Genomic DNA, 60,304 nt, shown 5'->3' on the forward strand with positions numbered 1-60,304 from the left:
TTGAAAATTACAGCTTAGCATGCAAGCGTTGAGCAGATGGGTTGCCTAATGACTGTTGTGTACAGTGCAGAGGGAGTGTGCTGCTTTCCCATTACACGTCGCCCTTACAACTTACTAGACCCCAAAGCGCAGGTCTGGCTTTCATTAACTTTATGTCTTAACTGGCACTAGAATGACATATGTAAGTTGCAGGTGGTCAGACTATGAAAAAAGACTGGAAACATATTGGAGACTGCTCTGCACTTGCTTTTTTTGCAGGAGGTGGAATCATCACTTGTCAAACGTGATGTGAAGTTTTTAATTTATGGCATTCAATCACCTGATTAAGTAACATCATCTACTTGCTTCCTTTGTTTTTATATCTGTTTGCTTTCAGATGCAGCATAACATGATGAAAGTCTTTTATAGTCAAAGTGTCCACAAACAACAGTCCTTTTAGGAGGCTTTAAATGACATCAGTGTGTTAGCGTGAGAGTCGGAGGTAGACTGCTGAGGATCCTTCATGATTGCTGTCAAGGGATGATTACTTTAAGATGATCTCATTTAATGACCTAATATTTTAAAAGATATCGCCCGACTCTCCTATCATTAAAGGGGGATAATGTGCCTCTTAAAATCAACCTGGGCTCTTTTCCTTCTCCTTGGAGAATACTTGGACAATATCCTCCTCGCGTATCAGAGGATTTCCAAAGAATAGAATCAACTGAACTTGGAAACATTCAGAAACTCTCCATTATTAGAGCTAACACAAAGAGACAAGACTAAATTGACCGGTACTGAACTGTATGATTTACTCTTTGAACAGCATAGTGGTCCTATGCTGCAAAGTATTCACAAAATTTTTGTGCAATTTCTTCCATTTCAACTCAACTTTGACAGACAGATTTGAAATAAACTGACTGAAACACCTGACCTGACACGACCTGTCGCACAGGGATTGCCGAATATTCTAGCTATTGTATCTTGGTGATGTAACCCTTCAGTTTAATGATGATACCCTGATGGAAAAGAGCTACTCTAATTATATCATTTAGTATAATACATCATGCTTTTTTTGTTTTGTTTTTTTTTTGTCATAGATATAATGCACAACGTGTGCAAGGGTCATCTGATGGCGCCATATCCACAAACAATGAAACTCCACAGAACTTGCTACCCACCAAAATAAAACACATCAAAAGTAGATTTTTTTTCTAGAGAAAACAAAAATAGATCAATCTAAGTTAGTAAGGGTTAGGGTTAGTTAAGCAATTTAAGGGTTTTGTTTTCATTATGTAATTTTATTGTTTAGGCTTTTATGGTGGAAGCTAATTGGGAGCCAAACAAAGAAAAGCATTAAAGAAAGTTATGTATGAGGGCTGAGTTTACACACTTCCATGTGAGTCATTGCTTCTAGTTTTCTTTCAACTTTATTATTCTTGTTTACCTTAATGTTTTTATCTTTTTCCAGATTTGAAGAAACAGGTATAGTAAGAAACGAGCTGTCAGACATGCACATACAGCTCAATATTTGTAGAGTTGTAATAGTATTACTTAAGCCAGCAATGCCAAAACACAGTGTTCCTTATTTACACTACTGTCACTGATGATCAATACTGTATATAAAATACATCCAAAATATGTTAATATCTCTATAAAGAGAAAGGATTAACTGACTGATAAGGTTGCATCTGACCTGTTCCCCAGAAACAGTCACACAGTTATAGAGCCAAACCCATAAAAGCACTCATCAGGTCACACTCACAGATCTGAATTTACACACACCTATCTATATTACTGGCTGCTTTTAAGAAGCACCAGCCAGCAGCTCGCTCAGAGCCATATGAGTGCGTGACTGATGTTGCCTTCATGTGCGTGACCCCTCTTTATGCATGTTCAGCGGGTGCGTGAGGAAGAGACAATAGGGGGGAAAGGCCTGTCTGCCGGCTCATCTATACCTAATCTGCTGTTGCATGCAAAAGGTGGTGTGTCAGACAGCCATGAAGGTAACTTCAGATGGACAAACGGCCGCTCTGAATTACATCACTTTGTGAGGATGCTTTTGTTTCTGTGAAACCAAACACATCCACTTGAATGACATGGTGAACTGGCTGTAATTGAGATGTCAGTGCAGGAAGGCGTGTTGAACTTCTGTTAGTCTCAATTTCTCCCCTTCTCGCACGATATCTCATCCATGATACCGCCCTTCCCCATTCTCCGCTCTCTCCCCCTCCATCTTCATCCTCATCACTCTGTCTCTCTGTGAGGCACAGCGCTGTGATATCCTATACAGTCTGCACTTTTGACCAACAGTCCTGGATAATGGTTTTCAGATTCTTCAAGGTGGCCTGAATCTGTGCCAGAGCTGAAAATGGAAAGCAAACACGAGTCCACCACCCTCTGTTCCTACTTAGCTCCAATGTAAGCTGATTATTCAGGTTCTTAGAAATTTCTGTCATGCTTTTTCATGTGAGACTCCCATCGTTCAATGGCCCCACCGACTGAACTTGAGTTTGTTTTAGGACTGCCGGTCTTAATGTAATACAGTCAGCTATGGTGGAGTCAGTCATTAGTTTCAGGGAGAAACGTGCTAATGCACGTTAATGAAACCTCTACATGCGTGCCCCAGGTCTGTACGATGAGGTTAGCTGTTGTACAGTAGGTTGTATGTGGATCATTAAACACAGTGCCAGAATCTCACATGCATTATAGGTGCTTTAACAAGCTCTCCTCACATCCCACATGGCCTTGGTGTGTGGTTCCTCCGCAGAACCACAGAAATATGTTTAAAGCCTCATCTTTTCTTGTCTTACAATTATTGCGGTTTTGGAACAGCCCGAGACTTGTCTAGCGATCCATGATTCCACCATGGTGTTATTATTGGACAACAGGAAAAGTGAAATTAAATATTATAATGCCTTGGTGATATCTTTCATTGGTTTGGAATTTGCTATGTAAACAGCCAATATCTCAATCAGATCAATGACACATAATCCCTGTGAGGTCGTGGTGGCTGTGCAATCACTAGACAGATGGGGCTATTTTCTCTGAATGTCTGGGCAAAGCCTGAGATCTCAGACTTGTTGATGACTCCACCAGAGTTGATGTGAAACTAAAATTAAGTGAAAACATCCTGCAGTATGGCAGTAGAGGAAGAAATAGATATGAATCACTTTTTGCTTTCATTCAGTTCAGTACAAAGATTTCTAGTCACCGACTATGCAGCTGGTTCATTCTTCATTTTTTATGTCTTTTTTGTTTGTTTGTTTTGCTAAGCAATTGTAACGCCGTTCCAATACGAATATGCAGTTGTACATCTGTAAGCAATTGCATGACTGTTGAAAACGCTTGAATGTTATAGCGATGCTTCTTGTGGTCTTCAGCTCAGTCTTGGATTCTAACTATGATCAGTCTAATGCTGGTTCAAACTGTTTTACTAAGTTCAGCACAAAACTAGACCTATAAAAACACCATTTATAAGGTTAATAGCTCAGCAACCACCTATCTGCAAAACAGTTCTTGCATCATGATTGTTTTTGTTTGTTTTATGGCCATTGTTTGCTTATTATAGAGCTTCCAGCAGAGACAGAGGGAAATGAGGAGGGAGAAGGCAAATGGCACACAACAAAGGACCCCAGTCGGATACAAGCCAAGCATGCTGCGGTCATGATCAGCACTTTAGCCCTTTAGCCACACACCTGCATCATGATTATTTATGTGGATTTCATTGAACCTAATAATACATCAAGAAGTCACAATTATAAGCTAAACTTATATCACACAATGATGATCTTTTGTGTCTTTACTGGACACAGCCATTAAACCTTTATAGTGCTGGTGGAAAAAGTAAGTGAACCCTTGGATTTAACAACTGATTGAAGCTGGCAGGTAGCCGCTGATCAGATCTGCATAAATTTGGCCCATTCTCCCTTATACAGCTGCTTCAGCTGACCCATATTCTTGGGTTGTCTGGTGTGAATGGCTCTCTTCAGGTCATTCCACAGCATCTCTACAACCAAAGCTACTGATTCACCCTCAGTTCAGCTTGATGATTTTGTGAAAAGGATTCATTGTTTGTGTTCTGAAAGCTTCCAAACGAGAAGGGTGAGAAAAGTACTTCCACTATGTGAATTGCCGCTGTCTGAAATCTCCCAAAAGTTCTCAGGATCTTCATCTAGTCACGTGATTGATTTGACCCCCTCTGTTTTAAGAACACGCAGAGCACCATATGTGCACTGGTTTCAAGGGCTAGCAGGTTTTGCAACATCATTGTACTTTTTTCCTCTATGGCCCCTGAGCTATACTCTGCTCTTCGGTACAGATGAGTGGTGTGACCACAGAGAAGTCACACAGCAGACACTATATCGATGAGCTCTGAAACTGATTAATGCATGCATTCCATGTTACAGGATGACACTGAACTGGGGAGCATTTAATCTCCAGGATGTGAACCAGGCCGGCGGTGGGCTGGAGAGGGAAAATATAGCTCTCTGGGCTTGCATAAATTGTGAAACGTTAAAGATCAGATAGAGCAATAACTTTGAAGCATGAATAGCGCATATGAGAAATTGTATTTTTTTTTAACCACAGACTCACATTATGTCAATGAAAAAACATCTCTTAATGAAGTCTCTTACAACTTGTAGTATTTTATCATTTTTGAAAACATAATGTATATATATGTATGAGGTGAAATAAACAAAATTATACTTGCATGCTTGAACTTTTTTTTTTTCTTTTACTTTTTTTACGTGAGCTCTCTCCTTTTCTGTGTGCATGCCATCAATATGTATTTTTGTGTGGTTTAAATATTTCACCATGTGAACCCCCTCCCCACACACCATCCTTTACCTCACCCACCCCCGGCTGTAAAGGTGTGAGGTGTGTCTCATAGTGTGGCGGGAGCAGGGCAGGCGTTCCTACACTGCTAAGAGGTGTTAAGGCCAGTAAATCTGCGCTGAGGGGTGGTCTCTGAGCCTGCCCCAGCCTTGGCAGGACCCCTGGGCCCAAATTGAAAGCAGACGTGTTTGGAGTTCATTCTCTGAGTTACTACTGTTCAATTGTGATTTACAAGAGTGTGTGAGATATGGAAATCTCTCACGCAACTCAAGATATGGGCTGAGTGAAAGCACATTGTGAAACAGGCCCCTCCGCCCTGTGGGAAGGACTAATCTGTAAACTCATGCTATCCCTCCATTTGGACAAGACTGTTTATTCAGTGTTTTCATCCTTTCAGCCTGTCATCTTCTCAAGTAGGGGAACAATGTCCGCTTTGGCTAATGGGAAAAGCATGGCTTTTCCACGAGGGGTTCTATCCTCTACGAACAAACACGTGTTATATGATAGTATCTTCTCTGTTAATGAATTCATGAAAACTATTTAGTAATTAACATGTCAGTGCTTTCCGGCAAACTCCTGCACTCCTGCTAAAATGTCAGTGACTAGGGCACCATAGTCTCAATAACAGTGTTTATATCTATATATCTCTCTGGTCGATGCTTTTGTCCAAAGAAACATATAATTGACATGACATCCAAGTCACCGTAGCTCTATCTGGATCTACAATTTTATTCACTTTTGCAAAATTAAAGGAATAATATGTATACATTTCTAAATAAAACATTTAATAAGAAATTTACTTAAAATCTATTGACTAATATGTCATCAGAAGTAATCACATATAAAGTTGATAACCACATGTTTTTTTAGATTCATCATATTCATCTGTGTGGTGGGGTATGAGAAAACACAAAACCTGGCAGCCTGACCTCCACACTCTACCATTACAGTTTTACACAATTGTTTACACACTAAAATTGGAAGTTGAAATGCAATCACCAAAACCTGAAACTCATCTTCCAAATCCCTAAACAAAGTCTGCAAAATTGAAAGCACAATTTCTTTTTCTTTTCTTTTTTTTTATTTATATAACTCTAAAGGCCACGGATGAGCTCTCCTGGTCACGGGGAAAATGGAGGTCAATGGTGAAGCAAGAGCTAAGGGTCAAGGAGAGAAAGTAAGAGGAAGAAGAGGAGGACGAGGGAGGGCAGTCGTCTCAGATGAGATCGTGGGCCACATCGATTGACCAAGTGTTCAACCATGGATTAATTATGAAGGAGGCTGGGCGAGTTATTATTTATTTGAGTCCATATTACTGTAACCAACTGATCAGATATTCATAGTAGTGTTTTGCGTTGAGCGCATCACTTTGTTGTTGTTTGGTAGATCTTTTCATACGATGGCGTGTGTAACATTTTGATGTAAAAGGAAAGAGAAAACAGTTTTAAATGCAGTGTTTGCTTTTGCTAGAGATTTGTAGAGTTTCGCATTTTGTGTTTTGTGTTTAGAGTTTTGAGGAAAATGAGCCACAGATTCAGAAAATGTTTGTAAACAATTGTGAAAAGAGACATTTGCTCAGCTTGTCGAGTCGCATCTGTCCCGCTTGACAATGCCAACAAGTGTGGTTCAAAACAGAGCAAGCACACTGCATATCACACTATGTGCAATGTAGCTGGCACATTTTCCAAGTCTTTGCAAAGGCTGACTCAACTAAACAACAGGTTTCAACACAACCAGCAACAACATTTCTTTCCTGTAGTTCCTCCACAGCTGAAATAAAAAGTAAGACATGGAAAGTTACAGATTTCAACAGTAACTGTAATAAAAAACTGCAATAAAGATGTGTTAAGCAAAATTGTAAGTGATAAAATTAATATCAACCTTTTAATTTTCTATTTTACATCATCTGAATACCATTTACAATTACCTGGAAAAAATTAAGTTCATCTGGGTTAATTTGTTAATTGTTTGAATACTTTACTCAATAATGTTAATAGTTTTCACTATGTGTGCTTTGTTACTAAGCAGAATGGCAGTAAAATAAATGTTAAGTGCTTTTATGACTAATTCCCTACAACAGATGTCACAGGTAAAGAGAAACACATGTCACCCTCGTGGGTTTAGTTTGTTTTGTTCAAGTGGATGGCAGCAGCACACCTTTGGTTATAAACCAGGCCAGTTCAGGACATAACTGTTCACTTAAGTTATTTCCTCTGGCCTGTGTCCTGGCCTCTTGCATGCATGTTGCCTCACAAGGGTCTCTGCTGGACACACACACACACCCAAACACATATACACAACACGCACCAGGCTCCTTCCTCCAGACAACACCTGCTCTCCACACGAACAGTTCCTGTTCATCCATCCTTCTCTAGCCACAAAACTCTCCTGCCCTTATGGGAAGTCTCGGCTTACCAGGCGATAGAGGACTTTAATGAAACACTTAGAAACTTTGACCTGTGACCTTGCTAGAATAATGCTCACTCAGTGACGCTGACCGATGTGAGATGGAAGGTCAAGGGATAAAAAGGTCAATGGAGTTACAGACATGAGAAAAGGAGGCAACCCTGCGGTGATGCCATAATGTAGACTACCATCTAATTTCCTTGCAGGTTCAGGGCCAATCGCACGGTGCAGACAGATAAACTTCCTGGCGAGGTAGCTGCTAGCAGGAATTCATAAGGGTAATGTGTCTGTTCTCCTTCCAACATCGGCTCCTGTTGTCCAGCTCTGCTATGCTTCTCCCACCCTCACCATTAAAAAGACATCTATCCTTAAAATGAGACAGAGAGGGAGGCATGACAGAGATTGAAAGGCACTGTTACCTAAAAGCCGCAGACAGTGGTGCTTTACTTGTCAAAAATAAAACCACATGGATACATCACATGGACACAGACGAGCGTTGGCATGTGCGCACACTCAAACACATTCACAGATTGACTTCCATTTGACGTCTGCATAGATGATCCAGTTAGACAAACACTCATGAATGATGACTAACTTGCGGATGCAAATAAAAGTGTAAATATTATGTTCAGTGTTGAAAGCAATATACGTAAACTCGATAAAAGATATTGGCTCCATGTTTTGAGAAATCCTTGCATATAAACTCCTCGCTGTGTATGCGATGTGCGTGTGTGTGCGTGTGCACTCATGAATCCATGAACTTGTCAGCCTTTTGTAATGAGGGTTATGAAAATAAAACACAAAATACTGGCTCTTGTTACCTTCTATCATAACACATGACACAGACATTCCTCTCAGAAGCCAATGAACAGTTGAGTGACTCAGTGTTATGGTTATGGCTCCACTAAAGCCAGTAGCTATGAGAAGATTAAGGAGGACTTCAGATGGATCCAAAACGAGCTCTGCCCCAGAAGGAATTTTATTTGGCCTTTCACTTGTGGGAGATTAATTCTGATCATGAGTCCTTTTTGTCTGCTTATTATTTTCACTAATTACCATTACTAAAGTGAAGGACAGCTGATTAGTGTGTGTGTGTGTGTGTGTGTGTGTGTGTGTGTGTGTGTGTTTCTCTCCACTCACTGCCTCCCTCACTGGCCTCTCCTGCAAACCACACCGCAGCTCAAGTGTTCCATACAAGTGATTCACAGAGCATTCGCTTTCTTGTTTTTTGGGCTTTGGGTTTTTGAAGTAAATCTACTTTCAGGGCACAGGTTTCATTTTTGGATTTTAAAACTTGTGAAAAAAGTGAAAGTTATAAAGGAGAGAGCTCTTACGGAAAATTACATTATATATACTTATCTAGACCCAGGAAGCTGCTTATAAACAACAATTTGTTCTGTAAAAATCGAAGACAGATCAAGACCAATCACTAAAAATGTACCTCCCACAGAATCATTATTTTCCCATGGTACAATGTGCTTGGCACTGACTCTGTTTTGTGATGAAAGAGATTCAAATATTAGAGTAGGCAGTTCCTGTCAACACAGGTAAGTCAATGTGGTCTCAGGCAAATTCCAATTACTTCACCTGTTTTCTGCTGAGACGGTATCTAGCATGACTGACGAAGTCTAGCTGAAACTGACTGCTGAATTGATATCCTGACAATGTACAGCTTAGATCAATGAGAGCTGAGTCCGACGTGGTCTTTTAAGGCCACTGTATAAAGAATTTTGACAGCATGGACTTTCCTCCGGCAACAGAGACCAAAAATAAAAGTACCCTGTGGAGTCTTTGAACCACTAGAAGTGAAACATGTAACAGTTGCCCCCACAGATTTTCAATCATCTCACAGTTTTGTTTTCTGGTATTTTAACCACAGAACACAGAGTTTCCAGCATGGATACAGAAGTACGTTTTTCAGTGGTTTGGGTGTGTTGTCGCAGGTGCTGCTGGTGGAAGTGGTGACAGAGACAAGACTTAAAAGGTGTATGTAAGTAAAAATAACAAGGTGCACAGGTTGTCCCGGTTACTAACCAAATCAGCCACTGTTATCATAAATGTCATCCCAGTTCAAGTTATTCATCAGTAAAATTTCAGTTCACTATCGAGATCAGTTGGTGTTCAGACAAATAAAATTGTATTTACCTGCCGCTCCTGACACTAACAGGTAAAATACAAAGGAAATGTGTCGAATATGCTGTGCTTGTATCTTATTTCTTACCTGGCTTATTTAACAACCCCATTTTCATGCGCATTAAAATAACAAACATAGATGTGAAATGAGTTATTGATTAAACCTAATTATATCAAGGTGGGAAACGCTATCACAATGTATTGATAAAAATCTGCACCGCCACTTCTGTCAACATATTTTGCAGTATTACACAGTATGGCACCTGTATAACATTACTTTAGTATCACTGTAGAGAATTAAAAGTGCCTATCTGATGGGGTTTAGAGAGTTTTCTTCCTCCAAGGAATGTCGTCTGGCATTGTCATCCCTGCACACAAGGCAATCGCAGTCCAGACTTTTCTGGTCTGTGGTTCCCAGATGGTGGAGCGAGCTACCAAACGCTATCAGAGCAAGGGCGACTCTGTCTGTCTTCAAGAATCTCTTGAAGACTCATCTCATCCAAGAGCACCTCCCCTCCTAACATTTTCTAAGTCGTACCTACTGTGCTCTCTCAGTGCACTTATTGCATAGATGTAGTACTCCTACTGTACTGGAGCTTTAGTGTTGTAGCCCACATAAGAATATAATGTCTGACATCATTATAATAATTGCAATATAATTGCAATTTGATAAAGGAGACCTCCAACAAAATATGTATATCTTTACTGATAACAGTCTGTGGTGAAGTGTCAGTGACCAAGTCACACAAGAGCAACTCTAGAAAGACTGCAAACAGCTTTGTCCCCAAAGCACCCCCACCCCACCCCCCCAGCATACTAGCCCTCCTTTTCACATTCCCCCGTCGATGCCAGATTCATGCCAGGTTCATTAAGTGCTCCATTTAGCTCAGTGAAGCCCCATGCATGGCTCTTTTCATGAAGTTAATACACTTGGTGTGTTTGAACCTCACACATGTTATTATCACTGCACCCTGCTGTTTGAATCCCCCCCACTTTTTATGATTAGACTAGAATGTGCTGCACCTAGATGAACCATGGCATTTTATTAGCACGCTAGTTGTTAGTCTGTTTTTAAAAGAATGTTTTGCAAGGGTTTTAACATGTTATTATTGTAAAACAACCTCCACTCCAGCTGTATGGCCAGAGAAACACAGACAGACTAACATGACAAAGAGGCAAAGACTAAAGAAAGATGGTGAGAAAAACAGAACAGAGAGGGAAATGCAGACACTCAGAGTAATAATGAGACTCATCTGGAAGTACTTTGTGCCAAAGAGGAAAGCAACTGTGGTTCTGAAAAAGGTTGTGACAGCAATCTCCTACAGTAAAGTATTATCTGATGTATTTAATTTCAGATAATTCTTTAAATAAAGCTCTCTTTAGATAAGACATGGCTGTTCAGAGTAATTAAGATCATAATTTATTTGGAGAGTCAAGTTCCGATACTCAATTTACCAACAAATTATGACGTTTTTTTCAGTAAATATAAGTATACAAAACAAACACTATACAATATAATTCTAAAAAAACTTGAATTATATGTATTATGGTATCACTTGTTTATTAACTACTTTTTGACACCTGATAGTTAATATCAGAACTGCTCAAAAGCTAAAATCAGTCGACAGCAGCAGTCCCTTTAATTGTTGTTGATGATGATGATATGTGTTTTAATGTAATCCACATTAAAACCGCCCATTCTTTTGTAATTAGTGGACACAAAAATACCAAAACTTATGGTACTTATAGCACAAAATAAGAGCATTTGGACTCGAAATATTAAATATTTCTCCTGGATGAGAAGAAAGACAAAGTATCCTTGACTTGTAGTTTAAGTTTAGCACAGAACTGGCTAAACATTAATTATTTTCATGGTTTTCTCAGGAGGCATATTTCATATTAGTTCATAATGGTGTCGCTAGAGGAAGTCACAAAAATCATTAGCATTCATCTTCTCCATGAACATCTGTACAAAATGTCATAATCCATGTATTAGATACTGTAGTTGAACTGCGAGCAAACTGGTGGACGGTCAACGAATCCTTTGACAAACAGCAGTGTCACTAATATGGGTAAGAATGTGGTGTCGCTCTCTCCAAAACATTCATCCCAAGAGTATAACAATTTGTTTTACTTTAGGTGGACCACACCAAAAAGGATAAAAAGGATGTTAGATGGTTAAAAAAAAGTCATGTCAAGTGGGATTAGTGCGACAGATCTTTACTTGAGACGTTTTAAGGTGCAAAAGTTTGAGTTTCCTCACATCGCTGTTGCATCTCTGAAGACATTCAGTGCTCACACTGTCAGAATGGCAATGACATTATGATATTACAGTGTAGCAACAAGGTTCATGTCCTACAAATCAACTGATCAACAGCAACTGAAAACAGCATCTTTTCTTCACGCATTTATGCGCCAAATTATAAATACAAACCAAATTAGACGCTGCTATATAAACTGTCCACTGTTCTGGGTCAGAAACTCAAAGTGCTTATTTTAGAACGTCTTTCTCCTTTCAAGCCACTAAGGCAGAGCCTGTTTTTATAAGTAAGGCTCTGCTTTTTCTGATACATGAACAGATATGGTGAGCAGTTAAGACTGTGATCCCTAACAGCTGTTCCTGCATTAGATGGGATCAACATATTCCCCCGACAGTGAAGCACAACACCGGTTCACATTCTCTAACAAGGCCGATTACACTGGCCCTAATGCACTGCAACTGCCTACAACATCACGAAGTGTGCCTACCAACAAATCAATGCATGTTATACAAAACATTTCTGCGATTGACTTTTGGGACTCAGTTCTACCATAGTAACATGGAGCCGTGATGTTCTGTCATTAACTATCCAGTATTTTAATCATATCAGGTATTAACTGACATTTCACTGCGATCGAGTGCGTTCGCCACTCTCACCATATAAACTGTAGGTTCCAATGAATGGAAACCTCAGAATATGAAACTGAATAGACAATGTTTAATGCAAAGATCTTACTTTTCATATATGTAACCTCTGTGAGTATCTGTTTATATTTACAGGATGTGTGCTGTGGGATTATCATTGATAGACAATAAAGAAACTGTTATCCAACACGATCAGAAATATTATGGATATTATTCGGTCAGACATGATGTCACAAACTTTTTTGGAGAGGTTGTCCTATATAATAATAATATTTAATTTCGGACGAAATGTGATTTTATCATTGCTTTTGTGTTTGTTTACATTTGTGCATACAGATTTGTTGCTTGAATACAGCCTGGGTAACTGACCTTTAGGTATAAGTTAACAATAGATTTCTAATGCAAACGATATCCTCTGTGTGGTGTTAACATCAGGTAAATATATTTCATTCAACACACTCAAGGCTGTATTCATAAGAAAACCCTGTGCGTAAACACATTTATCGAAGGAGAGAAATGAACATTAGCAACTTCCATCTCACACATCAGAACAGAAAGCAGCAGTGACAACCGGAGCTGTGAAACATGTGTCATCTTTTACTGCACTAACACCCAGTGTGTTAGCAGGACCCAGGAAGAGCTGCTTCAAAGAGCCGAGAAGAGCGGCTGTGTGTGTTTTTGTGTATGTGTGTGGGTCACACTGTGTATACGCGTGCAGTGTTAACAGACTACTGCAAAGCCTGCCGTCACAGACAAAGCTTCACTATTCCCTTTGTACACTACCTTAAATGGTGAGTACAGCCTCAACACTTGAAACCTGCTTTAGTGAGACGATATTTAACTTGTGAAAAATGCATTTCTGGACACATCTGATCCGTATAAAACAGTTTAAGAGAAAAAAAAAGAGTCTAAATATAACTAAATATATGGGAACCTAGACCATATCTTATTTGCTGAGAGTTTTTCTAAAGATTAAAATATCACTTTTCATCTCATTCAATTCAATCAAGCTGACGGCTTGGCTGCATATCATTGAGACACATGACACTGGCTGGAAAAGTACAGCAATCCATATGAATTTAGCATTTTATTTCTGATATGTTCCCATTGAACTGAACGCATGTGACTTTTTGAATTGAATTGGTTTTACAAGCGAGTGTGTGTATGTGTGTGTGTGTGTGTGTGAGTGTGCGCGCATGCTTTTGTGATTGTACAGTGTGTGTGTTTGTAAGCTATAGTTATTTATAGTTGGAGCTAATGTTATGAGGCTCCATCCCTAGAGATCCCCAATTATCATGGAATTTAGAAAGCAAAAGCTAAACCCAAACAGTCTAAAACAGTGCTAAGAATAGACTGACCTTAGACATAATCCATTCTGCCGGCATAATGCAGTCATATCACTAGAAAACAGGGTAAAGAGCACGTGCACACATACAGACACAGAGGCTCTTCTCTCTCCAGGAATGCTTTTAGAGTGCTAAGAGCAGACACCGTGTGTAGGCAGATGTCTCGGCAGTAATAGTGGAAACTACAATAAATTCTGGATTCATGTGCTAACACTCCAAAAAGTTCTTGAGATACAACAGAATGATAAATCACATAGCAATATTCCTGTCCTGAGGGGAAGGGATCGGAAACAACATGCTGAACAACTGCTTATCTGGTTAGCCTTCAGACAATGAAGTGGCGTGTGATTTGCATGACAACATTTTAATGAAAACAAGTTCCCAGAAAGACAATCCTGCATCATTGTATTTCATTCAGAAAAACAAACTACTAAAACAATGTCTTTTTCTTTAGTTATCTCTATGATAACTGGTAAAATGGTGTAGGAAAAGTTAGATATAAGCCTAATGAACACTTAAACTTCACAAAAAGCAGCAATTAGACCAACTGAATGTCACTGTGAGTTTACGCAGGCACACACACAGCAAAGCTCTGAGACTGGAGCTGGAGGTTTGTCTGATTCTGGAGTCAGACTGGGATTTGAGTTCATTGTGAGCTTGCATGTTTGCGTGTTACACTGCAATCATCTAAACCCTCACTGACTCTTTACTGGCTTCAGCAACATTCAACATAACATTAAACAATGGGAATGAATTAAAAGGAGTTGTAAGATTTTAAAACGCTGACCTCGACTCGTCAAAACAGCAAATAACTCAGACAGAAAAAGAGAGAGATAAACAAAATAGCGGGACCTGCTGATGGGAACGAAGGCATACAGTCATTGAGATTTAAAGAGGCTCACTCACGCAGGTCTGGTGTGCCTGCCTCACGGCCACTGCACTTCCTATGCTACTGTAAACTCCAGACAGCGTATGGCCTTTGATCCTTGAACGGCAGCAGGCAGCCATTCAGGCTATAAAAGCAAACTACCTGCACACACATACCTGTATGCACGCACACAATTGCACACACACACACACGCACACGCACAAGATTCAAATGAAAGTAATTTCCAATAACATATGATGTATAGATGATGTGTCAACTGAGGACACACATGCAGCTTTTAGGTCTCAGTTTCCTGAAATGCTAGTACCTCTGTGAAGTAGCGTTATCATACCTTTCTTGTGGCATTGCATTGTTCTACAGTTTCACTTCTATTACACTAAGTAATACAACTACCTCTACTAATACGACTACTACTACCACTATTTTATTATTGCAATAAAGATAGAAGAAATAACAAGAACCGACTCTAGACGTGATTCTCTGAGCTCTGATGGCAAAAACACTTACAGTAAGAGAATTTTGAAAAGGGTAAATGGGTAAACTCAAACATCTTTCAAGAATAAAGTGACAGAGATACAAAGCCTAAAATGTTAAAGAGAAGTTCAAGTCTGTCAAGTCTGTCCCACCCCCATCATGTAAGGTTAATGATGCCGTCCTTAACCTGTGAACTTGGGAGTCTTGTAAAAACGCTATAAGAGGTACATTTAACCGCTGCAATCAACTATTCAAGAGGTGTTTCCAGCTTCATGCAAACATGCTGTTGGACCTTTCAGTGACCTAGTTTTTAAAACCTTTAAACCTACTTTTTCACATGACTCGGTTTCCGATTACATCAGCAAAGTTGTTAGACGTTTCAAGTGATGCCCCTAGATATAATTTCCTTGTCCCAACTGACCCAACCAAGGTGAGAACAAGGGTTCAACGACTGCTTAACTAATGATAGATACCCTCCATTCTTCCAGCCTTGCAGAGCTATCCATCTATTCATTTTACAATGCATACAAGTCCCACTGGGGACTCTTAGAAGATCCTGAGGTCTTTCAAAACCAGATAGGATACTTAATCCTTCAAACATGTTCTTTGGAACCAGAAATGCCTCCACAGGGAGAAATAATCATCACACGCCACTCAACTCAACTGACTCACTTCAAAATGAAGGACTAACATTTTCTAGACTGAGCTCCTTTGGATAATCACAATGCCTGACTCTAGATATTTTGTGCATGGTGAACTGTTTGTATTTGTGATCTTATTCTATCAGTTGGTGTTCATGGCCACACAGCAGGTGAGAATCAGAACATAGAAAGTCTAGTAATTTGACTGCTTTCATGGTTATGCCAACTCCACAGAGGGTGGTGTCAGTGTCCTCTCCAGGACACCACCCAGAGAGTACAGAGACACAGACAAAAGTCAGAGTCTTCCCTGAAGGAGTCTATAATACAGCAGTACTCATCTGGTACTCAAAAGGAAAGAGTTCAGCCCCTATCTGGGACTTTTTGCATATGAGCCTAGCTACTATGGTCTCGCGCCTGTAAGCTGCCCTTACTGGTTTGTCTACAGGAGGGGGCTCCGCTTTCCTGATTCCATGCAAGGTTAGTCATTTATGTTGAGGCCAATTCAAAAGGGTTTTGGAAATGCTTTGTTTGGCCCCTTAGGGAGAAATTGGCCTCAGGGGTCCCTACCAGGTGCTACCTGCACGTGATAACACAGCTTCTAAGGTCACGCAAACCCCTCCATCTTGAGAAGGTGGCAACTTATGGATAATGAACCTATAAAATTCTCATAAACTGCAATCCATATGTTTGCAAAATTAATTTTTTATTTAGGATTTAAACAAAGTATTGCCTTCAATGTATATGTACAGTACCTAATGGAATTATATGTCAATTTATGTTGAATTGTTAATTTATGCAAATCCTTTAACATCTAATTGTCTGGTATTTGCAATATGGTGGCTGCCAGAGGTGATGTGTTAAGTGATGTTTCCTTGGCCCATGCATCCAAAAGACAAGTGTGAACTGTGTCTGAGGTGATAGAAGGGACAAATGAACAGGCTAGAATGACAGGTCAGGCCTTTACGACCACCAGTTTAGAGATGAGAAGGAGACCTTCTGTGGCCAGACGTCCCCCGCTCTCTCAGGCCTGCAGCCCTGACCTCCCTGGGGGAGCACGTCATTAGGGCCCATATAAACTTTTGAAGTAGTGAGTCCAAGGAAAGGCCAGGTATGTAAGGCAATAAATTGTGACTTTAAATACAAACACGAAAAGTGAAAGAGTGCACGACCCCTGACACGGAGATGACTACTTCTGAGCCGTTATGTCTTCTGTTTTTCTCCCCTTGGATGGATACCTGTCAGCCATAACTTATTACTTCCCACTATTACACTCAATAAGAATGAGAACATAGGAGTGTCTTTGAAGTTTTTTACTTGAGTCAATAAATCCTTACCAATGATTCAGCGCAACTATGTAAAACCACTAATTAATTGTGACATTTAAAATGATAGGGAAGAAATTCTTCAAAGCTTAGTCATTAGAGCAAATATCTTAACCATCAGTTAAGTGAATGTGAGTCACTGTGAGCTCTGTAACATGCACAGCACAAACCTATTTAAGTGCAACATGTTTCTTGGAAAAGACAGAGAGTTTGTAATAAGTTCTGCAAGAGTGAGTCTACATGCAAATGTTTTTTAAAGTATTTAGGAGTGCATACCAAGGAGAGCCTGCTATTCTAAGAGTTTATAGCTCCCTCTCATGTCCAGAGGGTGAGTGACAGCGAGAGGCAGGCAGAGAGGGTGTTTCTCCATTGCATCTCAGCCAGGGACAGCTGACTGGTTGGGATCTAATTGCTCTCAAGTGAGGTCAGCAGGAGGCATTTATCTAAGCAGAGTGCACAGCGACAGTGGAAGATGCACAGAGTCGGCCTGCCAGAATCAGGACGACATCCATGGGAATTGACAGAAGCTCCCAGCTCTTGTTTAGTTTTACTGCATTACTGGACTTGGTTTACAACCCTGACTTCTACAGCAGTAGAACTTAAGAGTCTTCAAATTAAAACTCTTGCTGAAAGGGAACACCAATCTGACAACTCCTGTCATCCCTCAGAGCACATGTAAGTCATTAAACTATGAACTATAAACTATTTTTGAATAAGACTGGCAGCATAGTTTGTTTGTCTGTTTGTAACTACATAGTGTATGTGTACTGATACAGCGAGGGTTACAGACCATAGACTTGTGAAGCAATCCAACAGCACTGTTGCAATATTTCACTGTTCGGAGTTCGATGTCAGGGAGACGTGTGTCTGTCACAGTGCACCACAGACAGTTAGATTTACTGCTAGAAAACGTGCAATACATATTCATATGAACACAGAAAACCAGAAGCTATTCGAAAGCGGTTTGAAAATTTATGGGAGCTCTACTATGGTGCTGGGTGAATCACTGCAATCATTTATTTTTTGAAGCTGCTTTAACAAAACTCTTTCGACTTGGAAGTGTGAGTATAACAGTTTGTTTCCAACTGCATTAAATAGAATTTTTATTTTTTATTTTACAGTGACATCGTGCATAACATTTCCTGACCTGGATTATGACGCCCCTTGTTGGACTATGGTCTCAAGAAGATGGAGAAGTCAACACGCACCGTCACTGAGGACTAAAGCAAGACCTCATCTCATAACACTGTCACCCGTCCTCTTCTTCAGACCACTCTAAAGCTTCAGCCAACCCCAACCAGCCTGTCACAACGTCCCACTAGGACTAGGACTGCTGCAGAAACAGGGTCCCGGAGGTCGCAACACAAGGGTCACAAGTCAGGGTTCAGGGGGTCGCTGGGCTGAGGAATAGTGCACAGATCTCTATCTCACATTTCAGTATGTTGTTCATTGATCCCCACTGCATTGTATTATAATGCGCAAATGGATGCTGACATGGAACCTTCAAAATCTCTTCTCGGGACTGTACCTACATGCAATCTTCCTATTTGGCAGTGTATGTGTGGTCTACAGTGACTGCACTCCAGAGCAACTTGCCGCCATCATGAACTGCTCCAAACATGAGCGCCACACCAGGAACTACGACTACATGGAGGGAGGAGATGTGCGTATCCGTCAGCTGTTCAGCCGCACGCAGTGGTTCCTAACAATAGATGAGAGAGGCAATATCAATGGGACTCAAGATCCCACCGACTGCTACAGTAAGGATGACTCTTTTTGTCTAGTTATAATACCAATGGTTCAAGTTCCTCTGCATTTATTAGCAATAAAAAAAACATAAATATATTTTTCAAATGTGAAATAACTTAAATGCAGGCAGGAACTAGAATTTGATGCAGTATTTAGTTGCGAAATCTTTCCACTGAACCAGTAAAGAACCTTTGGCCTGTCAGGTTGACAGAAGCACATGGGAGGTGTTATTGTACAGAGCTCTCCACAGTGTAATCACAGTGTTAATGGCTGATGTGTCTCTGTTAGGGAAGCCAAAGTGACAGAGGTAAAATGAAGCAGGTGGAGGTTTTGGCTTGTTAAACTATAACATCATGTAAACACAGGCTGTAATGAAGTAAACCAAAGAGTCTCAGAGACCGATGGATGCCAGTTCTCCGCAACCTCAGACTCACACTGGCACAGACTCACGTTTGTTCAGCACGATTTGCTTTCCCAGTGTCAAAAAGAAATATTGGGACAAAGAATTGGCATGAATATCAGAAATGGAAAAATTATGAAAAAAGATATTCAGCTTCTGATGAACCTATTGTTAGCAACTGACATCTCACACACAGACAGCTACCATAATGTGTCCCGTCCAAAATTACTGTTCCAACTGAAAGTAAAATTTGTCAAATAACACATGCTCGTTATCTACTGAATGGCTCATTTTATTTGCTAGCCATGGTAATTGTGTTTTAAGACTGTAAATTGTTACAATTGTAGCTTCAGAGCCAACATTTTTCTAAAGCTCATATTTTTAGATACTACTTGGAATCTCTGTCATGGTGAGGATGTTTTAAGTAGTTATCATTTCCTCCTATCAGACAGTGCGGCTGTGGCTGGAATGTTGGCTTGACAGAGAGATGCCTCATGGAAAAGATGCTTGTGCAACAACTGGCAATGAAAGACAAAAAAATTGATACACCCATATGTGGCTGACGATCGCACGCTAAAGACAGACAGAAATGAACCCAATAAGCCTTAGAAGAGGCCAGCGTGGTGCTGGTATATACTACGTACTTTTTGAGTGTAGTGAACAAGACGTTTTAAGTCCCGAAAAGCTGATCGCATAAGGAGAAAACAAAAAAGAGGAATGAGAAACGTGGAGCTGCATTATTTTTGGCTTCCACATTCTGTGTGTCTCTGCAACAAAAATAAAGGCTTACATCCAGCGAGCTCATCTCTTGCACCACACAAGTTTGTTTTTTTTTAAACTTTATTATATTTCAAAGGGTTGTTTTTACAAAAAAGTCAAAATGTATCCAGTGCGGATTTTGTTATTTCATTGAAGCTTTTGTATCTACAGTGTACAGAGAACTAAAACGTCACACACTGTCAACACTGATATTGGGCAACATATTCAAAAACAGCTGTTCTGTAGAAATGTTCCTGAAAAAATAATGTGTTCATTCTGCGCAGGCATATTGCAATAGTTTCTAGTACAAGTTTGTTCTGAATCTGTAAACAAATCCTGACAAGAAAACAAACCCATAAGATAACACATAGATTTAATTCTAATAAAACAGTAGATGGTAATTACAAACACATGTAGGTTTGTGTCGAGGTGAAACACCATGACATCGCTCAATTTGAATTTTAACTGAAATGATAAAAATGTTAATAAAAAGATGTGTTAAGCCACAGCAGGTAAACAACTGCCAATCAGGCAATCAACAAATTCTAAACCACAGCAGGATGACGAGAAAACAGGGACTTCAAAGACAGTAACTATACATAAGAAGGTAGTAATCGTTTAGTGCTCTACTGTCACTCAGATTGTAACACACCTGGTGTCAGGTGCAGCTAAATTAAAATAACAGAGACTTGCCGTATTCTATATATAAATTCACTGTAACTTGGTAAATGCCAAACTGTAATACAGTATTTTTAGTTTCAGTGCGGATGAAATGAAACTTGCATTTGACGACAAAGGGAGTACAAATAATTAAAATCAATTACATGTTGGCAAAGGTCACGCCTGTGTGATTACATGGCATTTAATATGAAGCATGTCTTTATTTATCTTAAATGCCCTATTCCTGGCAGGCTGTCTCTCAACATCCTCACCCATGATTGTAAACAATCGATTCAGTCTCTGCTCAGAAAAAGCTGAATTAGGGATTACCCTCAAGTTAGTTTGCTTAGCCAGGGACTGGACCAGAAAGTGATGACAAATCTGTTCAAGCTGAGGATAGCCTGAGAGGTTATCCGCATCAGAGCCACAATGTTAACAACATGTGCGTGTGCATGTGAGTGTGGAAATTCGTTCCATCTTTCTGCAGCAGACCAAACAACTGTAGCTGTTACATGTACTAATATGGGAATAACACTTCCATGCTATAAGAGCGTGCTATAAGATGATATGCTTCTTAACAACCATAAAAACACACTAATCACAGCTATACACTCGAGACACGCAATCGCATCTGAAATGAACGGTCAGCTGACTCTGACTGTATAAGTGGGGGGGTTTACAAATTAAGATGAAACAGTGTTACTTTGAACTCTGACATCACCTTCACCTCGAGTCATGATAAATAAAACCAAACGGGAATATGAGCGCACAGCCAAAGGGCAGTGATATTAAGTCAAATATCAAGTGCAAGCAGAGCACAAACAACATTCCAAGATTGGGAGACTGCCATCTGTTTGTGATCTAGCAAACGCTAAAATGCAGCATGCTCAGTGTCAGTCTGAAAAGCTTTAATAGGCTTTTTCCTCTGCCTGTCAAATTAAAATGAAACAAAAATAATATAAAAAAAAAAAAGAACAGCAAACTCTTTTATAAAGTTTAAAACACATTTCTGTGTTAGTTTTTACTGTTATATGTACATTTTTAATTTCTCATTGAGCTGAGTAAATGCTGCTGGAATAATGATCAGTAATATGTGTATCTGATGGATTATAAGATAGAGTAAAATTCATACTTACTTTAAAGTCTTGATGATAAGTAATTAGCTCTTTCAGTTTCAAGGGAGGTGAAATATAAGACTGAATCCCTATTAAATGTTGTTCATTTAAAGACCTTTTTCTTATGTGGTGTAGACACAGTTCTGTATACATGATCTGAATTTCTGTCTTTACAGATGTAATTAGTTTCGTTCTATCAAAATGGTACTGTGGCCTCTTTTTTCTTGCATTTTCCACTAAAGCATCCAGACTTAAGAAATAACATTCATTGTTATTCATTGTGCTAGTACTATTTGTTTCTATTTGCAAAACAGTGTCTTTACTCTCCAACAGATTTGAAAAGCAGGCCTAAAATGTAGCGTGCAAAGCACATGCAAGGAGGTAGTTCTCTCAATCCCAGGAGAGCGAGGCCTAATCTGTCTCCCATATGTGCTATGGCATAGGTTGTGGTTTGTGTAATGGCCACCCAGGCCAGTTAACAAGGCTTGAATAAAGCCAGAGAGACCACAGACTGATTAAGCACAGGAACTTCCACCCTGTTTGTTAATGAAGATGAATGTTGAGTGCAGTGTAGAGCTGGAATGAAGGCTAGATGATGATAGTGTCTTATCTGTCCTGTAATATGTCTCATTTTCTTAACTGTTTGACTGTCTGGCAGGTATCCTGGAGATCAGGACAGTGTCTGAGGGGGGCATACTGGCCATCAAGGGCGTGAAGAGTCAGCGTTATATCTCTATGAACAGGGCTGGAGTACTGCAAGGCAAGGTAATATTTTTCCTCAGTGAGATACATTATAAACCGCTTTTCAGCTAATTGATAACAAACAGAAATAAAAATATTGCGAAACATCCATTTGAATTTGAAAACCAAGGAATGTCAATAAAGGCAAATGCTGGCAACTTTAGACTGTACTGTATTAACGCTTTCACATCTTTCCATCACAGGATACCTACAACGAAAACTGCAACTTCAAAGAGGTTTTCCTAGAAAACTACTTCAACGCTTACTCGTCTGCAAAGTGGACTAAAAATGGCAAAGAAATGTTCATAGCCCTGTCTCAGAAGGGAAAGCCAATACGAGGGAAGAGGACCAGGAGGGAGCATATAGCATCTCACTTCATCCCTATGAAATGCAGGGAGGAGGAGAGGAGGGTGGACTGAAACAGCACAGGACTAAGTCGCAAATTGTGCATGATTTCAATCACATATTATATATGTTAACAGACACATGTAAACTCATTACCAACATCACTCTCCACTCTCCTCAAGTTGTAGATTAGTTGTGTATGTTCCATAATATGTTGTCATTTTCATATGAGAAAACAACAGATATCAGATGGGCACATTAAAGTATTTCAAACATCCTCAAATAAGATGCTGAAATAAGAAATTTCTGAAATATTTGAAATAGCTTCAACCGATACACAAACTGTAAGACCACTAAAGTCTACTCAATGTTATTGTTATTTTGAGTTAAATATTATGTTTCCTTATAAAACAGTTCAGTGTTTTCTTATAAAACAGTAAAATATATTACGCACAGTCAGGACTGAATCCTTTTCCAAAAATGATTGACACCCAGCCAGATGAGGAGACCTGTATGATCAACATAAATGTGCAGAACAGAGATTTGGCTTGACTTAGATGTGCTGAAGCAAGCTGGACTTGTCTTTTTTAATGGTACAAGTGCTCAGAGCACACAAAACTGAGGCACAATAAATACGATTACGACAGCATGTTCAGGAAAATGAGAGTTTTCGTAGGATGATCTGTTTGTGGATGACCTGTTTTGATCTGTCTGTCCTTCCTGCATTGAAAACCAGACTCTGGTCAAATGCATTGTAGCTGCTCACTGATTTCCTCTTCATTATCAAGGTGTGATTTTGAAATGCTAAAATGTTCTGCTGCTGCTGAAAAGATATCCAGATTAAAATACAAAAGTGAACAACATAATAAATGTGTATGCTATGCAATCTCTTTCCAACAGAGTTAACAATCCTGTACACTATTGAATACTTATTTATAAGGAGATTATTTTTGGTTTCAGTTAAAACATCACCATTTTACTAAGTATGAATGAAAATGTACCAGGAGATCCACTTCCACACGTATCCAAAAAGGCCAACTTTCTCTGTATGATGTCACTGTAATATCCCAATACTGACTACAACATTACAATACCTTATAATTCACAGTTGTAAGTTATTTGCTTTATTTATACACAACAGATGAGTTATATGTAAAAGCATCACTTTTCATTACAATGTGATTGTTCCACCTGCAACATTTACTGTGCAACTGCTGAAGCACAGAATTACAGATCGCATTCACTGTTTTGTTGATCACTAGGGAATATAAAAGACTCCACAATATACTCACAGGAACTAGCTCATCACGTAACATGTTAACAAGCAATGCCCTACATACACATCCTTTTTACGTAATTTTTCCAACATTCACAAGCACTTTCTCCTGCTGTGGTGTTGACCTTTTGTGAGGAAAATATCTGGTACTCGTGGACTTGCCAAATGTTCAACCTTTGTGTAAGCAGTCACTCTGCACGTCACCTGAGCATTTCCTCACACCACACACCTGGTAATGTACAACCCACGTCTGTGAGCAGTGTTGATTCTTTGTGGATTTGACAGCAACTGAGCTCTGAAGTAAGATGAAGAGGGAATGTTATTCTATAAAAATAATACACCCTCATTAACTCAATAAATCGGACTGGAGAAATAAACAAGTTTTTAAGAAAGATGACCTTGTTATTTAATTACATATTTTTAAGTATCTGTAATCTCAAGCCTCATATGGCCTAATTCTTAGAACATGATAAAACTGTACAAAATGTATGATCTCTGATTAGTCCTAATTTAATCTTTGAATATCATTTGACAAAATTATTCAGCCTCTAATGCTATAATTCACACACGCCTGTAGAGAAAATGTAATACACATTAAGCAACTGCTGTGTTTCAAACTCTCATATATTACTGCAGTCCTCTGGAGATATTAAGCAGCCCATTTCTCAGCTTAGCTGATTTAGTGACAAGATAATCAAATCTGTTGATGTTGTCTTTAACAAAATTGAACACACATTGCAAAGAAACATTTGGGAAAACTTTAGTGTTCTTGGACAATCCTAAGCACATGATATACATGAATATGATCACTCAGTCTGATAAGGGAGCGTGAGATGTGGTAATACAGCTTGAGGATAAATCTATTAATTTATGATGGAAGATAAAAATACATCAACAAGGTCAAATGTTGCACTAATTCCCTCCGAGTTTATAGTGTATTGAGAATAACTGGAGTCTTGCCAGTGTGAAAAATATTGTAGACATATTGGCAGGAGGCCTACACCATACGTTCAAATACACATACATACAAACCTCTGCGTGCAGGCGCACTAACACACACCAACACAGAGCACGAGCTTTACCTTTCGCCTGGGTTCACATCTGGCTTGGAGAACCCCTGTCAGATAAAGACAGTCAAATTGAGAGAGCAAACCCCTGAAATACGTTTGACCCAAACAATATCTGAGCAAGGTGAAGGCTTCTGCCAAGTCACGCAAAGTTAGTCTTAGCAGATAATTTGTAACATGCTCAAAATGTAAACACATTTCAGACTCAAGGCTGTGTATTCCCAGCAGGACGAGGAGAGGCTGACGCCAACAAGAGCGAGAGAGAACTGTCATAGACGTAAAGCTACAGACTTCCAAGAGAAAAGACGCAACATATGTATGCCAGACACATGAATTATATGTACAAGGTGATCCAAGACCCACAGATGGTGTTTAATAAAATGCTCCTGATATAACAAATAATTTTAATACTGTTTTTAATACTTTTTTCTCTTTTTACAAATTGTGGGATTCCTGCACTTGTCGTCATCTGCTGTGTATTAGAGTTATCAAAGAGTCAAATTATGAAACTGGCAATACTCTTGCCAGCAGTGACACAGAGTTTCTTTACAATAATATATTTTGCCTTGTAATGTCATCACTGATTGAACAGTAGACTGGTTAATCAGGCTGAGTAGTTTTTATTTTGTATTATTAATAAACATATATCAGTAATTGCTTACCAGATGTAGCCATAATTTAAAGGGATAGTTCGGGTTATTTGACGTGGGGTTATATGAGGTACTTATCATAGTCAGTTTATTACCTGCAGTAGACCTGAGCCGGCAAGCTCCCAGTTTGGAGGAGCAGACAGGAGTACTGGCACAGAAGCTCAGCAATATACTGCTTGTGGAAAGGGAGAGCAAAAAAAAAAAAAGAAAAATCATATTTTAGCTACCTAAAAACCAATATCAGGTTGAGTGCACGCTATAATTTGAATATTTTCACTGCTTTATCTTGTTGTCATTAGCAGATAGCAAATCAGTAGTTAGAGAGGTCTACTAGGGTTTTAAAGCACAGCAACTCTACAACTTTGCAAATTTTAATATCAGTTTAGAGAAGTGTTATTGTTTACAAGGTTATGCATCTTAATTTTCCCTGGTTAGAAAAGTAGCTAAATAGCTACTGTGCAGTTTGATGGAGCTCCTGGGATCAATAATTATTCTATGACAATGATTTACTATTTGTTAAAATACTTTAAAACATCAGTATTATATTTGCATTTGTGTGGAAGCATGAACACAGAAAACCACATGTCCCATATTACAAAGAGAATGTGCAGACAACGGCAACGTTTGCAGGCAGTTTGACGGAAGTCTGACACTGGCCGTGAATGGAATGAGGCAAACAGAAAGGGGGAGGATGAGAAAGTAAGGCAAATGAAGATGAACAGGGCAATAGGCTGGGGAGTCTCGTGCGATGTGGAGAGGTGGTCTTGGGGCAGCAGGAGAAAGGGGGAGGCCCCGGGGGGAGGGGGAACACGCAGCTGAACTTGATACATTTCAGGGCCGTAAACCTTCATTTCCCCAGAGGAAATCTGTGGTTATGCAACTTGGGGAATTCTGTGTTTACAGCCTCTAGCACGGTACCCCCAGAACACAAGATCATTGTGAAAGAGGATCGGGACCTCCAGCAACTCACCACAATATCGCACTTTCCCTAACAGTGGATTAAATCCACACAGAGAAATAATAAATTATGATTAAAAGAAGATGTTTATAATCCACCACAACATTTGAGAACACCATTCGGTCACCAAGTCCACCAAGAAAGTAAAAACACATCTTCAGTTTCAGCTGGGTTTTAAAGGCTATTTTAAGTATTGTACATCAAGAAATCATTGTAGACCAAGAAGAAATAAAACAAAAACCTCTAATGTCCAAATACAACACAACAAGAGCAAATAATACTGTTCAACACTCAAAATTCTACCTGACTAGCAGAAATATATACTGTAGATAGATATGATATGATGCTAGATATGATGACCACATTTGTAAACATGAACCCTGCAAATAGGTTCAAGGTTTTTACCTGGAGCAGGTTGCAAAAGTCAGTAGCTGACAGGCTGGACCCACAGTGAAATACTATAGTGTCTTTCTTCAGTTTTCGAATATAACACTGATGATGAGACGAGAGATTGGCCAACTCTATGTTTATGAAAGTTCACAATGAGTAAACTCCACAAGAATGACCATGTTTGGGGGAGTGTCTGCCTGTGTGGTGGCTCAGGTAGGACGGTTGATTTATTATCAAAGCAGAAAAAAGTCCTACAAATGAACAGAATCAAAGGAAACGCAGGATAGTCATCCTTTAACATATTCATGATTGTAAAACTTTCTCAAACTCAGTGCAAAAAAAAAAAACAAAACAACAAAAAAAACACTTTTGAGGCTCAAAATGCTTGTGTGTGTCTCCTTTGGAGTTCAGTTAAGTCAGTTAAGCTGAATTTTGTGGCCACTCCCCAATCATGACAAAATAGCCATGTCATCAGGGTAGCTTAATACCAAAATATATTGGTAATTAAAATTGGAGAAGGCTGTAAGTAACTAATTCCTCTATCATCACCTAAGCTAAGGAGAACCAACACTTGCTAACACCTGAGTGTCACATAGTACATACTACTACCAAATGCTACCAGAGCAGGGGCGTCCCGCTCTGTCTTCAAAAATCTCGTGAAGGCTCATCTCTCCCTAGAGCACCTCCTCTCCTAAAACCTCTAACAACCTAACATGCCTAGCTAGCATTTACTTTGCCTCTGCCAAATGAGCGAATGTAAATGTACATTACCAAGCCAAGCACAAGTGGCTGCCCTGACCTAGTCCCCACTCCTCACATCACATTTTTTAAATATTCTGCCTGGGATGAGCCAAGCAGAAATCAAGGATAACATACTATAAAATAACAACAACTAACTAACAAATAATCAAATTTGTGCATGTATCCCACTTTCGGACTTTTAGAAAGTAGTTGTTATTAGGCTTTCAGTAACTGCGTAGAGCGTTTGTGCCCATGTGGTATGCACCCTAACCACTATTGCTATTGGGTTGCCCCCACAATTTTATATCTACAGAACTGAGGTGCTCCATTGTGTAGAAAAAGCAAAAACCATTTTACAGCATATGTTTTACTCTACGCGGTTGTGTGTTCCAGTTGTTGGGAAAAATATACATTGGTAACAGCAATTGCAGCAAGAGAAGTAAGTGAACTGAGAACCTAGCTTCTGGATCAAAATTGGCTGCATGCTAACCCGAAAGTGCTAAGGTCAACATAGTTGCAATCATTACTTGAATTTGGATTACTGTAAGAATTTGGATGTACTGAGCTTGACAGTTTGACTGTACTGACAAGTGCATAGTTTTCAGTGGTTATTTTAGGGGTCCTGGGAGTGTGCATACAGCAATTCCAAAATTTTTGAACCCTGTTGATCCATTAAGGTTACTGGGTTGGAACTAAGAAACATTTTTGGTATTGATTTTTTTTTTTGAGCAAAGAAATTTTTGTTTATCCCCATTGTGCTGGGTGTTTCAAACAGGATAGGATTCAAAACCCTTTTGTGTTTCCAAGGCTTGATAGCACTTGAGAAAAGTGAAACAATTGTTGGCATGCACTTTAAGACTACTGTATCACTGATGCTGGATTTCCAGTTCACTTTCGCAAATATATTATGGTCACATGGAAGCTTCTTTAAAATTGCTTGAAATTCTTCCTGACTAAAACTGGTATGGGTTTTAAGTTATCATGGCACATGTACAAATATGAATGTACACAAATACATGTATGCACTAGTGGGAATACACACAAGTGCAAATAACACAGTTTGAATTTATCTCTCACCATGATCAGGATTCTTCTCTTTTATTCTTTATTCTGTTAATTCTTCAGGATTTATCTCCAGCTGCTATACTGAGCCTTTTGATTCAGGCAATGTTCAGTAAAACACTATGGTGATTTCTTGGGCTGGGCAACCTGGATGCACCTGAAAAACAATATTTTAGATTCTTAAATTTTCATTTGTCTGACGGTATTTAGAATTGGAAAAAACATAGAATACAGAAGAAAATAATGTAACACTAACAGTCGTCTTTGAACTTTATCTGGACTAATGTGAACAGTAAAACAAACATCCCTGAAATGTGGTCAGACAGTTTGTTTTTTCATTCCTCTGTGTAAGACTAAACAGGAAATGACAGAAAATAAATGAATTGTCTGTAACAGTCAATCCATTCAATTTGAAGCAGACAGATGGATCTCAGCCGACTTATTGTTGTTTCTATCTATGACAATTTAATACTAAAGGCAACACTGAGCTTGAAGACCAGAAGACATCATCAAGAAATCCTGTCTATGGAAGCCAAAGCAGCACACAAAAATTTAGTTTCAGAAAGCAGAGTCACTTTGAACCTGTGGAGCAAGAACCATTAGATGATGCCTTGAAGCATGGCCACATTTTGTAGAGCGAAGACACAAAGATAGGCTCGTAGGTGCTATACAACACAGGCTGCAGGGATGACAGGTAAGCCTGCTGTGATATACGATGTATGTTTCACTGCCATGATTCTCAAAGCGACCTGGCACGCAGTACACATTTGGCAGGTTTCTAATAATTTTGAATCTAATATCACAGACACTGGGATCATTCGATACACATCTGCTTGCCATGCAAGTCTGCGTGAGTTTGTCTGTTTCATAAAAAGTGTGACAGTTCAGATATCTTTTAAATCTGACATAAAACAATCTGTTTTACATCAAACCAAGTACATCTGGCTTTGAACAAGACAAATGCAGATTAATATTTTATATTAGTTTTCCCTTTGATCGGCTCTTACTGGAGAAATATCTGCGAAACCAGAATTTTGCTAATGCAATATAACTTTAAAGGGCATCAACTGCTTGTAGAGCATCCAAGAAATTTCCATTGTATAGAGTGAAAAAAATCATAGTAATTGAACCGAATTACCATTTTATTTGACTTAAATATTAAAAGCTAAAAAATATGAGATCTGGATAGTAGCTGAGAGGTATGTGTCCAGGCGGTAGTGAAAACATAAATCCAATACTGTGTCAAGAGGAAGGGAAATTAGACTACAAAAAGTAGTCTGCATCAACAGGTAAAAACTATCTATTACTCCTTTGTAATTTCTGTTAGATAGTAATAATATTTGTTATAAAATATCAACACTTGTTCTTCTCTAATTATACTTTGAAAATGTGGTTATCATAAAAAATGACAAATTAAGATTACAGAATAATGTCACTGATTGTACAACAAACTGACATGACATTACCATCTTTATGCACCAAAATGATTCCCGGGAAGTCTGCTATTCTGAATTTACAGTGAATATTGGACCGTTGTAGCTTCTGTGAAGAAATTCATGTGGTTAGGGACTATTTTATGCATGTTTGACCTTTTATGTACCCTGGTTCATCAAAAAAAAAGAAAACACACACACACACAAATTAAACAATGATTAACCATTGTTTGAAACTAAACACTGAAGAGTTTAGAAATCCTGGGAAAATCTGTAAGCTGAATTCATTTACAACTTTTTATTTCTAATTATTTGAAAATAATAACTATTACAATGAATAAAAATGTATCACAGGACAAAGTGCATCCTGTCAATTTATTCTAATATGTGCAGATAACATTGTTTTTTCACCAGTTTAAGATATCATGCAACTACCCAAAAAGTAAGACACCATTAATGAAATATGAATGTTTTTCTAGCTAGCTGCGTAATGGTACCATCATTAATGTTTAGGCAATACCTAAATTTGTACAACTTAAGTACAACATCAGCGATGAGTGGTTCTCCATAATTCATCTCCATAAAATATCAGAAAGTAGTGAAAAAGACCCATCACTATTCCTTTAAAACTTAATTAATTAAGTTAACATATTCAGATTTCTTTTCAGACCAAAAGTCAAAAATACAAAGATGCTGAGTTTAATGTCATAGGAAACATGCAAATATTTACATCTGAGGAGCATTGTACCAGGGACTTTTTGACATGTTTACTAAAAGAATTACCTAAACAGCTGATCAAATTACAATATTCTCGCAAATTAATTTTAGGTCACTTGCATAATTAATTAATCAACTACTTTCAGTACTGGTTGGTTTGTGGGTATCTGGGGAAATGTTGTTTATAGTGGAGGTCTGCAGGGGCCCAAGAAGAAATTGTTTACCTGGGGCCTCCCAGGAGGTCTTAGGCATGGATGGATTACTGAAAGGGCCTAATGGGCACAGGCCACAGGTCAGGGTTGAAGAGGGACCCCAAACAACTGCAAAATCTCCTAGGAAGAGATGCAAAACAGTGAAATTCAAAATCAACACCGAGACTAAGAGACTCAAAACGACCACAAAGAAAGACAAAACCACCATTAAGAGATTCAAAACGACCACAAAGACCGGTATAAACACCATGAAGACACACAAAACGACCACAAAGAGATGCAAAACTACCCCAAAGAGATGGAAAACAAGTGGAGACACCCTCTTAAATGGCTGGCTGTGCCCGATTTCTCCTTGGATCACAATTTGACAGTTAGCTAGCCAATTTCAAGGCTAGAAAAACTCAACAATTAACCTATAGCGTTGTGGTTTATTTAACCAGCTGACCCAGAGTGCTTCATTTACATCATCAGTTACTCAAGCTTAAAACGACCAACAGTAGTTTGGTTAATTGTTCTTCTCCTTTGCTGTCAGCGTTAGTAGCCTACCTTCAGTGCCGTGCCACTGCTGTCCACCACCAGGTAAGGTTGCAACAGCGCACGTTCGGGAATTCATTGCTTAGCAACTGGTGAATAAAAAAAAAATCCATCTGAAAAACTTTATTTACAAAATGGAGCTTACAACATGTTAACCAACAGATAAAAGACAAAAATACAAAAATGAAAAAAGGCCTAAGTTACGTATGTCTCTAGTATACAAACTTCGAGTCGAGTTTGTGCAGTATATTTTATTATTTGCAGTCATATAGAATTTTAAGTAGGACATGAAGACATATGTAATAATAAAGAAGTCAGATTAATGATAGACATTTCAGTGAAAATGTAAAATAAAATAAATTCAATTAGAATTTTTTCTTGAGTATTAAAAACTGTGGTCAACATTTAAGTATAACTGAATGAACAGGGTAACACTTCTCCTCCTCATTTTCCAATAACTTCCTACCAACACACAAATTATTACAAACTATAAATTAAATTATTACTTTATTATCTTGAAAGAAGGATCTCAATTCAAATTGCAGTCTCCTAGTAAACTGACAGCAGATTATGTATATTACCTTAAACCGAAACTTCATCAAAACACCTTACTATTCAGATTCTCTGCCCTCTCCCAGTGTTTAGCTTTCCCTCATTCGAAACACTATTTCCGGCGTAGAAGAAGACGCCCACGTCGTGGAACGTCATTTTACTAAATACAGCTAGTCCGTCTTTATCGGGACTAACCAGTGGACCACGTTGCTTGCAACTCAACTGAGCTACACAAACGTCTGTTTTCCTTTGGTCTCTGTTATTATCTAATTTAAGCCACTGTGATTTCTTTCGCTTATACTAGCCGAAGCAACAGATGTTGAGCAAGCATGCTAACAGAAGCTATCTTCACTAGCATGAATCGGGTAATGTTGACTGTGTTGTAACGTTAGCAGCTCTAACAGTTCAGTATGTATTCTCATCGAGCTAAAGAGAGACAGAGAGAGAGAGATACAATAAGAATACGATGTTAACTGACTGTTGTGCTCATGAACTCTCAAACGCTCATCATTGAGTTGAATGCAGTCGCATGTGTTTAGCTCATTTTACGTGCGTTCAGTATCTTTGTCACATTAGCTGATGCTCGCCAGAGGTGGAGGAAGTATTCTGATTGTTTTCCTAAATAAAATTAGTAATAACACGCTGCAGAAATTACAAGGAAAAGTCATGCGTTGCGAATGTTACTGCAGTAAAAGGTTTTAATTATGATCAGGAATATGTACTTTTCAAAATAAAAGTACCCCACGAAGACAAATGTCCTTTAGGAGTGTTGTACTATTTTACACAGATTATTAGTAACATCAAGCTAAAACTATTGCAGTCTAATACAAAAGTCCTGCAATAAGTCCTCCCTTCATGAATGTTATAATGTTGGGGTTGGGGGGGGGGGTTTGAAAGGGTTGATGATTCATCTATATGATAATTTTGGAGTATGTAGTTTGTGCTGCTGTTGAATTGTATGACATTCTATACAGAGAGGTGATTCTTGTTTTGTCTAACAGTCCTAACCTCAAAATAATCGATCGGTGATCATTTCTCTTTAATGAACAGATCTGTATGGTCAGAAAATTGTATAATAATGCTGCAAAATTGCAAGGAAAATAAGGAAAAAGGACAAGTAAAACACCAAGAAATAATGATTATAAACTGAGCAAAGCAGCAGCCATATTTTCAAAATCTGTACCCAGAAACATATGTACATGAAAGTGCACATAGCCTACATTTGCATACTTATACACATATATAAACTCGCATGCATAGTTATGAAAGTGTTTTTAAATTTCGTTGTCGAGGTACCCTGAGGTGTCTGGTCTAAGACTATCTGTCTCTGTCTAATCTGTGTTGGGTTTTACTTCTTATGCTTAGTGACTATGTGCCCTTATAACCAGGAAAAGACAGCATGTAAACTACATCATATTCATTAAGTATTTGAAATCCTAGACTCCAATCTCACCATAGTATATTAATATTATATTAATATACCTAATATCTCCCAGCTCAGTCCATCTATTTGAAAAAGAGTCCTCTATGACCTTTTTATTTTCAGCGCCTGGCTTCTTTAATGGTTTTTCCACATTATTGTGCCCCTTACTTTTAAATTTATGTAAATATTGGATTATCTCTGTCTGATAATATTTGCATCATTTGTTTTGTCATTCTTGTTCAGCTATGAATGTACAGCCCGCATATACTTCAGGATTGATCTGCCAACATTTAAAGAGCAAGCATGAGCAGCCTGGATCAAGACCAGCGTCTCAATCCTAGTTGCCGTGACAAAACAACAGTCTCAAGTGATTCATCAGACACTCGTGAGCTCGCCAAGCAGCCTCTCCAAGGTCTACAATTGGCATCACATGCAGTGCTGGAGAAAGCGCAGCAGAGGGGCAGGTTGAAGTGCTCTAAATGTGGAGGATCAAGGATGTTTTTCTGCTACACATGCTGCTCATTAGTGGGTGTCGGCCTGCAAGAAATCCCCTTAATCAAGGTCAGTTAGAGGTTAGGACTCACTTGATTGTTCTTCTAAGAGAGGCCTTCAGCTAAGGAGTTGCTGTAATAGTAGTAGTCTAATGCGGAGGAAAACATTAACTAATGTCTTTCATTGAAGGTTTATGAAATATTTCAAACGGTGTGGTTGAAATGTAAGTCTTCTACATATTGTATGTTGTGCTCAGCTTCCTGTGAAGATAGACATCATCAAGCATCCAAATGAGACAGATGGCAAGAGCACTGCAATCCATGCCAAGATCCTCGCACCCAGTGATGTCACCATATACACCTACCCCTGCATACCTGAGTTTGAAAAGGACAAGGTTAGTTGTTCATCACTAAAAAGTTTATTTAACTCTTACACGTTTAGAAAAATGAAAAATAAAAGTTGAATTGGTTGTCAAAATAGCAGTTTCTTTTTATCAATTAATCAAGCAAACAACTACTTGTTTCAGCTCTATTGTTAACTGTCATTTCTGCCGCTTATTTTTTATTTTTACCTATCACGAAAACACCATTGTCACTGCATTTTGTTTGCTTTATTCATTTATATTTTATTTTTATAGCAAGTCGATGCTTTTAATAGTGTTATTCACTAAATAATTCACATTGATATTGAGTTAAATGGCTGTTTTGTGCATTAAATCTACCTGTATTTGTCATAGTAAACACATTCGGATCCATTGATCCATACCATCCAACTTAAAATAAATAAATTTAGAGGGTCGAGTCAGTTTCTGTATTTTCATATTTCGTGCTTGACAAGTTTAAATTCCACAGCACTAGTTTATATTAGACATAATCAAATACAGACTTACAGTGGCTTTAGTGCACAGGCCATGTAGTATGTTTATTTATTATTTAGTCTTTGACAGTTCCAGACTTTACATTTTTTCTTCTTGCCTCATCTATTTTACTCAACTGAATAATCTCCTGTTTTTAATTTTTCTTCTTTCTTTATCGAACTGTCTTCCCTCGGTGCTTCCTAAACTTAACAATGTATAAAACACCAACTTCAGAAACAACATCTTAATATATATCTTAAAAATACTTTGTTTTACCGTAGTCTTGGTCTGTATGATGGTGTTCCGCTCTGAATCTGTGTCGTCTCTTTGGGCTCCCCAGGTTGTTTTAGTGTTCCCTGGTCCTGGGGCTGTCTCAGTTCAAGACATGATGCAGTGTTTGCTTGACAGGACTGACAGCAGGTCACATGACTTTGATGAACCCCGCATAAAGAGGCTGAAAAGTGAGGAAGTTCAAGGTGCCACACACACTGCCAAGAGCCTGGAGTCAGGGACCCCAGATGAATCAAAGGGCACGGAGTCAAGGGTGTATCCCCTACAGAGGGTGGTCTTCATTGACAGCACATGGAACCAGACCAACAAGATCAGCACAGATGAGAGGCTGCAAGGTAATCATGAAAGATTTCATACGTGCAGCTTTTCAGACAGCTTTGGCTGCTGCTAGTTATTAACGGGTTAACATGATCTCACTCCGTGTTGTCTTCTGCTTTCTGACTGACATGTGTTCTCCATCAGATTTACTCCAGGTAGAGCTGAAGATGAGGAAAACATGTTTCTGGCGCCATCAGAAGGGTAAACCTGACACCTACCTAGCTACCATTGAGGCTATTTATTATTTCCTCAAGGACTTCCATGAGCATTGTCTTTCTAGGGAGTACAATGGAGAATATGATAACCTTCTCTTCTTCTACTCCTACCTGCACTCGGTTGTCAACAAAGCCAAGATTTCTGCTGGAAAATGCTGAAGGATGAATCCGCTAAAAAGAGACTGTAAAGAACTGGAGCTAAAGAGCAGATACATGCAAGCTCCAGTATATCTGGTTGTATTATGATTTTTATTTTGTAAGGGATACCATGACATCTATTTGTATAAGAATATGCACTAAAACATTTCTGTTTACAATTACTAACATGAATGAGTTGTGTTTGATAAATGAGTAATAAAGGAATCGAAATCAAATCAAAGATTGACTTAGATATATTTTTATTTACAAATCAATACATATTAAATTTTGAGTTATTTATGTCCCTTATTTTCAAAAAAAAAAAAAAATCATCTTCTGAATCTTAGGCACCTGTGTAATAGAATCACATCTGTTGCAGACCCAATAAATATATCCTGAAAGCTAATGCTGGAAATATAGTATCTGTCATCGTGATGAATGGCAACTAGTAGTAGGCCTCTCTGATCTTGGCTTGCAGGCCATCACAGGTCTTCTTGGCATCTCCCAGCAACATTGATGTGTTGGGCTTGTAGAAAATGGGGTTATCTACTGCAGCGTAGCCCACGCCCAAGGTACGTTTCATCACTATCACCTGGAGAAAGGTTGTTTTTTTTATTAAAAGTATGGTATTACTTTTTGTACCACAAAGATAAAAATACTATGATATTGTTGGTGCATCAATGCATATCAAAAAGATCATTAGAAAGAAAGGTAGACCAACCTGTTTAGACTTCCACACCTCCAGAACAGGCATGCCAGCAATTATAGAGTTGGGATCCTCTTGTGCTGCAGAATTCACTGTGTCGTTGGCTCCAATGACCAGCGTCAAGTCAGTTTCTGTGGGCCACAGATGTTTACAGACTGATACACCAGACAGATGTTCTGCAATTGTCCCTACTAATGTTATTGGGTTCCCCAGCACCACACTTATCTCCTCCCCCCCCCCGTCATAAACAGAACCATGTGTCGGACTGCATGCCTGGTTGCTAAGAAAACAGGACTGTTGCCCTAATAACATGGCATGTCAAAATATCAAGACAACACAAGGCCTCTGCAATGGTATCTGAGAGATGAGGGGGGGGTGCAATTATTACACATAATTGATCTAGTATTATTATCATCATCTGGTAATATTATCTGACTCCTTCCTGCCAAAGCTGAAAACCACGTAGCAGTAAATATTCAAACAGCACTCTAGACTACCTGGGAAGTCGTCATTGATCTCATCCATCTCCAGGACCACATCGTAGGGAACACCAGCCTCAGCCAAGAGGACGTTCAGCTGGCCGGGCATACGACCGGCGACTGGGTGGATACCAAACCTGTTGGAGAGGAAGGACACAAAATATTACTGCTCATCAACACTTGCAGTTGACATATTTGCATTTAAAATATACTTCTTGACCATTAATGCCCTGCTGGTGCCACAAGTAAAAATGCACCTGACTCTTTGACACAAATTCAGATTTGTTGTAACATGCAGAGAAAAACAAAAATAAAAAAAAAAAAATGGTGGAGGATGGAGATATTTTACTTGAAAATCCTAAATTTAAAATTTTAAGTAAAAATACTATAAGCAAAATGAAATGTAATATTTGATGTTTATTACTGATTAATTAATGTGTAGGTAGAATTTTCATGTGGAAGCTGATGGAGGTGAATCTACTGTTAACTACTTTATTTACTGTCGAGTAGTCTGAGCTATAACAGCGCATTTTTTATTTTATTTTTATTTTTTTATTAAATAAATGATCACGTTAAGTACAATCTAAATCTGAAAACTAAACTGAACTATAGTTGTCATGTAAATGTATGAGTAAAACATTTTCCTCTGAAATATAATTGCACAGAAGTATAAAGTAGCATAAGATTAAAATACTCATTTGAAATTTTACTTTCGATACTTCTGTGTCATTACTGTATAGTTACTTTTTAAAAAAAAAAAAAAAAAAAAAAAGGTACTTTGCCATTTCCCACTTTACAAACAGGATAAAATGCAAATATTTCCCACAAATCATGTTAGTTGCTTTTTGATTAAAATGCCTAATTTAAAAATAGTAATGGAAAGAAAACCTGTGATTGTGGACTCTCTGTTTAACCCCAACTGAGGACAGAGAAGCTGCAGTAATCTGGTTTATAAAGAAGATGAAGAACATGAGTGCTGACACTCACCTGACAGTCTTTCCCTGTTCCCTCAGCATCTTCACCATGTCTGCTATTGGGTACTGGGCTTTGGCTGCACACAGACCCCAACCTAAGCACAAAGATATACAGAGAATCAATGCAATAGCCTTACAAATTGCGTTCTTAATCTTAGGCTATAATCTGCTTCATTTTACAAGTATCTAGAGATTCTTTAATCCCTTTGGTTGTTTTAGTTTATTATCCAATTTTCCAAGCACTTCATATATCTGGATTGGCGTTCTTGTTAATTGCCCTACTGGAATAAATAAGTATTTGATACATTTATTGTTCATAACCAAATGAAAGCTCAGCGATCCAGCAGGGGTTCAACAACAATAAAGCCAGTTATTCATCTAGCCTCTATTCTTTCTTTTGTCCTCTTCTCTCTGTCCTCATCCACCACAAGTCTCCTCGTGTATTAAATCATAGCATTTCATTGGTCTCAGAAACATTTTTCTAAAGAAAACTTTTGCATGTGTGGTGTGCATGTGGGTCCCCTGCGTGCAAAGAACTCCTTTCCCTCTGTCTGCATAACCCCTATTTAACCCTGGTGGTCAGGTACCTCGTAGAGTTCAGCATTAACCCTAATCGAGGTTTTTTGAAGCCAGTTGCCCGTAACCCGTATCTTCTAATTCCCCAGACAACTGGAGCCTTCTGTTTCCTCACTGCCACGCTTTGTTGTTGACAGCGCATGGAGAAGTCCTGAGTCTGGACTCAATAGCTCTTACGACTTTTCACTGTTTCTCTAATCAAACCAGCATGCTGGACCACACAGCTGTCCTTGTGTTGGTTTGGAGCCATTGGAAAACAACAGCAATCCAAGTATCCAAGTTATTCAGAGTGGTTCCTCTCGCTCTGCCGACTCAATGCTCAGTTGTCAGACTGGTTTGTCTGGATTTTTCTATGTAATAAACCAGGATGTGGTCGTCATCTCACACTCAAAAATCTGACCATCTTTGCTAACAAACATGTACCGACACACTCACTTAATACTGTTGGCTGTACATGTATCACAAGACACCGGGTGTCTTCGGGATCATTTGTGGGCAAACTGCTCCCTCCTGTGGTGACCATGCTTCAATATTCTGACTTCTAATCAATTACTACCTATCAATCAGTCCAAGATCCTAAATGTTTTTGAAAAAAGCTTCCACCTTCTCCAGAGCTGCTGCACAAACATATTTGATCAACGTTTCGTCAAGTTAAGTCAATCAGACGAGAGAGAGCGTTGATGTTATTGATCGACAGTCTGAAAACCTGCAGCTGGAGTTCAGAGGAGGATCCACACTGTTCAGTGAAGAGAGAATCTGATATTCAAGTCGTGGCCTACCTTAGTCTCTGATGTCAACCATAACCTCTTTCTTACACCTGTCTCTTTCAGAGGCCCCAATCGTTTTCAAGAGTGTATCCACTTTCCACTGAGGAAGAAGCTCTTGCTAATGTGTACAGTATGTATGCAAGATTTAAAATGACAAAATTATTAAATTGGTGGTAATTGTAGCATTGGTTTGGTTTTTAAACTTAAAATCATATACATGTTGACTACTGTGCAGTCTTTTTGACCATGATGTTTTGAAAATAATGCTGTTGATGAAGTTGGACTGGCTCCACACACAATGACAGTGTTTCCCTGATGTTCCTCTCATGCACTGACTGCTAACTGACTTTGGCTGAAATTTAAAAAAGGGGATCTCCACTGATGTTTCCAGGCCATTGGGCGTGCAAGTGATGTCACTTGAGTCAGCATTGTTCGGGGTGAAAGTCTACAAGTTTTAAAACTTAAAAAAAAAAAAAAAAAAAAAAGGTGGTTGGTGTGCCGTTAGAAAGAAGTGAGGTTAATAAACCTCTGTGGCCTCACTCTTCATCTCCACTTGAGGCCAAAAGCTGACTTAAGTTGAGTTGCATCATGGATAATGTTGGCACCAGGTTTTGATGAGTAAAAACAAAAATCGATGCCATCTGTAGTTCTGCTGCATCAATTTTGATCCTTTCGACACTTGATACTTGTAACGTTTCCGTCATTTGAAAGGTTTGGACAAAAGACAATAATAATAAATATTAAAACTCTGATCTGATTCCATTCAACAATACATAAAAATGCTTTCAGCAACATCCAGCTATAAAAAAAAAAAAAAAATCATTTTGGCATGTAAAATAAGTTCTGGTTGAACGGTTTTGCTTTTTAACCAACTCGTGACAGATGAGCTACCATGTTAATCTGAGCCACAAATTGAAAATTGAAAATCCCTTTTTAACACCCAGTGCACCCCCTTACCCTGTTCACGAATGTCTCGTGTTGCATGTACCTGGTGTGATGATGATGTTGTTGGCTTCTTTGACTATATCAATGGTCTGGTCCAAGTTGACCTCAGTGTGAGTGCCAACAATCTCCATAGGTTTACCGCCTGCTGTGGAGGTGGTGCCGTACCCACCCAGGATCACATTGGGCAGGGAGCGGTTCATAGCCTTGGAGGAGAAGGGGAGAATAACTCACTCATTCTCTGGATATTGTGCCGATTGTACACTGTACAATTTACATGTGGCTGGATGTGCTTTCGTCTACTCACCACACACATGATGTAGGAGAGGATGGCACCGGAGGAGCCAATCAGAGCTCCGACAATCGTCATGAGATTGTTCTCCAGTAAGAAACCCTCAGCACAGAGCGCCCATCCAGAGTAGCTGTTCAATACGGTAATGACCACAGGCATGTCAGCGCCGCCGATGGCTGCCGTCAGGGTGACACCCTACAGGGAGGTTGGAGAAGTTGTATAGAAGTAAAACAAGGAGTTAGCAAAAATCATTTGAGCTACATGAGCCAATTAAAACCAGTTTGAGTCCAAAATGAGATGTCCAATCTGGAACGATGACCAAAAGTTTCAAAGTGGGTACCATCTCCTATAATGCAGTTTCTTAAGTATCTTATCAGTGGAGTTGAACATCTTCATTGTTTAAGTTACTATCTTTTTTTTTTTTTTACTTCACCTTTTCTTAACTTGGTGAAAACTCACCATAACAGTGGAAAGCCCAGACACTCCCAGTAGACAACCCATGCCAGTACCATAGCTGGAGCTGAGCATAAAAGGCACCATGCCTCCCATTGACGCTGCCATCAGGCCGGCGTTCAACATGTGGCGTCCCGGCAGGAGCAGTGGGGCGGAGTCCAGGACACCTAGAGCCAAAACAAGTTTCAGAGAAATAATTGCCACTCTTTTGTAAGGCTAAAGGGAAATAATGTGACAAGATAAAACATGCAAGCACACTTTTCTCTTCAGCAGCGTCAAGGGTCTTTGAGCCCCCAGACTTCTGTGTTGAGGCCTCTAATCAGACGCCTGAGAGTCTGTCCCATCCATAAATCAGACAGCAGCCCTCTTCCAACCACAGCCTTGCAGCCACTGCCCTGCCCTAGCCATAACAAATTACCAGAAATCTTTGCATGTGTTCCTCTTGATTATTTGCATTGTAATGTAAATTTGTGACTGCTGAGACATGCACACAAACAGCGAGTCTGTGCCTGGATTTTCCAGAGGATCTTTGGCTTTAACTAGATGAAAGAGACAATCAGTGCCAGAGGATATGAAGCTCAGTGTGTTTATATAGATATTAGTGTGTTAAATAAAGAGCAATGATTGACTTGAAAAGGACATAGTGTACTGACTAAAACATCCAACACACACACACACACTTACCTTGAAGCTTCCCATAGGCCACCAGTGATCCACTGAAGGTGACACCTCCAATGTAGGTGCCCAGATATGCCACGGTCTTGAGAACACCAGCGGCTGGGTGAGTTTCCAGGTGGGGGTACTCAATCATGAACTCAGCAACGCAGGTGAGAACAGCTGCCAGCCCCACAAGGCTGTGGAAGGCTGCCACCAGCTGGGGCAAGTCTGAGATTTCAATGCGCTTGGCAATGGTCAGACCTGCAGTCGAGATATGAAGATGAGCCCAAGAGAGGGGAAAAAAAAAAAAAAAAGGCAGATTTCAGAAAATCTCAGTGAGTTACTATGTTTGGCTAAGTCAAACACTAAGCTTCGCATGCACACTGGCTGAGTTTAAATACAAAAAAATCATTTTGAAAGTAAAAAATAAGAGTTAAAAAGGAGCAAATGTTTAAAACGCAGACACCTGTTTTCAGTTACAGAGCCTGATCTTCAAAGCCAGTCTGATGAGTCCTAAGTTAAGTGTTTAAGTGTGTTTTCTTGAAAACATAAGGACACTAATTTAACACTGAGTAAACCCTCATGTTCTGCTCCTTTTGTGTGTTGATTATAGTATCATTTATCATCCTGCTTTCTTAAATTACTATTAGCATGTACAACATTCAGACATGATGACGAAATCCACTCATCTCTGTATCTGGACAGGATCAATGATATTCTGTTATGAATTAGCAAAAAAATAAAAATAAAATAATAATCTCACTCTTTCAAGACCAGATGAATTGCATGCAAAGTTAATAACATGTAACTTATTCATGATGGTCTTGTAATGGTTTGTAAATAAACTGTTGGACTTCAAAAATTTTGTTTTTCTTAAAGACTGAAACACAGAGATGCCTTGTTGGTGGGTAGTGTCTCTCTGCCATGATACAGAAAGACAACACGGGATCTCTTCAGAAACTAAATTACATAGTCATCATGTGTGTCTCAATTGTAGATCCACTAGAAGCAGTTAGCTACAAACCCAGGGTTCCTCCAGTGGCCATGGCCAGAGACATCTGAGACAGCAGTTCTGGTGAGGGTTTGAGGGCACCGAGGGTGGCGGCAATGCCCCCTGCCACTCCCATCATGCCCAGGGCGTTCCCAAGGCGACTGGTGCCCTGTGCAGAGAGGCCTGCCAGTGCCCCAACACAACACAAGCCTGAGCCCAAGTACATCATCTGAGGTAGAAGACACAAAGTCAGACTTACTTGTGTGGCGATGACACATTTGATCACATTTACAATCACAGTCGAGTCACTCAACAAGATGTACTTAGCTCATGATGAAGGAATAAAGACATTTTTTAAATGGATTCAAAATGTATGTTTTAAAACTTCACACACAAAAACATCTAATTTAAAACGTATGTTTTAAAATTTTCTATACGTATGAGTAAAAACTAACTACAGCTGAAATTATTAGTTAGTTAATGAAAATTAAGCCAATAAATTGTTTAAGAAAAATTGCTTAGGCATGAATTCCTTTGGGTTTGGACGACTGGTTACACAAAAGTTAAAAAGTAGTTAAAAGTTAAGATATAAAATTCTCATCAATAAAGTCACGTGTATTATGTGTGAAATGAGCTACAGTTGCAGGGTTGTTATATTAGCCACAGTTGCAACATATAACCAAACACAAACAACAAATTCACTATGAACACAAGCACATACATCTAGTGTACCAAAACAGACCAGTGTACCAACAGATTAATTTCACTGACAAGCTACTTAATACTAATTAATGCCAATTAAATATGTATCCTGTCACCTGCTCAATGCTGTATCCAGCTGCCACCGAAGCTCCATATCCTCCAACAAATACACCCGTGGGCAGCAAATACAGGTAATTGTACTCAGGAGGGTCAGTGGGACGCTTGAACATGTCCAACATCCTCTGGGTGATCAAAAATCCACCTGCACACACACAGAGAGAGAAAAAAAAGGGAACTACTAATTTTTTTTTGATTGGGAAGACAAGGAATCTTGCTCTGTTGTTATTTTTATGTTGAATACAAGACCAGCAATGTTGATGGAAGAGACAAAGGCAGCAGCCAGAGCGAGACTCTCGGGCAAGGTGGAGGGTGTGAGACCTCCACCCATCAGCACCAGACCTCCTACTGCAGTCAGACCTGACACAGAGAACGGACAAAACGTCAAGATAAAATAAATGAATAAATAAAACTACACACACACACACACACAAAAACATCTAATTTGGCCATAACCACCTTATACTGACTCCTGACCTGAGATGGCATTGGTGACAGACATGAGGGGTGAGTGCAGAGCGGGGGTCACGCCCCACACAGTGTGGTAACCAACAATCCCAGCCAAGCCGAAGGTCGTGACCATCTGAGTGAACGCCGTGTTGGGGGAGATGATGCCCAGGAGCAGACACGTGGACAGACCTACAGAGACACACAGCAGTGCTGTTGATGTTGTTTCCATATCGCAGTGGTGGGAAAAAATGTGCAGTTTCTGTTGGTTTTTTTTTTCCCCCCAGTCATTTTACCATTAAAGCAATGGAATAATTGAATAGGAGAAACACACATCTATAGTTTCATAACAGGTTATGCAACTATGATGATTTGTAGTTTCTCTGATACTTCAAAGAACTGAAAAATGTATTCCCCACTGTGCTTCATTAAAATGACGTGTCTACATTCAAAAGTCCCATTAAGATCTAGTGATCTCAGTGTTCTTGATCTTAAAACGTTTCCAAATAAGATATTGTTTGAAACTGAATTATTTTTATTATCAGTTGATCTCCAAATGTTTTCTCTCAATAAAAGATCTGGAAAAAAAAAAAAAAAAAAAAAAAAAAATTGTCCCCTCGGTGACATTTTCAAGCCGGAGTGGTGGTCTTCAAACTGCTTTTCATGTCCAACTAACAGGCCAAATCCAATTATACTCAGATTACTATGATGTACAGCAAGGAGAAGCATCAAATATTTACATTTTGAGAGACTTAAAGCATCAAAATGTTTGACCTTTTTGCTTGATTATAAATCCATTATCAGAATAATTGCCGTTAGTCAACTCTAGTAATTGTTTCAGCTCTATTTGGAACTGCTACATGTTGTACAACCAAAATATAACATCAGAGTAAAAGATGACAGGAAAACACAACAGCTTTTTGACATTGGCAAAATAAAACTAAAGATTGTCATTACGTTCTAATTTCTACTGCGTTCATTATATAATTTAACATACGTTTTGTTTTTCCTCAGTAGAGAGCGGGGTTTTGCGCAAAAAAGATCTTACAAATCCCTTGTAAAATAACCTAAGAGTTTATGTAATTGGGCCACATGTCCAGAGGAATATTTCTTCATGGATGTGTGTTTTTGTATCTGACCTGTGGTGTAGATTCCAGCAGAGGTCATTGTGCGGTTGAATGGAGAAATCGCCGCCGCTTTCTCAGCCTCCAACTCTACGACTGTTTTCTGTTTTACTGGGGCTGGGGGGGCTGTTTTAGGGAGAGGCGATGGGAACATGTTCTTGCCTTCCTGGATACAGCAGAAAAACACACAAGAGGACCAGTGTGAGAGCACAGAGGACGTCCACAGAGTTTTGCGTGAGAAACACACATCAAGACTTTGGAGTCTTGCATTGTGGGAGATCTCGCCTGGATGGTGGGAGCACTCAAAACACAAACCCATGGACTGCATAGGAGATTATACTGAACAAACAGCAATCACGAACCAGTTACCAGTGGTTTTCAAAGATAAATTCTCTTTTAAGGGGCCTGAATAATGCTTAGTTTAACAAGGGGTAAACCGATATGTCCTGTTGAGGTTGCATGCTTTCTCTGCCATAAACAATGTGTCAAAGCCACAATTCCTGGAAAAGTATATTTTGAAACGTTCATAACATTCTTGCCGGGATCCAGCACGAGCTATTCCCAGCTGGGATGGGGTTTTTAGTACTCATTTGGCGTAGTCTCCCAGCATGACAGAATCTGATAGCTCACGCTGAGAGTGAGGGATGCCAGCGGAGTTGGAGGTTGCCAGGAGAAAGTTACAACAAATAAAAACTCACCTTCATAACAAGAGTCCCACGGATGACATGGTCAATTGTTCCATAGTCGAATTCTTCCGTGGGCTCATAGTGGAAGTATTCCTTGTCTGGGCTGATGGCCTTCAGCAGCTTCAGTATGTTATTTGAATACAGAGTGCTGGCCTGGGTGGCCATGCGGCTGGGCAAGTCTGTGTAGCCAACGTGTGTGACACCCTAGTCATTAAAAGTATACCATTAGTCAATTTTACACATGTGAACAAAACAGAAAAGACAGAATTTCTTTTGTTTCCTCAGCAGAAAGCTCACCTTGTGAACATGCAGCTCACCAGGCCTGGTGGTCTCGATGTTGCCCCCTGCCTCTGCAGCCAAATCCACCACAACGGAGCCATCCTTCATCGACTCCACAAACTCCTTCTTGATCAGGATGGGAGCCCGCTTCCCTGCATGGGAACAGGAAACGGAGGGACAGGTGAGATGGATCAAATGTTCATAGCATCACGCATTCTGAGAAACATGGAAGGAAGTCAGAGAAAAATGGCTCCACAATAAAGCCGCATTCATAGATTTTTGGCCACAGAAAGGAAGAAAAGCATCTGTATCAAAACAAGCCAATTGAGTTGTTATGGCTAACATGTTAGCAAGTCATTTCCTACTTACACAATCAATCAACAGACATGAAACAGCATAAGCATTTACTTTAAGTCTTCTGGCTGGCCACCTGATGTTCCAAAATTTATAATCTTTTTGATTTAGTCCCCTCCAACTCCTGAGAAAAATAGCTGGGTCTTTAGCTGCTTTGTGTGTTCACCAATCTGAACCTTTATCTGTCAGCTGTAGGCAGGTATCACACAGGTGGTTTATCCAAGTTTGTTGCTGGACACCACTGCTAACTGGTGCTGATGACAGTAGCCAGGTATCAACGATAAAAAACATTTCCAGGCTGCTGTAAAAGTCATGAGGTTCAATCTTACGATGCACAAAATACACATTAATGGAGCTTTTAACAGCAAAACATAAAAGAGAAGGTACCAGTGAGACTGACCTGGAATCAGGGCAGTGCTGATGAGAATGTCGACCTCTTTACACTGCTTTGCGAAAAGGGCCATCTCGGCCTCAATGAACTCTTTCGACATCTCTTTGGCGTAACCTCCGACTCCCTCGCCAGACTCTTTGATGTCTACTTCTAAAGGCTCTGCCCCAAATGACTTGAACTGCTCCAGGGCTGCCGGCCTGACAGACAAGAAACAGCCAGGTTATTGTTAAAATCATCAAAACCATCATCACTCCGTCTGCAGTCTTTTTTTTTTTCTTTTTAAAAACCATCTTATACCTGGTGTCAAATCCTCTGACTATGGCCCCCATCGACTTGGCTGCACCTGCTGCTGCTAAACCAGCGACTCCACCTCCTATAACCAGGACCTGTGTACGACAGAAACATCATATATATTATTGTACAGGGAGGGGTCTGGCACAGTCCACCTTTACATATTTTATTTAAGGTACAATGAGAAGAAAAAGCAAAGATTGTGGGAAGACGAAATCCCTCATATTGACTTGTGCTATATGTAGACGCTTACCTTAGCTGGTGGTACTTTCCCTGCAGCTGTGATCTGTCCAGTGAAGAACCTTCCAAAGTGGTTGGCAGCCAGAACCACAGCTTTGTACCTACAAAACAAACACTCAAGTCAAGTTTACAGTAACTAGACATTCTTAAACAGCTAAAAACATAAGAATCTGTATCTAAATGTCCATTTGTCTTTACCCAGCGATGTTAGCCATGGAGCTGAGTGCATCGTAGCCCTGTGCGATGGTGACTCTGGGCACCTGGTCCATGGCCAGCACAGTGCTCTGTCTCTCTGACAGCTTCCTCATCAGCTCCGGGTTCTGTGCTGGATAAATGAAGCTCACCAAGGTCGTCTTAGGCTTCATGAGGTCTGCCTCACTCACACTGGGGGCTCGGACCTAAATCAAAAAAAAGGAGGAAAATTCAGTAATATCTAAACTCAAATAAACGATTTGTCTGACTGGATGACCAAGAAGCAGATGTGTACGAACCTTAAGGACCAAGTCTGAGCCAAGGGCCCCCTTAACATCAGTGATGGTGGCTCCAGCTTCTACGTACTGTTGGTCAGAGAACTTGGATTCCTCACCAGCTCCACTCTCCACCTGTACCTTGAATCCCTGTTTGACCAATGCCTGCACCCCCGCAGGTGACAGCGCCACACGACGCTCATTCTGTACCGTCTCTTTAGGGACTCCCACTACCACATCCTTGTAGAGCACACCTGAGCACCCACAAACCAGATGACAGTTGAATCTGCAGTACATTAAAAAGCCATGAAATGCATTCACAAGTCTTTGTTGAATATTAGAATCTGTCGTTCATATAAAAAAAGAAAAACTGAGTGACTTTTGTGTCTTTATCTTTTAGTGCAACAACACAGGAGAGCATGCGTGTAGAGCTGAGATTGTGTGGCTGCAAACAGTGTCAGGTTACACATGTCTCTCCATACACGGCATGGTGACCTCGCCGCCATGGAGACATTATTAGCAGCTGATTGGCTCCGAGCCAGCATACACGGAGCGGCCTACACTCCCACACAGACACGCTTAAAATCCAAAGTTAAAAAAGCGCTCAGTAACTTGCAAAACGCTCACAAACACTCGATGACAAGTGCCGAGCAAAGAGCACTGACTCCATAAACAAATGTCTGAACAGAATCTGCCAGACTGCAGCTGAAGTTTTACATGTCACCTTTAACTGACCTCTCATATGTTCTCAAATATTAGCAGCACCTACAGCTCAGTGAGCAAAGCGACTGCCTGGTCCACACCAGAGTTCCCAAATTTTGGAAAGATCTCTAGCAACTTGTAGCAAACAGCTCATGATCTGTGGAGTTTTCCGCTCTTCTGGTCAGAAGGAGCGTGTCCTTGAGTGAACCGTTACACTGTCATTCCTCAACTCAGACACAGAGGAAAGCCAAACCAAAGAGAGAACGCAGACCCAGCCTGTCCTCTGTGGAAAAGACCGCAAGGTTAAGCAGAGAGATTTCATCAGAGCAGTACATTTCCTACCTCTGGAGGCCTTTTGATCCCACAACACAGGGAAAGTCCTGAACTGCCTCCTCCCAGGTATCTTCTGACGGACCCCTTGCTGCCGAAAAACGACAGAAGAGCTGGAGATGCAGCGCAGGAGGGTCGACATGGCCACTGAGCGTCCGCCCTGAGACTCCCTCTGGCTCTTGAATATGAACACAAACAATCAGATGTAGCTGATAAGTTAACACTGCTGCTGCATCTGCTGTCAAATAACAAAGAACATTATAATCTCCCCCCCCGGTTAGGTCCTGAGCCCAACACACTCAGGCTGTAGGTGCTGCGAGGCCTACAGAGAGCAGAGTGACACTTCAGCACTGCAGGACACGACACACACACTCACACAGGGCCCAGGGTTGATTACAGACTCCGGGCTTGTTCGCGAGATCTGGAATTATGACGGCACAGAGGGAAACTGTGCCAAGTCTGGCCTAGTTGTTGTGGGTAGGAGCAGAGACATCGGGTAGAGGCATGGGAAAGTCAGATAAAATGTTGTGGGGCGAGAGGGGGCAGCTCAGGACGCAAGACACAGGTACAAACTTTTTTACACAAGCAAACTGTATAAAATTCTGTGTTTACAAATACTTGTTTCTCAAAGACACATACTTTAAGAAAAATCAATTAAGAGTGGAAACGTGTAATATTTTTCTTGGTGTTTTAATTTCTGAGCCAGACCAGTTGTCCCTGATCATGTGTTTGCTATTTTTTCCATCCATTCATTCATTCACTCACTGAATCACACAGTCAACCAGTGTACTTTCTCCGCCACCACCTGTTTACTAATTCTTCCATGAAATGAAAAACTGGTTGATTGCGTTATTATTCCCAGACTTGCCTTTCAGATTTGCAGAAAGAGCAGGTTTATGGTTCAGCTTTCCCTCAAAAGCGACGGCAGGGGGAGACGTCCTACCCAGGATGCCCTCGCCTGCTTGCAGGGACAGTCAGACGACCTTCCGTTCCGTGTTTCCGATATCACAGCTGCACTATTTATGTATAAATAGCGAGCCACGTGACTCCACTCATGGTTTCACGTGTATTGGATCCACTAATGTGAAAATATCACTTTACATGTATTTTGGTGGTGAAACAATTTACAACTTTTATCATTTTTATGTGAAATTAAAATATGTGTTTGCAGTGTAAGTTATGGATATTTGCAAATCGCTCTGTATTATTGTGGATACTTTAACACAAATGAAAGAAATGTGTTTGTGGATAAATATATTCGTGTATCATGCTACATATTTGTGGATTATTTTCTGTGGGTAAGAAACAATAAAGTCAAATAAAAAGTTCCACAGAAGGTCAATTCAAAAAAGTTAAATATCAGTGTCTGCCAATCTACTTTTATACACTCCAGTCCGGTAGGTGGCGGTAATGGCGGTTTGCAAGACGCCAATCAAACCAGAAAAAACAATGTTGGACAGTCTCATTTAAACCCACATGGATTTTGTAAACATTAGTAGCTCTGTTGTTACCAGTACCGATACCATTCATGACATTTTAGCCACCAATCACTAGTATCAATCTTTACCTAGTAAGTAACACTGCGACGTTTTTTTTATTCAAACGTTTTCACCGCTGCTGAGAATGAAGTTGTAGCTAGTAGCATGTAGCTAGTAGCATGTAGCATGTAGCCTAGCTGACACTGCAGCTGGAGTAATGGTACTATAGCTTCACTCATGTCTGTTTGTCTGTACTTTTAATAAAACCTTTGAGAAATGTTTAAAATAGTGACTTATGAATATTTCCAGTGATTTACATACACGAGAAAGACACGAAAAACATTTGGGTTAAATCACTGTATATTTAAATAGACTGTACTATACTATATATTTTTTATTATATTTCCTACATTTTTCAGCCGCATTTGTGTGTATAAATAGTGAAAGAAATATTTTTACAACCTTGAGGTACTATATAATAATATATCTAGTGATTATCAATGAAGATTTGAACATTTTTATACGCACCGGTGTAGTTCTTGTGTTTTGGGGTAATGGCATATTTGGACAGTTGCACTGTTTTTAAGTTTTCTTATAACATGTCGTGACCTAAGTTTTATTAGCCTCATCTTTATCTTCTTCACTTGCATGATCACCTCTTCACTCCTCACATTGACAGACAACTCCACCTCAAGCTAAATTTGAAACTCTGAACCATCTCTGAGTCACGTCTGAGCTCTTTTCTGCATGAACTATCATTTAGTAGCCAAGTGTCCAATTACCACGTATAGAAGGGCTAACACAGCTCTTTCAATATTGATGTAAACCCTCTCAAATCAAAGCTTAGACTTGGCACTTAAATGTACTATCCATTCATTTTATTTCAAAAACAATGTTTGTAGAGTCTGGAGAACAAAAAATGTTTAACTGTCCAAATACTTCTGGTCTGTATAACTGAGTTTGTGGTGTAAAAGAAGGACATATACATATGCAGATAGGACAGTCTGAAAGGTGCTAAACAAAGACAGAAATTTGGTAAAAATTAACTAAAATTAACCAGGACCCCAGATGGCTAACGTACTATAAGAACTAACGCTGTCTACTTATCTTTTTGTGTTTTCCTGTCAGTGTGGTTGGTAGCTGCTCATGGTCAATGAAGTCTCTGAGGCAGCTGTCAGTGGATCCATCAGACCGGGGCTCTCAGAGATGCAGGCTGGGTCCAGGCTTGATGTCGGAGCTGGGTCTGAGTCTGGGCTCCCCCCTGTTGGTGTCTGTCCCCGGGGGAAGCTGCCTGTGCACCGCCTGGCCCCGGCCTGACCTTGCAGAGGGCTTTCTGCAGATGGACCTGAAATGTTCTTCTCCCAGTCTGATCTCCCACCCTCCCACACACCTGCACCTGGACCCGGGTCAGCTCACACCTGTACCCTGCCCCAAACTGAAAGGTGTTAAGATAACTGTTGTAGTCCAGAGTGTTGATTTTAAGAAACGTACACCTCCTCGCCTTGTTCATGAGCTTGTGAAAGACATGCTGAAAGGTGTACATGTCCACGAGAAGTATGTGATAAACCTGGAGGATTTTGATACAGATATTAGATATGTAGTTATTGAAAGCATCAATCCGGATTCTGCCAGCACTGGAATTATCACCTCAAAAACAGGTGTGGAGATAGCTGGCATCCAGACCGTCCGGCACTACAGGAGTCAGCTGCAAGACCAGCACACGGTGTCACTGGGTGGTCTGGAGGAGGTCAGCATTTCACTGTAATGTCATTATTGCTTTCTATTGTGTTCCAACTATGTGACACCTACATTTATTTTTTATTTTTTTATTGTGTTTAAGGTGAGTGCCTCCCTGAGAGAGATGCTGCAGCTGCCCCTGCTCTATCCAGGCACTTTGAGCTCTCTGGGTGTGTCGTGTCCCAGAGGTGTGCTGCTGGTGGGGCCTCCAGGTGTGGGCAAGACCCTGCTGGTCCACAGAGTAGTGGGGGAGGTGGGAGCCAGCCTGGTGGTAGTCAGAGGGCCAGAGGTAAAAAATTATATTATTATATTAAATATTTTCAAAGGTTAAACGTTTTCACCCGCAGGTTGTGTAATTACATTCTGCAGATTCCATTTATATTATGATGTGGTAAATTGCCTTAAACTGTCAACCTATTTGGAAAGATAAAGTAATTTTTTGCTCACGCCTGTATATGAAAAGCAGATTAGTGTTGTTTCAGGTTTTATACATCACATCATCCAATTCCCAAAGGGGAGAGGGAGAGACAAGAGACTACAAGAATAGCATATCCAAGCAGAAGTAGTGTTATATAACTATTCATGATTTAACACCAGTCAGCACTGCTCTCATATACTGGCAAATCTTAACTGTTAAACATAACAATTTTGACAATTTTCTGCCCTTCAGAAACTCTGTTTTCCTTGAAAGAAATCCTCCCAGACATTTTTAAGTATTCTAAAATGAAAAAAAAAGAGTGTTGCACAAATGAAGATACTTAATTCTCAAATGACATCATGTCATAACGTGGTTTCAGGCTATAAGGAGGTGTGCCAGAGGCCTGTTGATGACATTTTGGGTAATAGATTTAGAATGATTAAAATAACTTAAGCAGCTTGAACCAATGAAGATCCAGATTCAACCAAACTTTTCCTGTAATTGTCTTATTTTTTTTCAAGTGTACGGGGACACTTGTGTGTAATTACAGTTTATTATTATTAATAGTGGTTGTTAATGATTATTTCAGGTGGTGGGATCACGGCCGGGCGAGAGTGAGGAGAAGTTGCGGGCTGTGTTTGAACGGGCTCGATCTGCAGCTGAAGAAGGTCCGTGCGTGCTGTTCTTAGATGAGCTGGACACTCTGTGCCCGAAGAGGACCGGCTCATCAGCACCGGAGAACCGTCTGGTTGCTCAGCTTCTCACACTGATGGACGGGATCGATCAGTCGGATCGCTTCCTCATCGTCGGAGCCACCAACCGGCCGGACAGCTTAGACTCAGCACTGCGCAGGCCTGGAAGATTCGACAGAGAGGTACGGAGGGTGAAATGCATAAATCAATACATAATGATGAATGTAGATCTTTAAAATTTTACATCTTTCTTTTAGGTTATCATTGGAGCTCCCACCTTGCAGCAGAGAAAAGCCATCTTGTCTGTTCTGTGTGCGGGGATGCCTGTGTGTCCCAGTGTGGACATGGCAGAGCTTGCACAGAGAACTACAGGCTATGTAGGAGCAGATCTCAGCGCCCTGTGCAGGGAGGCTGCCATGCACGCTGTACGGGAAATCTCAAAGGTAAATACAGCAATCAAGCAGCCCATTATATAGAATCAGAACACAAAACACAGTGTTATATTACCCTTCAGACCTACATGTAGTACCTTCTGTCAGGATATATCCAGGACTGGATTGCATTCTGGGGAGTATTATGGTGCTTATTTGGCAACCCGACATGTTTATGTATGTGAAAGACAATGTATTTGTTTTAAATATATAAACCAAGGATTCCCTGGAGAGCAGTATTGGTGAAAAGTGGATTATCCTGATGAAGCAAAGTTAATTGAACTGAAAATGAAGTGTAAAAACGTAGTCCCCCCAGAGTGTTGAAGGCATCTGTGCATAAGTTTTCTTGTGTTTCTTTGACATTGTTGTCGGCAGGGTTCAGGGGAGCAGGTGGTGCGTATGAAACACTTCCAGGAGGCCCTGAAGCTGGTGCGTCCCTCATGTCTGCGCAGCAGCCTGGGCAGGACTGAGCTCTCTCCAGTGTCTTGGGAGCAAATAGGAGGCCTGGAAGAAGTCAAACTCAAACTAAGACAGGTAAATGGGCAGCAGTGCTTGAACTATGCAGCAAAATACAAAGAGTTTTCAGCTGAGCTTATTTACTGATAATGAGCCAAATTGTGTCCTGAAAAATCAAAGACAAGTACCTGTGATTGGAATTCATTGATTTAATTTCCCCTCCATCTGCCCCACCTTGTGTCTGAACATCAAAGAGTATCGAGTGGCCGATGAGATATCCCGAGGCGTTTGTCCGTCTGGGCCTTAGTCAGCCCCGTGGTGTGCTGCTCTATGGACCTCCAGGATGTGCAAAGACGACGCTTGTCAGGGCTGCAGCATCCTCGTCCCACTGTACCTTCCTGTCTGTCAGTGGTGCTGACCTTTACTCCCCCTATGTCGGAGACTCAGAGAAGGCTTTGGCACAGGTACGTTCATTTCACAGCCTGTAAAAAGACCTGTGATCGGCTGCTTGCGTTTGTGTCTTCCTGTCTGTTACATCCTTAAACACGTGCACCTGTCTGTCCACATGTAGCTGTTTCGGCAAGCCCGGGCCTGTGCTCCCTGTATCCTGTTCCTTGATGAGATCGACTCTCTGATTGACTCACGGTCAAACAGTCAGACGCCCAACGGTGTACACACACGCCTCCTGTCTGTGCTCCTGAATGAGATGGATGGGGTTGGCCTCAAGACGCTAGAGAGGAGAGGGACGGAGAAGATCCTCCAGGCAGAGGGAGTGGAGGAGAATCACACACATGAACAGGTCAGCTATTAAACAGATGTGTTCAAGGCTCTCACTCCTCCTTCCATCACTTAAATCACAACATCTGATCGGTATGAAGCTAATTAGTGAACATGTATTGATATAAGCTCTCTGACAGTTGGACCACCAGGAAGTGTGCAACAAAGATGTGATGGTTGTAGCTGCTACAAACAGACCTGACTGCATAGACAGTGCTCTCCTCAGACCTGGCAGACTGGACCACATCATCTATGTCCCACCACCCGACCAGCAGGTGAATTATATCTCACATGTGAATAAAAATATAAAAGATTATGGCATAAAAGCAACTGTCCAGCGTTTTAGAGGTAAATTAATAGATAATATAACAATCACCTTATTGTATCAGTGTTCATTTAAAGAGCACAGAACAAGCTAGCCAAACTTGTATATGCGTCACATCTTGTGTCTAGGCTCGACTTGCCGTCCTGAAGGTGTGTACAAAGTCGATGCCTGTTGATGCTGACGTGTGTCTGGAGGAGCTGGCGACAAAGACAGAGCTTTACTCTGGAGCTGACCTGGAAAGTCTGTGTAAAGAGGTAATGTGAAGCACAACCTAAAGTCTTATTTTCTTACACCAGGCTATGAAAATGCAAAATGTAATCCTGTTCTTAAATGCTGACATAGGCAAATGGATAAAGAGGGAATAATATTGTTTGTTTTCCAGGCTGCTCTAATGGCGCTACAAGAGGAGAACATGGAGGCTTCTGTCATCAAACACACTTACTTCCTCCAGTCCCTCAGAAAAATGAGCCCCTCTCTCACTGCCCAGCAGATCCACACATATCAAACACCACTCAGATGACAAACCACATGTGCCCATGTCCTCTGCATTGATCAATTGTATTATTAAAAAAATTGGTTTGAAATAAAATTAGTAGAACTTGACCATTGGTGTCTTGTATTTTCTCCTCTCTTCTCTTCAAATGACTGTTCAAGATCTCCATGTCAAAACCATCTATCAACCACTGACTTTCAGTTTTTAAATGTAGCCACACGAGGGCGCCCCACACTCAGAAAATGTATTGATCATCAGCAAAGTGGATGTGTTGAAGTATTGGACTCCACTGGTGCATCTCAGTGCAGGAAGCTCCGTCTGTCTACGTGCCTTTCACCTCGTACAACCCCTCATCCTGCCTACATCAGCCCGGCTCACAGGATGCTGCGCTGAGAGACGTCAAGGACTTCTTTGCACTAACAGGTGAGACCTGCCAAACACAGCTGCCTCTGAGACTTGTTGATTTTATTTCACTGATGGACTCTGAGCCTCATTGTTAGATGGAATTATTATACATTTCTCTTTAGGTATTTGAGAAAAATTTGAAAAATGACTGGATTTTTCCAAATGTTGAGAAAGCGAAAGGAGGTGAGTTGTCTATATTTTCACCATGTTGAATGATTTTGTATTGTGAATATTGGTTTTATAGCCCACGTAGGATGCATTTTTATATTATGATGCACTTCCTAATGTGTGTTCCAGCTAATTCCTCTGATAGGGTTCATGGCTTTTGCTGCAACAGGAGCCACCTCTGCTGCGCTCTACTTTCTATTTACTAAAACTGATGTTATGTGAGTGTTCGAGTACTTTTTTTTCACATTTTGATAAGATTGTATTCCACTGAATTTATTTTATAATATAAAGTGTTTTGATTGCACTTAACCTTTCCTGTTTTCATACTTATATTGACTTTAATCTGACTTCTGACTGTTTTAGTCTGAATAAAACCAAAAACCCAGAACCATGGGAGAGGGTGGACCCATTAAAACCCCAAAAGGTAATCTCTAACATTACATTACATTTCCAAACGTTTGGATGGTTGCTAATAAGATTTAAATACGTGCCAATTCTTCCAGGGTGCAGCTGCAATCTGCTGAGTCACTGAAGAAGAAATGTTATCAAATTAGTACAAGCCTTGTATTGTGATCTGAGTAGTGATGTTTATTTTGCCACACATTTTGGCTCACACCATCGTGCAGAGACTCAGGTTACCGGTCTGTTTAGATTGGTGTCACACCTGCAAATCAGGTCAGGTGAAGCCTAATTTTTATTTTTGGCATTTCACTGCAGCTTATCACCATCAATCAGCAGTGGAAACCAGTGGAGGCGCTGGAGCTGGTGAAGAGCCTCACCAAGTAAAAAAGGCGAGCATCTGCTAGCAAGATCCACAGTGTGACTACCTGCCTGTCCCTGTCCCCCCCCATCAGTCTAACAGAATCCTTTCTGCACAAACTAGGACGCTTTGACACTCAGTGTGCGGAAATGCTTCTGCTCCACTGGTGGGGTTTCACCCTGCTAAACACAAGGACACCCATCCACAACAGTAGGAAACTATGCAGAAAAAAATGATTCAAAATGAAAATCTTACTTTGTTTCTGTGATTACAACTAGAGCTATATTTATATCTAATGAGCTGCCTTTTTGATTTAATGCAGTTGCTAGTAACAGCAACCCGGATGCTCATATATAGATGTGAATGTACGATAGTGTCAATGTGAAGACACAAAATGTAAACTGGGTAAATAATGTACTGTACAGTGTCAATAAATTAATATTGTGAATGCACAACTGTCTTTTGTTCTCAAAGCTATGAACATTTAAGTAGGAATATTCATATTCATGTCTTTAGACTGATTCTTAGTCTGTTCTGTGTTATCGAGCTAATAGTATCTCCTCATCTCTCCTCCCAAAAAGTGTAGCTGGCAATAACTGACTGTATATGCACTGACTTTGACTAGAGGATGTGCTGCATCGCCCTCTTTAATATTCTGTATTTTTCTGACTTTTAACTAGTGCTATGAAAAGACCAAATTATTGCTTTGTGCTATAGACCTCTATTAGCCTTTTTCACAGCAGACATTTTGATTTGTCAGAGTAGGAGAAGGACAGACGTTACTAATCACGTTAATGGTCGGTCCAGTGTATTCAAATGTGTTAGTTAGCCAGCATGCAAAATGCCACAGCCACACTGAAACTGGAGCAGCGACATGAAACAGATTTTTATTATTTACACCTCTGTTTTTCATACTGCATCATGTCAAAATGTTCTTCTGTGAAAAAGGTTTTAAAACTTGGGCTGTATCTAAAATCACCCCCTTGTTCTCTCATTCAATACTCTCAGTAAAATGAGATCTCAGACACTAATCATCATTATTTTGCGCCATCACTGACAGGTGTTGAGCCACACTTATTTTGTATAATGCAGAACATTGCACTGGGGGATTGTTAACAGGAAGTAGTATAGCACTTTACATTTACACACATTCAGATACTGAGAATATAAAGAATATAATGCACTATATAGTAAAAAGCGAATGATTTTGGACACATGGGCACTGTAGTTCATTTTGAGTTGATCCTACATGCACTTTAAATAGTCACTAGAGCACAAAACATGTATTAATCCACCACAGAAAATAATCTCCAGTTATTTACTCCTGTATGAGTAACCTTTCCCAAAATCGACAGTGATCAGCTGTTTTAGGAAATTACTGAATCATTTTTTAAGCCAAAAATATCTTGTGACACATTTATAAAGGAATGATGAAACATTTTGGGAAATGTACTTTTTCACTTTCTTTCTGAAAGTCAAATGACAAGATCAACTATCTATACAGTAAATATGAATCTGCTGCCAACAGCTGTTAGCATAGTAGCTTAAACAGCTAGCCTGGTTCAGTCTGAAGGTAATCCTCAAATAACCCCCTGTAAAGCCACAACTTCTTCTCATTTTTTACACTTAGATATAATGTTGATCAGTGAGCTTTCAGCAAGAAAGCCAGATAGCTAAATTGTGTTTCCCAATTTGTCGAGCTATTCCTTTAAAGAGTTTTGTCTCTATTAGAAAGACATGAGCTTGTGGCTGAGTTCCACAGAAAGGCTGGTGAAGTCAGAATAATGAGAAACCTGTAAGAAAAATTAATGTTATGTTTATGTCTCATCAATACATCATTAACTAGAATTTTTTTTTTACAACACACAGTATCTTTGCAGGGAGAGTACAGGTCTATCGACTAACACTAACAATAGCTCCTCTTGAGTTAGGTGTCCCAGTGAACTATGTCGCCAGCAGGCACAAAACTAGTCCCAGGGAAAAGGCACACCTAGAAGGAAAACAGCCGTTTTTGATGTTATCACATCTGCCTGTGCTTTCCCTGCTATGACAAAGGCCTAATGCTTTAACTGAGTAGTTATTTTTCATATTTTCTTAATATTTCATTTGCAAAACAGTCTCACTTCAAGGTCCCACGTGATCTTCATCAGCAGATTTAGTCTAAACATTTATGTGTGGACATTTCTGAGCATTCGTCAGGCTTTGCCTTACAGTTTCGATATGCATAATAACAATGAGCTCACATCATAGGACACCATGGTTTCATCTGGGGTCCAGTTTCAATCCTCAAAGTCCATGTGGTTTTGAATATGATGAGGAGTGTTTCCAAACCAAAGGTGCTAGGATGGTAGGCCTGGCTTTATGTTTGGCAATGTTATGTTTAGGATTACCGTGCATCTTCCCTAATCAGCTGGTAGGATGGTGATATTGCTCAGTGACGCCTTCCTCTCCTGGATGCTGAGGTTGGAAGAAGGTGCTTTTCCACTGGAAAAGACCACGGATACCTTCAACCTGAGGTGTTCGGCTTCCGTTTCTGTTGATTCTGTTACTGTGATGAGGTCAACTAATGGAAAGTGGTGAGCTGTTTTAGTCCTTTCCCCGGGTGCGTAAGTTCCCTGTCTGACAGTTATCTTTCTTTTGCAGCCAGGTAAGTTCTTCTTCTCTCTTAGCGTTGTTGTCTAGTGGCTGTAGGCGTTGGAGTTTCTGTGTCTGCCTTTCCTTTCTCTTGGCATGTTCAGAACTGCCATGGGCAAATGTGATGTCAGTTTCTGGAGCAAGTTGTAAACCTTTTCATTCAAACCTTCAAGAAAAAAAGATCCTAAAACGATTGTTTTCATTGTGGTCCTCCAGTAGTGTGAGGTTATTCAAGAATGGACCGAGTGAACTTGCTTTTTCATTCTTTAATTTTTCCACATTTTATGTAAAATACACAGTATTATTGAATGTTGTTTGTAGACAAGAAAATGATAAGGTGTTGCAAGGACAGCTGTAAAACAATTACTGCCATGCAATGGGCAAATGCACTCATCTGCTTAGTTTATGGCTGTGTGGGCATTCAGCATTCCCAATGTGTTTCATAATAAGAGACAATCCTCTTAACATCCCTCTCATATCTCAGAGGAGAGAAAACATCAGAAGACACTCCTGTATTGTCTGACACATCCGCCCA

At 40.0% G+C, this 60,304-nt stretch overlaps 5 protein-coding genes across 7 annotated transcripts; 4 read left to right on the plus strand and 1 right to left on the minus strand.

Annotated features, from left to right (window-relative positions):
- Positions 1 to 17,329: 17,329 nt before the first annotated feature.
- fgf7 (fibroblast growth factor 7) lies at positions 17,330 to 23,573 on the plus strand. The gene is made up of 4 exons (XM_023414584.2): positions 17,330 to 17,609; positions 18,056 to 18,694; positions 22,276 to 22,382; positions 22,562 to 23,573. The coding sequence occupies exons 2-4, from the start codon at positions 18,409 to 18,411 to the stop codon at positions 22,775 to 22,777; spliced, it is 609 nt and encodes a 202-aa protein (XP_023270352.1). The 5' UTR covers positions 17,330 to 17,609; positions 18,056 to 18,408; the 3' UTR covers positions 22,778 to 23,573.
- An 8,855-nt stretch (positions 23,574 to 32,428) lies between these two features.
- Positions 32,429 to 36,269, plus strand: dtwd1 (DTW motif tRNA-uridine aminocarboxypropyltransferase 1). Its single transcript, XM_023414591.2, has 5 exons — positions 32,429 to 32,660; positions 33,962 to 34,279; positions 34,467 to 34,604; positions 35,407 to 35,692; positions 35,820 to 36,269. The coding sequence occupies exons 2-5, from the start codon at positions 34,022 to 34,024 to the stop codon at positions 36,047 to 36,049; spliced, it is 912 nt and encodes a 303-aa protein (XP_023270359.1). The 5' UTR covers positions 32,429 to 32,660; positions 33,962 to 34,021; the 3' UTR covers positions 36,050 to 36,269.
- A 2-nt stretch (positions 36,270 to 36,271) lies between these two features.
- nnt2 (nicotinamide nucleotide transhydrogenase 2) lies at positions 36,272 to 49,955 on the minus strand. 2 transcript variants are annotated; one of them, XM_023414589.2, is made up of 22 exons: positions 49,864 to 49,955; positions 49,008 to 49,173; positions 47,988 to 48,217; positions 47,695 to 47,894; positions 47,510 to 47,597; positions 47,263 to 47,351; positions 46,975 to 47,162; positions 46,239 to 46,372; positions 45,954 to 46,145; positions 45,271 to 45,421; positions 44,162 to 44,323; positions 43,934 to 44,044; positions 43,684 to 43,829; positions 42,899 to 43,094; positions 41,902 to 42,135; positions 41,224 to 41,384; positions 40,780 to 40,959; positions 40,519 to 40,678; positions 38,201 to 38,282; positions 37,232 to 37,350; positions 36,750 to 36,865; positions 36,272 to 36,620 (listed from the first exon to the last, which is right to left on the minus strand). In XM_023414589.2, the coding sequence occupies exons 2-22, from the start codon at positions 49,135 to 49,137 to the stop codon at positions 36,474 to 36,476; spliced, it is 3,216 nt and encodes a 1,071-aa protein (XP_023270357.1). In that variant the 5' UTR covers positions 49,138 to 49,173; positions 49,864 to 49,955; the 3' UTR covers positions 36,272 to 36,473. The 2 variants fall into 2 exon arrangements, with proteins under 2 accessions (XP_023270357.1, XP_023270356.1); XM_023414588.2 differs by lacking the exon at positions 49,864 to 49,955 and having other exon boundaries at positions 49,008 to 49,359.
- Positions 49,956 to 50,427: 472 nt separating this feature from the next.
- On the plus strand, positions 50,428 to 55,912 carry afg2b (AAA ATPase AFG2B). 2 transcript variants are annotated; one of them, XM_023414582.1, is made up of 11 exons: positions 50,428 to 50,565; positions 51,602 to 52,220; positions 52,314 to 52,499; positions 53,218 to 53,502; positions 53,578 to 53,763; positions 54,127 to 54,285; positions 54,462 to 54,671; positions 54,779 to 55,006; positions 55,125 to 55,259; positions 55,438 to 55,563; positions 55,692 to 55,912. In XM_023414582.1, the coding sequence occupies exons 2-11, from the start codon at positions 51,627 to 51,629 to the stop codon at positions 55,827 to 55,829; spliced, it is 2,247 nt and encodes a 748-aa protein (XP_023270350.1). In that variant the 5' UTR covers positions 50,428 to 50,565; positions 51,602 to 51,626; the 3' UTR covers positions 55,830 to 55,912. The 2 variants fall into 2 exon arrangements, 1 of the variants encoding a protein (XP_023270350.1); XR_015437767.1 differs by lacking the exon at positions 55,692 to 55,912 and having other exon boundaries at positions 55,114 to 55,259; positions 55,438 to 55,562.
- A 199-nt stretch (positions 55,913 to 56,111) lies between these two features.
- coxfa4l3 (cytochrome c oxidase associated subunit FA4L3) lies at positions 56,112 to 57,590 on the plus strand. Its single transcript, XM_087176144.1, has 5 exons — positions 56,112 to 56,225; positions 56,330 to 56,390; positions 56,505 to 56,593; positions 56,739 to 56,799; positions 57,093 to 57,590. Exons 2-5 carry the CDS (start codon positions 56,352 to 56,354, stop codon positions 57,159 to 57,161), a joined length of 258 nt encoding a protein of 85 aa, XP_087032270.1. The 5' UTR covers positions 56,112 to 56,225; positions 56,330 to 56,351; the 3' UTR covers positions 57,162 to 57,590.
- Positions 57,591 to 60,304: the final 2,714 nt, after the last annotated feature.

Source organism: Seriola lalandi, unplaced genomic scaffold (assembly GCF_002814215.2).
Source record: "Seriola lalandi dorsalis isolate HSWRI2012SDOR001 ecotype SW California unplaced genomic scaffold, Sedor1 jcf7180002054537, whole genome shotgun sequence".
NCBI classification, from domain to species: domain Eukaryota; kingdom Metazoa; phylum Chordata; class Actinopteri; order Carangiformes; family Carangidae; genus Seriola; species Seriola lalandi.

Coding starts and splice junctions, on each gene's coding strand:
- fgf7 (XM_023414584.2), top strand. CDS start 18,409: ATGCGCAAATGGATGCTGACATGGAACCTTCAAAATCTCTTCTCGGGA. Junction 18,695..22,275: donor AGATCCCACCGACTGCTACA/GTAAGGATGACT, acceptor ACTGTCTGGCAG/GTATCCTGGAGATCAGGACA. Junction 22,383..22,561: donor CTGGAGTACTGCAAGGCAAG/GTAATATTTTTC, acceptor TTTCCATCACAG/GATACCTACAACGAAAACTG.
- dtwd1 (XM_023414591.2), top strand. CDS start 34,022: ATGAGCAGCCTGGATCAAGACCAGCGTCTCAATCCTAGTTGCCGTGAC. Junction 34,280..34,466: donor AAGAAATCCCCTTAATCAAG/GTCAGTTAGAGG, acceptor TGTTGTGCTCAG/CTTCCTGTGAAGATAGACAT. Junction 34,605..35,406: donor CTGAGTTTGAAAAGGACAAG/GTTAGTTGTTCA, acceptor TGGGCTCCCCAG/GTTGTTTTAGTGTTCCCTGG.
- nnt2 (XM_023414589.2), bottom strand. CDS start 49,137: ATGTCGACCCTCCTGCGCTGCATCTCCAGCTCTTCTGTCGTTTTTCGG. Junction 47,163..47,262: donor GTCAGAGGATTTGACACCAG/GTATAAGATGGT, acceptor CTTGTCTGTCAG/GCCGGCAGCCCTGGAGCAGT. Junction 36,621..36,749: donor AGGTGTGGAAGTCTAAACAG/GTTGGTCTACCT, acceptor ACCTTTCTCCAG/GTGATAGTGATGAAACGTAC.
- afg2b (XM_023414582.1), top strand. CDS start 51,627: ATGAAGTCTCTGAGGCAGCTGTCAGTGGATCCATCAGACCGGGGCTCT. Junction 52,500..53,217: donor TGGTAGTCAGAGGGCCAGAG/GTAAAAAATTAT, acceptor TGATTATTTCAG/GTGGTGGGATCACGGCCGGG. Junction 54,672..54,778: donor CAGAGAAGGCTTTGGCACAG/GTACGTTCATTT, acceptor GTCCACATGTAG/CTGTTTCGGCAAGCCCGGGC.
- coxfa4l3 (XM_087176144.1), top strand. CDS start 56,352: ATGACTGGATTTTTCCAAATGTTGAGAAAGCGAAAGGAG. Junction 56,391..56,504: donor TGTTGAGAAAGCGAAAGGAG/GTGAGTTGTCTA, acceptor TGTGTGTTCCAG/CTAATTCCTCTGATAGGGTT. Junction 56,594..56,738: donor TTTACTAAAACTGATGTTAT/GTGAGTGTTCGA, acceptor TGACTGTTTTAG/TCTGAATAAAACCAAAAACC.